Raw genomic sequence first — 72,089 nt, forward strand, 5'->3', positions numbered from 1 at the left:
TTGTTGTTGGGGTTATTAGTCACTCTTAGGTGGAACAGCTGGCCTTAAAGCGGAGTCATTTCTACTTGATGGCGTATTTTAGCGTTCTAAAATCAAACAATAGTCTACTAGGCTAATTATCGACAAAAAAAGAGCGTTTCCTTTTTAGGAACCGATTTAATGTTGCTGGAGATGATCTGTTGGTCATCTAAGGGCTTATAGTCTAAGCTTTGAGCTGCTACATTTCGTTTTACTTTACTGAGACGCTAGTGGATAAATTGAGTGGGCCACCAGCAGAAGCGGTTAATAAAGTGCGAGAACTTAAGTATGCATGGGGTAGACATAAAGCTATCTTGAATCTAAGGTGAGACCTAGGACTGATTAACCCCTCCAATGTACTGAAAATCTTCATACTTCCCTGTTCTAGAGCAGCACCATTTGGGGTCTTGTCACTAAAGCATGAGTTGGCAGGGGAGATGTGACCTGCGTTCACTGAATTCACCAAGCGTTATGAAGGACCTTTCCCAGCAAGTTTCCCCTGTAAGGGCTGTCCTAACTCTTCATAATACATAGTTCAATGGGCATCCCAAGCGTATTCAACAAGGTTAAGGTCAGGGGTCATTGCATGTGCCGGGCAAGTTCTTCCACGCCAAACCCGCCAACCCATGTCTTTATGGACCTTGCTTTATGTACTTGGACACAGCCACACCGGAATAGATAAGGGTCTTCCCCAAACTGGTACCACCAAGTTGGAAGCATAGCATTGTCCACAATGTCTTGGTATGCTGAAGCATTAACCCTTTACTGGAAAGGAGGAGCCTAAACCCTGAAAACAGCCCCAGATCACTATGCCTCCTCCACCAAACTTTCCAGTAGGCACTATGCATTACGGAAGGTAGTGTTCTCCAGGCATCTACCAAACCCAGACTCACCCATCAGACTTCCAGATAGTGAAGCATGATTTGTCACTCCAAAGAACACGGTTCCAATGAGTAAAAAAGGAAAAATTGGTGCCCAAACAACTTCTGTCCCTCCTACTCGATCCAAAGCTCAAGATTAAGAAAAAACAGTGTGGCATGTTAGCGTTTTATCCCAATATAAAATTTAAAAAAAACTATGCGTGCGGGGTATTATTCGTCATAGGCTGTTGAACATAAATCAGGGTTGGCATCTAATTTGTGGAAGAAATCCTAAGAAAAATTGTATATATATACACTCACTGGCCACTTTATATATACATGTTAAATTGCTTATTAACACAAATAGCTAATCAGCCAATCACATGGCAGCAACTCAATGCATTTAGGCATGTAGATGTGGTCAAGACGACTTGCTGAAGTTTAAACCCAAGCATCAGAATAGGGTAAAAAGGTGATTTAAGTGACCATGGTTGTTGGTGTTGGTCTGAGTATTTAAAAAAACTACTGATCTACTGGGATTTTCACGCACAACCATCTCGATGGTTTACAGAGAATGGTCCAAAAAAGAGAAAATACCCAGTGAGCGGCGGTTGTGTGGACAAAAATGCCTTGTTCATGTCAGAGGTGAATTGGCAGACTGATAGTAACTCAAATAACCGCTCGTTGCAACCAAGGTATGCAGGATACCATCTCTGAAATCACAACACGTCAAACTAGGGCTGAAACAACTAATCGATAAAATCGATAATAATCGATAATGAAAATCGTTGTCAACGAATTTCATCATCGATTAATCGGATCGATTTTTATTGATTATAAAAAGAGGTTTTTTTCAGAGCAAATGCTCTGAAAAACTCCTCTCCTTATATAATCCGACCTCAAACAGAGATCGGATTATAACACCGGAATCCAGATCCCCCGCAACGCTGCAGGGGACCTGGATTCCCCTCACTGTCGGGCGGTCTCTCACTTCTGTCTCTCTCCCCCCTCCCATCTGCCTCCTCCCCCCTCCCATACATCACTCTGCCTCTCTACCCGGCACCGTTACTGACAGGCACTTTCCCTGCAGCTTCATAGAAGCCTCAGTGTAAGTGAAGGTGAGTAACGGAGGCTGTCTGTGTGATGCAGACCCCCACCGGCTGACAGAGGATCATCCTCTCTGACACCCGGTGAGGGTCTGCATCGCACAGACAGACTCCATTACTGCCCTTCACTTACACTGTGGCTTCTATGAAGCTGCAGTGAAAGTGCCTTCAGTAACGGAGCCGGGTAGAGAGGCAGAGCGGTGTATGGGAGGGGGGAGGAGTCAGAGGGGTGTATGGGAGCCCCACCCGCCAATACACCACTCTGGCTCCTCCCCCTCTCATACGCCACTCTGCCTCTCTACCCGGCTCCCTGGTGTCTTGTCAGAAACGGAGGTTCACAGGAGGCAGAGTGGAGTATGGGAGGGGGAGGAGGCAAAGTGATGTATGGGAGGAGGCAGAGTGGAGTATGGGAGGAGCCAGAATGGAGTATGGGAGGGGGAGGAGCCGGAGTGGTGTATGGGAGGAGGCAGAGTGGAGTATGGGAGGGGGAGGAGCCAAAGTGATGTATGGGAGGGGGAGGAGGCAAAGTGATGTATGGGAGGGGAGGAGCCAAAGTGATGTATGGGCGGGGGAGGAGGCAGAGTGGTGTATGGGAGGGGGGAGGAGGCAGAGTGGAGTATGAGAGGGGGAGGAGCCAGAGTGGTGTATGGGAGGGGAGGAGCCAGAGTGGTGTATGGGAGGGGAGGAGCCAGAGTGGTGTATGGGAGGGGAGGAGCCAGAGTGGTGTATGGGTGAGTTATAGTGGTGTATGGGGGGGTATTATGAATTTTTAGGGCATATAGGGGGTATTAGGCATATCAGGGGGCATAAACATATCTGGGGGTAAAAGGTATATCAGGGGGCTCAGTGGCATATAGGGGGTATAAGACATCGATATTAGGCATATCAGGGGGGCATAAAACAAATCTGGGGGTAAAAGGTATATCAGGGGGCTCAGTTGCATATCACTGGCATATAAGGAGTATAAGGCATATCAGGGGCACAGTGGCATATCAGGGGGCATAGTGGAATCTGGCACATAAGAGGTATAAGGCATATATGGGGGCAGAGTGGCAAGCTGGGGGTCAGATGTGCATAACTGGGGGCAGTTTGGTAAATAAAAAATTTAAACAAGGCTTTTTTCTCAGTTTTTATGAAATATGAAAAATAGTTAACATATGAATTAATATTTACTAATAACTTTGTATCAAAACCTAGTTTGAGAAACACTGTGTTTGGGTTCTTGTAGCTTTTATTATTATGTCAGTAAAATAAGAAGGTGAATAGAGAGAGGCCATTGCAATAAAGAGATGAAAGTGTAAATTGTACGTTTTTTATTGCAATTTTTCTTCAATTTAAAATAATGCATTTTTTTATCCGATTAATCGATTAATCGACAAAATAATCGGCCAACTAATCGATTATTAAAATAATCCTTAGTTGCAGCCCTACGTCAAACCTTGAAGCAGATGGGCTACAGCAGCAGAAGACCACAACGGGTACCACTCCTGACAGATAAGAACAGGAAACTGAGGCTACAATTCGCACAGTCTCACCAAAATTTGACAATGGAAGACTGGAAGAACGTTGCCTGGTCTGATGAGTCAATTCCAGCTGCGACATTCAGATGTGGGTCAGACTTTGGCGTAAACAACGTGAAAGCATGGATCCATCCTGCCTTGTATCAACGGTTCAGGCTGGTGGTGGGGGTGTAATGGTGTGGGGGACATTTTCTTGGTACGCTTTTGGCCCCTTAGTACCAATTGAGCATCATTTCAATGCAACAGCCTACCTGAGTATTGTTGCTGACATGTCTATACCTTTATACTCAGAGTATACCCATCTTTTGATGGCTACTTCCAACAGGATAATTCATCATGTCACAAAGTTCACGTCATCTGAGGATTGTTTCCAGCGCCTTGTAGAAAGTATGCCACGAAGGCAAAAGGGGGTCCAACCTGGTACTAGCAAGGTGTACCTAATAAAGTGGCCAGTGAGTGTATATATCTTTTACTGTTTTTGTAAAATGTATACTACATGACATACTATAGAAAAAAAGTGCTAGAAAGAAAAAGCCCTGTAATTGAAAACAAATATATAATTGCGTGGGTGCTAAACATGGGACCTTTCCTGGATAACAAATATATGCTAAAACGGCAAAAAGCTCCAATCACATAGTGAAGTAAAATGTGCTTGAATTTATATACGCATTAGCAACGGGTGTGACTGAAACACCTAAACTCAATCTTTTGAAGAGATATCCACAGAGCTTTGGTCATACAGTGTATGTACATTGCTGAATATATATATATATATATATATATATCTAAAATCGCCCCGATCAGTTTTTTGCCTTTAAAACAGCCCAGACCCATCGAGGCAATTACTCCACTAGAACTCTGAAGGTGTCCTGTGGTATCTGGCATTAAGATGGATGCATCCTGGTGCCATGTGTTCTCCAGGTAAGCGAAGCACACAGACCCGGCCACCTTCTTCCATTGCTCCGTGCTCCAGTTCTTATGCTCGTGTGCCCGTTGTAGGAACCTTCAGCAGTGGACATGAGTTAGCATGGATACCCTGACTGGTCTGTGGCCACGCAGTCCCATAGACAACAAACTGCAAATGCACTGTGCGTTCTGACACCTTTCTATCAGAACCGGTATTAACTTTTTCAGCAATATGAGCTACAGTAGCTGATCTACTGGATATCACCACACATGCCAGCCTTTCCCCCCACATGCATCAATGAGTCTTTGCCACCCATGACCCTGTCACCAGTTCAGCGCTTTACCTTCCTTGGACCACTTTCGTTAGGGCTGATCGATGAAGCATTAGTAAACCTCCAACATGTATATTTATGAAAATTCTCTGATAATCACCGACATTTACTCAGGCCTCACATTACCTGGTTTGTATGTATGGAGTGGGTTACATCCAGATATCCCCAAATTCAGACTCTTTGGACATAAAAGTAGAGTCATGCCACAGGATTGTTGAGCTGCTTGGCAAATAGACTTGTTTTCTAGTTTGGGTAAAGTTATGCTGAATAAAACATCCAAAGCGGTGGTCAATAAATATCATGATGCTTTAACATGTATTCTTACTGCTTTATACCAGGTAATCCGTCACAAAACTTGATGGCCTATGCCTTTTATCTCTGGTAATATTTGATTGTAGGTCCGGCTGGTTGGAAAATACCTTGAGAAGCCATAAATGTCCTTCTGTTGCTAGTACTTGGCAAGTGTACTACAAATGTTTATATGTAGTATGTTGCGATATACATACCAAGCGCACATGGTTCACAATAATAGGGGTTGATGCTTCAAGTTTAAAAGAAGATAAAAAAAAGTGTTATATACTAAGGTTTGCTGACATTTATGATATATTGAAGGCTAATTGTATTAAATAAGTTTCTCTGTGGACTACACTCCCTCTAAACAAGTGGTCCTCAGGGACCTTATTACATCAACAAATGGAAAAGATCAGTAGTCACCATCTAATGCCATATTTAGCATAAACAAGACACTTGATGGGGTGTGTGGCAGCTGGAGCACAGTGGAGCTGGGTCCCTGAAGACTTGCGCGGTGGGGGGGGTTGCCTTTTGGCTACCACCCCTCCTTGAATACTTCAGGGTGCCCACGTTGGAGGTGAAGGGGGGTTGCAGAATCTGTCCCTCAGGCTGAATATGTGCAACCCCACAAAAGGTAGAATGGGGATCTGGTCTCCACTGTGCCCCCACATCTTTTGGAGCACTTTTTCTCTCCATGAGGAGGGGACCCATGAGGTAGCTTGGATTCTTACAAATATATTTTAAAAAAATCCACCACCACGTTTTACTATTCAAAGTCATTTCCCATTGTAGCATTGCCTATAACTTTATAGCACCAACCTTAAACACTGCTGTGTAAATATCTATATATTTTTTATTTTTCTTTCCGATTATATTATGCAAGAGAAACGGCCTTATGGCAAAACCAACCTTTTGGGGTTTTTCCGTGAACACAATAGAACGCAGCATGTTATTCACTACACACTAGTCATAAGAAACAGTCGTTCTATAAATAAATTTTTATTTCTTTTCAAATGATCACACAGTCATTAGCATATTAATAACAGATATGTTTATTACATATCCATCAGTGCGGATTCAATACCACTTGGAACATGCAAATTGCCTTCAGACAAACCAGTTTCCAGTGCTTTTTTGTGTTTTTTTTTTTGTTTGTTTTTTTATAATTTTTTTGTGTAATACACAAAACTGCAAAGCAATTTATAAATTACTTAGGAGGTATTTGGTAAAAAAAATTATATATATAATTTATAAAAACCAACCATTATTGCCCATATCTTTAATCATCTCTGCTATTCAGCAATAGCCTTTTATTTTAGATTTCCTATACCATCTGTTCATAAAACAGAAAACTCTTGAATTATTGTTGTAACGGTTTGAACTATTTTTACGCTCCGCAGATTTATTAAAACAAACCATATCAGGTAGTTTTGATCAGTGATTGCATATAAAAAAAATAGATATGTCTGAACAATTTGTAAAAACAAAAATAAAAGGTTTTTGGGGAATTTACATTTGATTGCTGACATTAAAGGTGGTTCAGATGAAAGTGGCAGTCCTACTTTAGAAGTAGTAACTGATACTTTAAGGTTACTATTAGACAACTCAAGTTCAGCTGTTCTAGCTCTCATGATCCTCCGCTGGTTATCATGGAAGAGGCTTGGTTCATTACAAAAAAAGGTTAAGCTGCTGATTGCTTCTCCTCACTCTATACAGTCTTTTGTAAAACATTTCTCCCTCTAGTTATAGTAGTTTAACAAAAATTTAAACTAGGGAGTGAATGGTATAACCTTACAAAGAAAAAAAACAAAAACAAACAGGTCTTGTGTCCCTACAGACATGGCAGTAAAATAACTCAAAGGCACTAAGAACAAAAGCAATACCCAAATAAAAAGTGTTCTAACAATAATTTACAATTTCACACAGTGCATACAAATTTTTTTATATGTCCTTTAAGTTAATGTTCTGTATCATTAAAAACCATAAGGCAACACATGACAGAGTAAACGAAATGATGTACCCAAAACACATTTTTTGTTTTGTACTGTTAAGATTTCTAATGCCTCTATTAAAACACAATATGGCTTGGCAAAAATAAAAACAAAAACATAAAAAATTTAAAATGCATAGTTTTGACCTTTCACCTTGATGAACAACGTTATAAAATCTTGCCCCCCTGTCTGCGTTTATAAGGCCGACAGAAAGTGTAAAGTGAAGGCACTAGAGTTCAATTTGCCGCTGATCTTCTTGCACATTGAACCTGCAGTCTTTGCGAAACTGGCACAGATTGCGTAGGAATAGCTGCAGTTCTCATTTTGAGACATATTCATTTGCTCCCCCTTTTGTGCTTGGCCTTCGATATAAATGGCAATCCATTTATAGATGTAGTAGCGCCGATCTGTATGTATGTAAGGAAGGCTGCATTCCATCTCAACCGACAGGCTTTGATAGATATCCACAGACAGTTTTTGAATAATATAAATATATATGAATATATACGTAGCTAAGCCTTGTTTTACTTGCATTACATAGTAATAATTCATCTAATCTACATTGAGGCAAACCCGCAATAAAGGAAAAAGTCACAGCATGCTTCTCGTGCTAAGCAAGGGGAAATGGAACTGCAGTCTTAACCCTGAAACCTGTGATACAGATGGCAGAAGGAATGGCTGTCTGTCTGAGCTGCTTCGAGATGTGATGGAAGACCCGATCCACAGAACCGTGGTAAAGGTGTGCTTAGCTGTACAAGAGAGAGATGGAAAATTAGTCAATCCTAGAAAATGGGTTTTACAAATTTTAAAAGATATTTTAAGGTTGAGAAATAAATAAAATGCACGGTGAATATATCACTGATTTTGTCCATCTCTGTTATTAAACATTTGCACAAAAAGTAGGTGTGCGTTATGCTGTATTAACAGTATCAGATTTAAAGAGCATTGCTGAGATAAATGGAAATTAGACATGGCTGCCCTTAAAAAAAAAAAAAAAAAAAAAGAAAAGAAATCATTACAAAAGCGAACTTACAACCGTTTTTCACTTTCATATCCTGAGTCTGAAGAATACAAACATACATAGCAGTTTATGAAGAGAATTCATCGTTCTCCCACGCTATCGATCTGTAACCTTTACCTGGCTTTTCCGGATGCTGTTTTTGACGGCTTTCGGAAGGACTGGTTTGCTGATCTCGTAGACATCGTTCTCGGAGACACGCGGACAAAGTTCGTAGGTGGTGTTTTGGGGATTTTCTTCACCAAATGTGACACCCATTTCTTCTGTTCATCCTGAGTGCTTGCCAGCAAAAGCATATCCCGTGCAGAGGTCACATCATAACTCACTAGATACAAAAACAAACAAGAAACATACATTTCTAATCTGTGGAAAATACATTCTATTTTTTTTTTAAAAATTACTAACGGAAGTCATTAATATTTTAGAGCTTCTTGATCCAAGGAGAAATCCGATTGCCACTTGGAGCCAAGAAGGATTTTTTCCCCCTGATGGCAGAATTTCGAAGTAGCTTAATTGGGGGGGGGGGGTTGCCTTCTTTTGGATCAAGAATAGGAAGGTTAGGTAGAAGGGTTGAACTTGATGGACTTAGTTCATAAGGTTGAAAAAAGACCTATGTAAGTATGTAAGGCTCGCTTTTTAGGCAAGAGACAAAAATAAGTTTTATTGCAGATAGTCTACTAAAAACTATGAAATGTCCCATGAGGCACAACACAGGCATTTCCTAAATGTTCCCCAATTATCTTACTGACCTTTGCAAGGAGCAATCAACTCTTCCTTTTTATCCAAGTGATCTCTGTGGCACTTTACATGGCACTTTCGGCATTCCAATGCCGGAGGCGGTTTGAAAACATGCCACAAAGGTTTAGCACAAGCTTCACAATTTGCTGGAAAGTGGTAAAGTGTAGGAATGAACTCGTGGCCCTTATGATTGAGAAAGTTTGTCTTCTCCATTTGCTGCACAGGTTCTAACTCTTGGTCCTTCCTACATTCACCCTCATTGGCATAGAGTATCTGCAAGGAGAACAACACATGAATAATTACATATCTGTTCCCAGGTGTATTGTCAATTGTTTTTTCTAAATCTTAAATGTTACTTTTTTGTGTCCCCCTAGCCCCATTTGGCTTCTGCATTCAATTATGTGATTACAGTTAAAGAAGTAACATAACGCGTTTAAGACTGGATCACACTGTTTTGATCTAACTTGCAGATATAAACCTGACTGCTTTTGATTTTGAGGGAATTACAGCACCATGTCGCATTAAAAGGCAGCAGAGAATTCAATCTCAGTACACGTGTTATTAATAGCGCTCCATTACATAATGAAAGCCCAACCTCTGCTGCAGGAAGAGTTTGGCTGGCCCTGTATAATGTATAGTTAACGAGTGAGAAGTCTCATTACACATTCAATAATACAATGCATCCCCACATTCAGGCGGAAACTAAAAACTTGTCCCTTTCAAAAGGCGTTCTCACCCATCAGCTCCTAATCTTATTCACCTTTCTCTTAAATTCCACCACCCACTCTTTCCCTTTAGCACATAGTTTGTGCTCTATATTAGCTCATAGATCGATAGATAGATAGATAGATAGATAGATAGATGGATGGATAGAGAGGGCCAGATCAGCCCTCTTGCTGCATAAATCTTGCTACAGTTGGCCCATCATAATGAATAATGAAGAGTTAAAACCACCACTACCCCTTTAGTGAATAAGCTCCTTTAGTATTAATCTTACCTAAGGTAAATAAACAAAATATAAGATAACAGAAAATTATATCATTACCTGAAATATTCTAGGGATCTCTTCAGTGTTTGCTCGATACACATCTCCTTGTGTCACAGGGCGGACATGGAAGAGCTTACTGAAAAAACACAAGACGCGCATGATTAATCTTGTTGATTCTTTACATATTTATGGATACGCATAACAAAAGCTGGTAGAAGTAGCAATGCATTGGCTTGTTTCTCTCAAGAAAAAAAGCCACAACCCTATTTCTGGCGGGAACACGGTATGAGAGATAATCGTATTCTGCATAAATGGTACACTTGTATGTTTGAATACACTTAAAGTGTTAGTGAAATGCATACTTCATTAACGGCGACGATTAGAAATATATTATTTTACCAATCAGAAGATTACTGTACTTACTCGATATCTAGTACCATGAATGGGTTGGACTGTTCCTTGTTCTGTTCGTCGTTGTAAAAAAGAATCTTTTTACTACTAACCACCACATACTGTAGAGAGAAGGGAAATTGTTATACATTTGGCAGCCAAACTAAACTGCCTTAAGTACAGCGTATAGTGTAAATGATCCTCGTGATATTCATGCATTTGAATTAAACAAAGATCGATACCTGTTTCTTCCACCCATATCTTTTGATGTTCCCTCTGTTTGGTATGGAGAGCCAGCCTTCAATTCTTGACTCTAGATGAAAAAAGAAAGTCGATTGAAACAAAGTTATTTCTGTCACTTGCCTGGCAACCGGAGCGCAGCGCGATAAATAGCAACATGCAGAATGAAAACAGCATAGCAGAGAATGCAGACGCTGGATTCTCGCCACTTCATGCTCGGAAACAAAAACTCGCTAAGAACGACGCAAGTCGAACATGAAGAGAATTCAAAAACAAAGACAAAAGGTGATGCTAAATACAAATGGAGACTTGAAACATAAATGAAGGCATGAAGTGCAACAAGCAATCGATGTTCAACACATAGCAGGCAGGAAATGTTGAGTTCCATTTACTCACAGAGATTACAAGAATAGGAAAGAAATAAGGAATGCAGGAAGACTCGACTAGACGGAGAATAAAAGACAAACATTTTGTTTAGTGTGAAGAACAGGTTGGATCATTAGAAATTCACCATTCGCATGGTTTGTGTACTGGATATGCTTAGCACTGCTATACTAACTCCCATAGACAGTTATTCTAAACCCAGGACTACTAACAAAGGCACTGCAATGACACACACACCTACGAAACGATGATCCACCAACACCACTGTGTGCTAGCAAAATGAAACAAAATATGTCTGCTAATGTCATACACAAACGTTTGCAGAAATATGCCCTTCGCCTCCCCTCATCCATTCCAACGCATAAGACTATTGCAGTTGTTTTTGAGCTTCCCTAAACACAATATAGGGTTCAGAAGAGTATTGTATACAAGACTAGCCAGAGAGCGATCGTAAGTAACCGTTATGGTCTGACCACAGAATGTGTTGTACACGGCTACATTCTTGGAAGAGAAATGAATGAATGAATGAATAGTAGACTTTACCAATCTGCATAATACAAGGCTCATTTCCAGACTACAAAAGAGGAAGCGAGCATTGGAAGAACGGAATTATAATTCTTCCAGTGGATTGATCCGTTATTTCAAATCATTTCTATTAAAATGATTACAAATAATAGTATTGCATTGCTCATTTTAAATTGTTTTGCCATTAGCTGTAAGATATTTGCTTTGGCCCAGAACTCTATGAAGATATCAGAACGCTTCATGGAAAAACAAGGTAGTAAACCAGATCTATGTTTAAAGAATGAAACATTATCTGCTCTAGGAAATGAATGAAGGCCCCATACTGAATAAACATCCCCCATTAACAGTACAAAATTGCAACTTACCCCCTATAATTCCATCTGCGTCATCTGGCTGTAGGCTGGCAACGCTGGTAGAATCCATACGCAACTGAAGGTCTGCAAGCCTAGCACGCAACTGCTCAATATCACTTTCTTTACTGTCTAGCTGCATCTGCAGGTCGTTCCTGTTACTGCTTTCTTCAGTCAGTTGCTGGAATATATACAGTTAACATGAAGTATTATGAAGTATTAAAAAATACCAAAAAAACCCTAAAATGACACATTCATAAAGCAAAGCCTGCCATGTGCAGCATTAAACTGTCGTACCATTAACATGTCATCTAGTTCCTTCTGGTACTTGGCTACCATCTGGTTATATTTCTCCTTCTCCTGGTTCAGGTCCAGTTGTAGCTTTCTGTTTTCCTTCTCTTTCTTTCTCAAATCTTGCGTATTTGCTTTCTTTCGGTCCAACTTGAAATCTTTTCTGTTCATTATTTCAGCTAGTTTGTTCACAGCCTAAAGACAAACAATCATCACATCACATGGTTAAATGCCATCATTACTAGATGCTGTATTTTCACAACATTTTACAGTCTGCTGTTCACGGGGCGCAGCCAAAGTGCTGAGCAACAAAGTGATGTGACACCACACACCCTCGCCCCATTTTATATCTCATCTCCTATAATCATGGAGGGGAAGGTTGTTGGTTCTCCAGTGCTCCTCAGACATTTCTTGTGTCTACGCTCCTTCACTCTTCCTGGCCCATCTCAAAATCTGGACTGAATGGATATAAAGTTCTGGAAAAATCACCTATTGAGCTCCACTATTCAGTCTTGGGCACCACAGATAAGGAAAATGAAAGCTGCTTGAGTGAGCCAGGAAAAGATGGAATCGTGATGCCATTTATTGGGTCAATATCGAAAAAGAAAAATGTAGGTCACACAAGCTTTAGCGATTTTAAATGTCTTTTCTCCAAGGAGTAATCCCAAAACCTTACATGACTCCACATCTTTTTCCATGTTCACCCCCCAAAAAAGAAAGAAAAACTCCAACGAATGACTACCCTGACGCACAGGTGCTTTGCTGTCCTGTTGGGGAGGTGAGGACAAGTAACTGTCCCTAACCATCTAGGAATAGAAGCATTCAGGCCCATAAATAAAGCATTTTAACAAACAGATTAAACACAATAAAAATATAGCTGCACATTATAAAGGCTAATATGCAAATGAATAACGGGGCAAGTACCAAGATAAGAAAAGTAACAATAATCAAAGTTTCCTAACTTGGCTCAGCTCACCTGAGCCAGACCTACTGGTTCCTGTAACTACACAGTTGTTGGGAAATTGAAAATGTTACAACTCTCCAAAGAAAGCTCAGATTAAAGACGTCAGAGTATATTCAAACATATCAAAAATGATTGCACGGTTACCTGGGTTTTGAGGGTTCTCTCTGTGTTAATACTTTTCTCGTATGTAATTTTCAAGGTGCTAATTTCGTCTTGTTTCTGTCTAAGTTCTAGAGAAAAGTAAACCAAATATACATCACACACATTTCAACTTAACAACAAGAGTAAAGGACTTGCGGCTGCAGAGATAAAACACCCAAAGGCATTTCATACACAAGCATGATGAGACTTGCTAGCAAAAACAGACATCATAGTGAATAAAGAGTACATGTCTGCGAACACATGGAATACAAAACTCTCCAAAGAATAAGGAAAAGGAAAAAAACCTCATATGTACAAATTTATGGATACGAGGTCAACCTAGTCTGCTTTCACACTTGGATGAAGTCAAGCTGCTATCTATGTCAAACTACTTGCTGAAACACCAACATAACTTCTTGAGATGCAGAAATCTGTATTTCCACTATATTACACATACGCGGATCAGCCAGCAGCGTAGATAACCCACTGGCTGGCCATATCCAAACATATTTCACATAGACCACTGTGGAGGAACGCACGCACCTTCTTCGAGCTTCCTTGCCTTTTCACTTATCTCCGTGTTTTCTTTAGTAAAACCCTGAACGTCTTTGGTTAAAGTGCTATTTGTTTCTTCCAGCTGCAGAGATAAAGATAAAAATACAACATACGTAAATGATTTGGCATGCATTATACTCACTGAAAATAATAATAGAAACCAAAGGGGGAAAAAAGATAACTTAAATCACTAAAGCAGAGTAAGCAAAAAAAAAAAAAAAAGCTAACGCGTGTAACATAGCTAAGTTTCTCAAAACTAAATGACGCTTTTATCTTTTAATACCATTTAAAACATCAAATAAAGTAGTCATACAATGTTATATACAAGTTAATCTTAAATATGCCTTCTGTAAGAGCTGCCAAAATGAACAAAATAGTGGAATAATAAACCTTGTGATTTTAAAATTCATTGCAATCCATAGAGGGAGTGCAATTAGTGGCCTGGAGTTCTGTGTTACAATACAACAGTTGCAGATATGTTTAAACACTATAGCAGCTCGTGCTGTGTGCTACAAGCATACCAGTAGGCACCATTATTATACTGGATTATAGGTTTCTAAATAGGAACCTCTGAGGCTTGGGTGGCGCAGCCTGGAACACATTACGGTTATAAACAATAGCAAGTCGTGCTTCACAATGGCAGGAAACATGAACTCTGCGAGCGGAGGTTACAACAATGAAGCATTTAGAACGATCCTAAGGGGTTATTCAAATGTATTTTCTATTCTCGTCGACAGTACCTGCTACTACTTAATCCTTTGTAGAGAACTAAATCAGTGTTAACGTGAATGGTTCCCAACTTCTGCGGTTCAGGACCCATTTCCTTTAATTATTCTTAATTACCCAACACAAGAAAGCAGTGTCTAAAGAGTTCACACCTTGCGTATCGTTTGGTCCTTCTCCACGAAATCATGCCTGCTTCTTGAAGACAGTTTTTTATTCTCTTGAGACAGCTCAAAACACTGCTCTTCCAGGAGCGCCCGGGCAAGCTGTTCCGATTCCGCTTTAGTAACAGCCAGATCCAACTGGGCAGCCAGAGCCTCTCTGCAAGACAGATGGCATTCACTGTACTTCGCAACATCGCAATCTCATTCATTTACATTTTAAAGCACCGTTTATTTATATCCCATATGATGGAGTCAAACAATCATGCATATGATTATATGATGTGCATATTACGTACAAAACAAGAAATTGCCTACATACTCTATGAAGGTGTCCGTCTAAAAGATCGAAATACACCAATAAGAAATGTTGTGCGTGGTACAATGCGCTCATCATTTCAATATTCTTAAAGATAAAAGCCAATATTTCATTATTGGAAATATAAATCGATTATTCTTTTAATTAGTCTCTCTTAGTGAGGAAAAACATCTGTCCCACGGCCTAAAGACCTTCAAAGAAGATCTAGAAACATACTTGTCACCGAGAACTTCATGCAGTTTTTTGTCAAGTTCTTGGTTTTGCTTGGTTTTCTCTTCCACTTCCTCTTTCAGTTCTTTAACCTGAGTTTTGTAAAGGGTCTGTACAACAAGAATGAAAATGTGTTTTATTATTAAACTGTGTATTTTTAAAGCCATGGGGCTTACAAAAAGTAATTCATTTGATGTACAAAATGTGTTCTTATCTGTTGGAAACCCGACTAGGCCAAACAACATTTTGCCATATTCTGCCAGGATCTATTATGATTCGTGGTGGTATTTCTACCTTGGCAGCAACACTAACAGGGCTTCATGTGAAATGGGTAAAAATGGGTCCACATATGCCTTCATTGGGTTGCCTGGTAAGCATGCTGGAGTATAAAGAGTTTTGTGGTGCCAGATATGGATGCCATGTATCAAGATTAAAGGAGTACTTGGAAAATGTATATGTATGTTATTTGCCAATGGTTTAGTTTGGTTACAAAACTATTTTAGTTTGCGAAAATAGATATACTTACAGAGAAATACTGTTCAGCTTCAAGTTGATCTTGGAGTTCCCTCATCTGACCTTCATTACCTCTGTATTGCCTGGTAAAAGGACAAAGATGGTCAGACTGCCACAGAGGCACTTGTCTCTAAATTATGAAATCGTACAAGAATCTCTATAATAAGACAGACTTGGGTGACTAGGTAACACAGGTGGTCGTCGTATTATTTTCAAACGGAAGAGCGCAGTAACGGCTTATTAAAGCTACATTAACAGCAAAACACCCACTTACCTTCAAATTAAAATACACTGATAATCAGTGTCATGCCTTAGAGGAAAATTTTCAGGCATTACATCTTTTGAGCCATTTTTACTGGCATTGTTTTGCGATTTGCGGTTTGGTTGTAAGGACATACCGTGCATTATGTCATCAATACCGCTGGATTTACTATTTATTAGAATATATACATTTTTTTGTAACAGAAAGTTACAAGCACACAGGGAACGGTTGTAATAGTCATTTTTCTGATTGCAATGATAATAGGATATCCTAAGAATGTGTTAATGACCGCTTCATGCAGTGCCTAATCCAGGCAGCAAGTACTATAAACTAATTAGAAGAGCCAAACTTTTATCCTGTTTTGCAAAGCTTTAAAGTTCCCACAGCGTCCTCCAAACAAAAGCGAGACAAGAGAAGCCACATGGAAAGTTTTTGGTCAGACCTTCTACAAAGCTCAAGGATGCATTGATTTAATAGTATGTTCACCTAAATCCATATTTAAAGTTCTGAATGGGAAGCACTGCATTATGACAGAATTACTAGTAGTGGGTCTAATATTGACCTTGTAATGAACTAATTCATATAAAAAAAAGCGCAACATATTCAGCAAAACCTGGTGCAATACAATAATTGACAACGTAGGAGAAAGAAGTGTTTTGGTGTGGCCCAACCTAGCACAGCAATATCATTTTACTCCTTTACTGGCTAAGAACATATTAAAGAACAAGCCAAGAATGCCACTCATTAAGTAAATTACCCCGCTCTCTCCCAGACTTTATGTCACCAGCTGTCAAAATAGAGTACCAAGGAAAAACATGTAATTGGCAGCTGAAATTGCCAAGTTCATATCAGACGGACAGCATGGAGAAAAGGGGAAAGTTACATTCCTCATGGCTTAGGTTTCACAACACTAGTAACAATGTTTGGTACCCGAGAGTCTATCATCCGCAGTGCTCGGACATTAATGAATGCTTACTTGGTTAGTTGAACCAGTTCAAACTCTAGCAATCTCTTCGCTTCCAACAACGTATTTATCTCTTGCTTTAAATGCTTCTCTGATCCTTTCAGGTTGTCTGCTTCAAACGCTTGCACCTTCAGTTCATTCTGCGTCATGTGCCTCCTCTTCGTCTCTTGCTCCAACTGCAGTGTTAGCTGTTTAACCTAGAAAGCATAGTATATACACAAAGAATTAGGTATGTTCTGCTCACCATGTGTGAAGGGATAGGGGACGATACATTGATAAATGATAATACTATTCTTATGTATCGTTTCAGATAGCGAGGTACAAAAGGTAGACAGGACATGATTGCTATATAACAAAATGGCATTCAGAAACAGATGAGAAGGGCCCTGCTCCAATGAGCTTACAATCTAGAGAGTAATACGTTTAAAAAATGAAAGCGTGTCTAAAGGAATAGCCCATATATTTAAATACAATTATATAAAAATGCTGTATAATATTCCTAATATCCCAATCCAATAAAGTAATTTGGTGCAAAACATCGAAGGCTTTGGGAGAATTTTGGGATTGCCCATAACGATGATACTTCTATATAAATTTACTACTACTACTACTACTTCCTCAGCACGAGAAAAGCCTCAGAAAAAAGTCTAAGGGCTTAAGGGTAAAGTTTGCCAAAAGCAATTCTAAAAATCCAAGAATTGTGCTTGTAATGCCTCAATTTGAAAGTCAGTCAACCCATATCAGAATTCTAAATACTATAATTTATACCCACTATGGCAATAAGCACGATGAAACATACCTTAACAGAATTATGTCAACATACTACTTAGCGGTTTGTGAGGATGGATCAACTTCTTAACCAGAGGCTGTGCTATGAATTTATGTCACTCTTATGTTTTACTGTATTATGGTATATAATTAGGATTAGTCTTAGTGCCATAACATTTCTATTCAGAACAAAACACTTGGCTACACAATATGTTATAGACAAACATGGTCACTGCTGCAGAACATTTAATGGACTGGTTATTCAGGGCCAGACTGGCCTTCCGCGAGATTTCCCGGCAGGCCACCTCCCCTGGGCCGGTCACCTAATTATATATGTGGCCGCCACGACGCTGCAGGAGCAAAGTCGATCACTCCCATCCTGCGTATGCCAGTCAGTGCTGTACCGGATGTGATGTCAACACTAACTGGCAGATGCACGAAGCAAGAACAGACTGGCAGACCGTGGTTGAGGTAAGGGGGTGCGAGAGAAAGTATGTAAGTATGCATGTGTGTGCATGTGAGCATAAATGTGTATGTGTACTTGTGTAGGTGTTTGTGTGTGTTAGAATGAACGTATAAGTGTTTGGACAGGCAAAGGTGGCATAGGGAGGCTGTTTGGGGTGGCAAAGCTGGCACCGTGGGACATGTCGCTTGTGAAGTTAGGGACCTGGGGCAATTTTCACACTGGGGCACTGTGGTTTCTAGTTTGCCCACGTTAAATTGTATGAATGAAAAAAAATGTTTTATGTGTTTTTATATGCATCATATTTAGGACTATGGCCCTATTTTAAACAAAAATATTGGGTCCAGAACCTGACGTGTGCAGTGTGTCCTAAAAATGGCGCCATGTATAAACCTGGTATTCTATTATCTCTGGTTTTAATTCCCAGTCCAGGCCTGTGGTGAACCTCACAAATTTGCCAAAGAAAACAAACAAAAGCCCATTGCTAGAAGATCTATTACCTATACCTATAGCTTTCTAAACAGCCCCTGACCCCTGCTAATGCCATCATGCTAATGCCGTTTTCACATCAGCAAAGGGCAAAGCCAGCCACAAGTAGGGATTTTATCCAAGAAAACGCATCTAGATGCTTAGAAATGTTTCTCTAATACAGATCTAAGAATGGAGGTTAATTCTTACCTCCTCTTCCAGCCTCTCCTTCTGCTGATTAAGGTGCTCTATTTTCTGACGAGACTGTTTGAGGTCAAAATCTAGCATTGAGCACTGCTTCTCTATCTCCACTCTCCGGTTCTCTGCTTTCTCCTTCGCTGCTCTTTCTGCCTTCACTTTCATTTCCATCTCTAAAATGACAGATATCCGAACAATGGAAAAATGTTAATTTGTTAAAATTCTAAAGTATATCACAGTATCAAATATATAAAAAAAAACATAAAACAGAGGTTGTTTATTTGTGAATTAGAAAAGGGCAGAATTGGGGAGAGATAAATGCTAGAGCAGAGCACTAGTTCATAATAAACAGAAGGAGACATTTGCTTTATCAAGACAGCTAGAAGTTTGCTTTGGAGCGAGATGCCCCCCCAATAGAATTTCTAACATATTAGTATTTGTAAATGTTAGGTAGCCCAAACCTTTCTTGCAAATGTGGATGTAGGTAACATACCAAAATCTTGGTGCTTATATTACTGGGTCATATGGCTGAACGTTAAGTTGCCAGCCCTCCCTGGGTGTCGACACGCCATAACCCCATATGTAGTGCACGATATTAAGGATCGTTCTTTCAAGCAAAGTAGAAACACTGCAGTTTATTGGCTTGAGCGTGTTAAGAAAAAGAAACAAAAAAGACGTACCACACATAGCAACTGACTTTTCCTCTTCAAATGTCTGGTGTTTGTCACTAAGCCGAGCCTTTGTCACCTTATGCTCATTGATCTCCTGCTCCAGTCGCTGCTGCAATGTCTTCAGTTTGTAGTTTAAGTCTATTTCTAAATTATTTTTTTCCTGTTCAAAAAAGTAAAACATTTAATTGGCATCTTCCAATCTGTAGTACTAGACTCATCAGGACACTGAAGCCTACATGGTCGAAACATGCCACATAACTGCTGCATAAAAAGCACACAGCAGGATCCGCCACTTTAATGTGATTTTTTTTCAACATTTCTGTAAAGTTACAAGTTCTATGTATGCAGCAGTGTTCTGCTTTAAGGTACAGTATAGCTCCACTACATTATAAAAAAAAACACCTGAATACACGGTCTAGAACCCCTATATAAATGTGTTATATCTACGCGAGTATAACAAATTACCAATGGATACCAACTTGTTCAATATATTGAGACATGGAAGGGGTGGAAAATAGAAAAGTTAAGTAGACTTTAAAAAAAAATCCTGTTCCCTTTTCAATCTTGGAACCTCCCCACCTTATTCTAGAACTATTTCAAGAAGTGTCCTTACTCTAGTATATATGTTGGGTTTGGAAAGGAAAGCAGTTTATGCAATTTCACCCGTTCCTTCCACGTAAAGAAGTGTCATGACATTGATTTGCCGCTGTTTCAGGAATATGGAGAGCAAAATACAGTCTGATAAACGCCATGTTCTACATTCAGTATGCCTTCCGTGGTGTAGCAAGCAACCACTGTAATGAAATGCTCTGCCCGCAGAACACATGCATACAGCATCTTGCAAAATTATTCATACCGATTCTCTCATATTAAATGAGTTACAATAACCACACCATACCTTTTCAGAGTGGTTGAGGTGATCTTGGGCTTGTTTCCTTTCTGCTTCCACCCTTTCAAGATTGTTTTTGAGATGTTTCAACTCCTCTTGTAAAGATGTCATTCGAGCTGTTTGATAGTAAAAAGAAAAACCCAGTGTAAGGTAAACTCTCAGATGCATAAGAGGCAAAATTACAAAGTTTAATTTTTTTTGCTTATCAAGCGACTAGATGCCATCATCTGTTAAACGTTCACCTGTGTCTATGGGCACAGGTATTGGAAGTATGCTTTCATATGCTGCATTCAGGACTTAACCAGGCACTGCTGCCAAGCCACCAGCATGGTAGACAAGTAGGCTATGGTCTAGTAGAGTTTTACACGCACATGGGGGGGGCAATGGACTTTTTTCCCCCCAAAGTGAGAAACTGACATGGCTGTTTTTTCACAATTAAACTTATTATGCTACTGCTCGCTACAATGGTATATTAGATTCATGTTTCAGTTGAGGCTGAAACGAGCTGTACCTTGTAGATCGCCAATCATTTCAGACCCTTGACTCCTGTCCCTTCTCTCTGAATCCAAGGCTGCCTGGAGCTGGAACAACTCCTTCTCCACCTGTAACTTGCTGCTTTCCAACAGTCTGCATCTCTCCTGCAGCTCGCGGTTCAGCGCTTCTAGCTGGCTCACCGTCTTGCTCAATTCACTTTGACTTTTTCTTAAGCGTGCAGCTGTGTCAGACTCTGTCCTCAGCAAATCGTTTGCCTCTTCCAACTTCAAGACAAAACATATAATTTAGCCAAATGTAAATAAGCAGTTATTGCATTGCTTTACAGCACAATACATGACCGGCATTATTTGTGCGCTAAACACAGGCTCTGCCAACGTATCTATTTTAGCTAAGCAATAAATATCCTCATCGCTGAAAAACTTACTTGCTTCTGTAGTTGTGTTATTTTTTCATTTGTGACGTGTGAATTCTGGCTTATTTTCTTTAAGTCTTCTAACTGGTCCTTTAACGTAGATACTGTGAAAGACGACAAGGTAGAAAAGAGGAATGGATATTACAAGTGCGCGTACAGACTGGATCACACTTGGCAAATCCAAAGAGGCCGTTTTTAGATCTGGCCCCTGACGTTTTGGGTTCTTTTGTCTGGCGGGCCCCCCAACATCTACTTCAAACGGTTACTCGTAGCAAGAGACCGTGAAAGAGACGGTCTAATACAGACACAGAGAGTCACACTTATGAGAAGCAGACCTGTTGCCAAAAGTAATTATCAATCAATAGAGCAAAACAGTGTCTGTATGACATGGGCATTTTACTAATTTTTCACCAATTATTACGTGGCCATATTACTTAAGTGGCGCTGTTAATCCTCCAACTGCCAGAGGAGTACATCGATCAACTTCCTTGTGGCATTCGTAGGGTTAAATGTAGCATAACCTAAAATCCAATCTTTATTGCACAAAGATTAACAGGATTGCTTGAACTCTGATCCTTTTACCTATAATCAAGGCCACATGTGCTTACACAAAAGGCATATCACCTTCACTCCTGTCAGAAGCCCGGAAACACATTCCACAATACGAAGAATTAGGTTCGATACTAAAGACATTCCTTCGAACATTTTAACCCTGATTAATTGGTGGCTTGCCTTCATTTTCCACATTCCTGCGCTTTTCGCTCTCCTGCTCTGCCTTTCTTTGGTATTCATTCATTCTGTGCTGCAGCATCATTTTTTCCTTTTCAATTTGAGACACAAGCGATTCCAAGTTTTTTCTTTGATTTCCCTAAAAATCACAAACCGTGAAGTGATTATGCCTTATGCAACAAATTATTTTTAGCTACAATTAGCATTTTTTTCAGGTGCTGGAGTGGAAAAAAAAAATATATAACCCGCTGCCATTTTTTCAGGCAAAAAAAAAAAAAAAAGACGCAGGGTAAAAAAAAAAAAAAAGGTTCTTTTCCAGCCCACATATAGCAGCGCGAGCAAGAAAGAAGTACATTCTAGCAGAAAAAGGGAATGCAGAATACTTCTAATGGCACTTAGTGACTATACTGCACAACAGACAAGGAAAACGCCTCTGATGATTGCAGGGTTAAAGAAAAGGAATGCAATCAAGTACATGTAAATATTGTTCTAATAAAAACCATTACTCGCGTGAAACTAAACCGTCAAAAAATACACCGATATGTGACTATAACAAACAAATGGGGGAAACAAGCATGTCAAGACTAGAAGAGACCAATATTATTGTTGTACATCCCAAGTATTAAGCACACCCACACGATGCCCCACAAAGAAACTCTGCAAGGGAAGAAAAACAAACAGGCAAACTAGCTATCAATTAACGATCGCGAGCCCGAGCATTATGAAGACATTGGAAATAAAATAAATAAATCAGATGTAAACACAGGAGGGGCTGGCAACAGTAGGTGGACTATTTCTCTCATCCCAATGAATCATTTAAGGACGTATTCCCCCCAATGCAGTGGATCCCGAACACTACATGTATACATATCTATCCAATATCTATTAAAAATATATGCATACAAGAAATGCATACCTCTTCATCCAGCTCCTTCATTATTTTGTCTAGCTTGATGTTGGACATTCTTTAAAAAGATAAAGAAACAGAAACATTGATTTGTTAGAACAATCAACCCTTACAAAACCATAGCTTGTAAAAGCAATCTCAACAACCAAGACCTAGACGAGACCCCATCCGGCCCGCCGTTTCACAGAAACATAGTATTAGAGCCATGGGCTCGGCACAAAGGAGACGTTTCGCCAACGGCAGAGAAAACCCAGCAATGCAGCTTTCTTCCTTACATCATTCACCAATTATCCCGTGTTAATAAAAAAGGGTGTATGTTGCCAGGAACATTTCTAAAATGGCAAGTACTATAAAATATGCTTCATACGTATAAATTAAGCACATGGCAATTTTATAGCCGAATCGGGCCAGCAGCAGAAGGTTACCATTACATGTGCCGACACGTTCGATAAATTAAGGGCGAGCCGTAAGCGCAACACGTAGCGTACAGCAGTCTACCTGAACTTTTGCTCCATCTCATCTTTTAATTGCATTTCATTATGCAGTTGCTCTTCAAGTTGATAGATATTCTTCTGAAGATTTTCCACCTGGAAAAACACCATTTTTTTAACCAATATTTTTGGGGCGTAAAAAATACAATTCTAGATTTAAAAACATACATATGCTGCTTTGATCAGCTTTTACAGGTCACTTACGCAAGATGCATAAGTAGTCTAGTGTATCTCCAGAGTAAGGCAATGCAATGGTCATAAGGCAGGGTTTATTCACAAAAGATATGCTGCGAGTAAGTTGGGACAACGAATACGCTCAGGAATTAAGCCTACATTTTCTACATATCACATTAAGGTTTATTACACAAGACTGAAAAAGCAACAATTTATTACACATCCAAGTGATGCATGGAAGGTTAATAAAGCACAGGGCAAACATGTCACATACCAGGTTTTTATCCACATTGGAGCTGCTCCTGTTGTCATCCGTACTTGCAGCGGAGTCAGATAAATACCTGCGACATAATCAGATCAAAAAAGGTTTTATATCTGTCGTCAGCTTCAACATACCCGGTTTGCAACAGACTTGATACATGGCTCGGAGCCTACTTACTGCCTGTTACTGTAATAAGTGAATCCTACAAAAGGTAGTTGGTTGCCAACAAACGCTTTGGGAATCGGAAAAGTTTCCTCATCTGCTTTATCTTCCTCCAGGTCATCAAAATTGCTTGTGTCAATGTCACTGGTTAGATCAGGGACAACAGGAGCTACAGCTAAACACAATTTAAATAAAATTAAAGAGTTGAGTTTCACAAGGTTACTAATGGAAATGAAAGTAGATCCTTTAAATACAGATCTACAATGACATCAAAACATAGAATCTGATGACAGACAAGACTCATTTTTCTTGATAATGCCTCACAGACAAATCAATGTCATAGAAAACAATCCAACAAAGTAAAAGTAATATTCTGACACACTTATTGTTAGACTAGCGAATCCATTAGATCTCAGGCCAGGCCGCTCCCTATGAATACAGATGTCTGCCGGCACGCACAAAGCACTTACTATCTCGCAGAGTCTCCCACGCCCACTGATCATTTTTGAAGAAGAGATGTCGTTTAATTTCCTCCACCCCGTTTCGGCCAAGTCGAACTTCCCTAGATAGAAAAATGCATTTCAATCATCGGATTCACCATGGGAATTAGTTTGCTCGCCAGCTGTTTAAACTCTTTCTAGATACAGTAAATAGAAAGCTTAAATCCACTAGCCAGGCTCTGCAGAGACGGCCAAGCCTCATTAACTTTTGGACACTTTACCCTGTCTGCCCCTATACACATTAAATGCATGGATGCCAACACTGTGATCTTTCTTCTAGTGCCGTTTTAACCTATCAGATTGGGCTAAACCAGGGATACCCTTGGTATCCGCTCTTTCTTGTTTGCTGTCTAATGATAGCTCAAAGCCAGCAAAGTTGCTCCACATGTTGCATGACACCATTTTTAATCTGGGAGAGTTACACAAAAATTACACAAATTCGGATTGTTGTGTAAATTAAGGCCAAACAGATCAGGAGTACAGAAGTGTATATATTGGGGTAAAAGTATCATACTTTCTTTGCTGTGTGTAAAACCCGCTCCACGATCAAAACTGTGGAGTTTCCAAAATAACGCCAAGCAAAAAAATCCTAATTGAGTAAGAATTTGTTTTTCCAGCTTTTGTTAATACGGTCGGACTTCATTTTAAATTTATAGGCAATATAATTATAGAAAGTATGTGCATTTAAATATGTAATGTTAGAATTTAATCAAGATATATGTATAAATATTGTGATAGGGTGATGGAGAATATATATTTGTAGGCTAGAACATTTAATTTTAGTGAGAGGAAAGCTATTCTAGATCAATCTCCTTACTTTCACAGCACACACACAAAAGCTTAGACAGTTGAGGAGCTGCAAGAGCAAACATATCAGGTCCAGACTGTCAACGATCGCTAGCACATGGCTAGGAGTCTTTGCTTTTTGCTGCTTTAGCATTCTCAGATGTAAGATATTTCTTACCTGTCGGTGAGGAATGCGCAGATCAAGTTCTTCGCTTCTTTGGAGATATCACTGTCTTCAGGAAACGTGAGCGAGTTCTTATGGTTCATGATTTTGCTGTATGTTCCAACCAAGGAATCCGCATAAAAGGGTGTATCTCCTAGAAGATTGAAGGAGAACAAATGGGACTCGGCGGGACAATCACTCATTGCCATATGATCACACATCACGAAAAGGACATTAAAAGTTTCCAGATGCAGGAGGAAGAAAAATGCAAGAAAAAATAAAAATCCTAAGAGTTTATGGAGAGGTACATTTATCGTGTATGAAACAAACCAGATTAAATAATACTGAGTGCATAAACTAAACGCAGACGTTATGTGCATTTGACAAACTATAGCTGCTCTCAATAAGTCTTGTGTGTCTCAAATACATTTAAAAGGCTAGAAAAGTGACATATTTCTTGTGGAAGCATAAGCAAGAAACTGAGAAAACTAATGAGTGATCCTATGGCCAATACCAATAACGCAAGACCTTAAAAGGGAATTTTAACTTATACGCGAATAATCACGATATATGCTATATATTTATATATAATCATATTCACATTTTACAGAAAAGTAGAAAACGTAATTTCCCTTATGATCTGTATTAAAATAACTTTTTGTCCAGAGTTGCTAAAACTTGGACGTACATATTCTATCGAGCTGGCGAGAAACACACAATGTCCGGCACACCGCATGCCACACCGGGAAAAGAATAACATTAGTGCCTATCTATTCAGCAGATAAAGGAGCTGTATGCAATGCTATTTTTATGTGAATAGTATTCCACATAGGTAAAATTTCTCCTACAGAAGTCTATAGCAGTCAACTTACATACTTTATAGCGGAGCAGCAGCCAACGGTGCCAGCCTGGTTAACACATGCGAGATTGGCTTCTGCTTAACAAGTACGCAGCAGCCACAGCTATTAACTTTAATGAGAATGCTGCCGCGTGTGTACATTACTCGTATGAAATTACAAGTACTGACAAAAATAAATTCTTTTTGTATTATTCTTATTCAGCCATTTGTGGATCCACACGAACAAACATCTCCTCACCTTATACAGGTTGGCTTGATAGGATCAGAAATATGAGCGTGAGATGATAATGTGGTGAATACAGCCATATCAGAACCTACCCTTTCACCATACCGCAGACAGCGGGTTTCAGTAGAGGGGTTATTTACTCACCAACCAGCATCTCATATAAAAAGACTCCGACGGACCACCAGTCACATTCTCTCCCATAATAGCCATCACCTCCTTGCGACTTTAACACCTCGGGAGATATGTAGTCTGGGGTCCCAACAGCCGTGTCACATCGTACCATCCCTTCCTGCAGGATGAAAACAGCCATATTATATTGGATGGCACTATTTTAATCACGGTCATGTATTTCACCAAGAGCAACCAAAGAAAACATATCCTACGCTACACGTTTCCGATCAGAACGTGCGTGACAAACACCGCATCACCAATATTTTGGATGTAAGAAGTCACTTTACACAAAGGGGTTCATTTACTAAACTGAGAGTTTGTAAAAGAAGAGTGGCTCCAACTCCTTAATATATACATCATGAATAGTCAAACCACAGAAAGCGCTTGGCTCTCCCTATATAATGTATAGTTAAATTGGAGATTCTCTAAAACGCTTCACACTCGCTGTGTTACGCATTACACAGGGCCGGCTGAGCACTTATAACTGGACATACTTGCGAGTGTCGGCCCTTCGTAATCAATAGAGTTAAGTGAGGGCATTGAAACTTGCAGCACAACTCTGCATTTAGTGAACAGACCCAATAAAATGTGGTTTAAAAAGTTCATTATCTAAGGTTGACACCAATTTGGTTAAGAACTACCCAACCAGAGAGCTCTTGAGCACTTTAAACAGATAGTATTTCATTACCAACAGAAGAGTAGCATCCACAAATAAGTATAAATACGTTACACAGAACACTAGTCTGGACACAATCAGACCTTCTAATTTTGCAATGGCATCATTATTTTGGCTATTTGACACAGTTACACATACAATTTAACATACCTTATTCATCTTCATACATGTACCGAAATCAGCAAGTTTTAAATGACCGGATTTATCAAGCAGCATGTTATCGGGCTTCACATCTCTACGGAGGAAAAAAATAAATAAATCAACATTAAGTTATTCCATGAGACATTTCAACTGGTATATTACATTCAAAAAAGCGCACGGCACACATTAAGTGGCTACCAATGCTCAGTCATTTTTTACATTTGTATACACCATTACATACATTGACTGATCTGCTTTAATCCTTCTTGATACATGAAATAATGCTCAGATTTCACACAAAGCCTTAAATAATCATCATATACCTTTCACACACTGCCCTCAACATATACACAGGTAGCCATGCCGTCAGAACTGTCCATGGCGTAACACTGACTGCTCCTCGAAATCTTCAAACAGGTATGTGTCGCCTACTCACCTGTGAATGAAGCCCATTGAGTGAATGGCATCCAGCGCTAAAACCACTTCTGCTGTATAAAAACGGGCCCATTTTTCTGGAACATCGTAGTTGCTCATTAAATTGACAAGATCTCCTCCAGGCATATACTCCATAACCATGTAAAGGTAGCGGTCGTCTTGGAAAGCATAAAATAACTGGATAAAACAAAATGCACAGCGTTAGACTAAATCAGAGGTTCATGAGCAATGTACATAAAGGGGTATACAATGTTCACAGATGGTTAACAAATATCAGCTATTTAAAAGCTTATAATATAATAGTTTCATCCCACCCTGTAGTTGATAAGCATATTTTTATCACGCTACTCAATACCTATACATACACAAAGGACGTCTATTATTTGCATAATATATAACTAGACTTCAGGAATTTTAAGATCACAGCCTTTTAGCATAAATACAATTAGTTAAATCCATCCACAGCGTGTGCTTTTTATTGACCAGGAAGCTTTGGCGCTATTTGAATCATGAGTTAACGTGATGGAGGCTGAACTCAGCGGAAGGACCAGTATTATCTAATCAATTTCCCGTCCTGAAGTTCTCACCCTTCTCCTCATCCTCCCTTACAAAGTATGGCTGACACAATCACTGAGAAATAATCAAAAGGGAGGAATAAGCCTGGGAAAAGGGAGACACCTCTCCCAGTAAGGACCGCAGACACACGCGGCATTGAGAGGGGAAAAAAAACAAACATACTGGTTTTACGTAGAGGTTCCCCTCATCAGACCTTCTAAAAAAAATCCCAGGATCAACAATCCAGCTTTCTATTCAATGCCTTCTCAATACGATAGAATACTCAGATCTGACGCCACGCCTAAACACATTTCAAAATGAAATCAAACTATAAGGCATATAGGGCAATAGTAATCTTACCTGTACTACCCAAGGGCTATTAGCAAATGCCATTATGTCCCTTTCTTCCCAGAAGAACGCAGAGTCAGATCGCTTTATCATTTCCAGCTTACTCAAAAGCTTCATTGCATAGACCTTCCTTGTAGATTTATGCCTTACCTTAAATGTGAAAAAGAAAACATTCAGCAAAAGAGGCAAAAAAAATACACATTTCCCCATACTGAATGGTTGCGTCGGTTTTGTTTAGTTCTTTTAAACAAGCACTTAATTTAGGATAAACACGGATTATCGGAAAGAAAGAATCCCAGCCCCTATTATGATACAAGGCGATGGTTTAAACATAGCAGCAGGGACTGTGAGGACATTACAGATGTACCGATAAGCGTAACAAGTCACTCCACTATATATATTGTAGTGCACAGGCCGGGATTAACGCACACATACAATACACAGCATGCAATACACAGCATGCAATACACAGCATGCAATACACGGCACAGAACTTATTCTCCGAATTTATTAGGATATTGTTAATTCGGACTAGGGATGTATCTAGAAGGACGCAGCAGGATCTATGCGGCGGTAGCTAATAGCTCGTTAAGCAGAAGAATAAAGACAGAATGCGTGTATATTTCAATCAAGCCTTCCATCCACCCATCAACCTATAAATGTAAACCAGTTCTATGTTCAAAGTGTGCAGCAAAGCTTGCTGGGACGGGCCGCATCCTTGCTGGCATACTGGGAATCAAGTCGAATGTATGAATAAAATGGAATGATGATGAGCTGGGTAAAGTTATAGCATTTAACATTTTTGTCAGAAATTTTAAACTATTCATATACACGCAGTGTAATTAGAAATGATGGGCAAAAAAGGGTTAATACAAATTTTATTGTTTTAAATGAAGAAACCTATTCTGACTCTTACAAGACAGGAGAGCACAGAGCCACCTACCAGCTGAACTTCACCAAACGCTCCCCTACCAATAACCTTTACTACTTCATAATCTTCAGCTTTCATGCGCAGATCTCGGATTTTACTTATCGTGTCTTTATCTGCAAAAGAAAAACGGTTGTTAGGTTATGGCTTTTTGTGTTTTGCAAAAAGAATAAAAAAACAAAAAACAAATGACGACAACTACAATGACGAAGCGAGCCGAACATTATACGGAAAAGCTGGCACCTTACCCGGTACTTTATATTTCAAAAGTAGATTATAATTTAAAACACGCAGTGGGAATAAGTGGAATTATTTATATAAACCTGTCACTCTATAAACTAGAATAATTTACAAATTCCCAGTGGGCAGATATTTCAGCTCCAAATTTGGTCATAGATGAAAAAAAAGCTATTTTAATCCACAAGGGTCAGCACTGGCATGAGATTCCATGGAAAGCGTTCAAAACGCTAGCGTTCTCCAAACAGAGAACAACTATTAAACCGAAACGCAAGTTCCTAATAAAACGTCAGGACTCGGATTTTATTCCTTCACGAAACTTGGCGCTTAGCAGATTTGTAAATGCTTAAGAGCCCGAGTCCATCCGTAACGAAGGCTTCTTTGAGTCAATTAGTTGATCATCGGGAATCGAGAATAGAAGGGCTCGCCGTGATTTCAAAGCACGGATCATAAACCCTTTTGTTTCCAAAATTGTTGTATGTTCAAGAGCAATTCTAGAGCAAAGTGGTAGCGGTAGAATCAGCAGGAACCTTTTGTATAAACGGCTGTTTGTGTTTTTTTGGCAATGATTCCACCTTAAAGAGAAATGATGAGGTCTGGGTTGGCCTCTTGGGAGTAAACCGGTGCAGGAGTTGAGAGGAATAGAAGTATCTGTGCTACTGGGCATCATGAATTGCGTATAGAAGGTGACGAAAAGATTTGAAAGGTTAGTATGCACGATACGAAAAGGTTAAAGTGGGTCAAATTACCTTGCCCACCAAAACACGTTGCTTTTAGAGAGGCAAGTCCAGACAATATGGCACTTATCTACTAAGCAATGAATTGCAGCTGGGTGGAGAAGTTTAAATCACCATGTTAGCTATTTATGAATGAACAACTAAGGATAGCCATTTACAAAGAATAACAATGTATGGTTAAAACGTATCTCCTGTGAATCAGAGGAAAGGCATCTCAAAATACAGCCATGCGGATGCCGGTAAGGATTATGATCTAAACCTATGAGATTGTTCACAAGTATAAATACAAACACAGTGAAAACCAATGAGCCATAAAGCATGCGAAGAAAAATGATTTTGGTTTATAGAAAATAGCAAATCAGACTTAGTAGGGTATTGGGCCCAGTGGCACACTGTCTTGTTACACATGTTAGGGTGCAATCTTCAAAGAAGCCCCGATATATTATAATTATATATATATATATATATATATATATATATATATATATATATATATACATATATACACACACACACACACAAACACACATACACACACTGGTGGTTAAGGTGTAATAAAGATGTAATAGCTTATCAGTCCTGAAAATAATCTTTACTGTATTTGACGGTCAGGATGTTCCACACCTTTAGCAATCAGTACCATGCACTTTGCTGCATTACAAACGCCTTTCATTTCACTTCTGTAAGCTATACATACTGCAGGGTGAGCCCTCTGGGTAGTGGTCAGAAACATGCAAAATAAAATGTGTACGAAAAAAAAAAAAAAGTCCTATACAAATAGGTGAAACACTGGATTCCCAACATTTCTCTGTGTCTATATAAGCCAATCGCATCTATTTACATGTTTCTAGATGTGCAAGAATGAAAATACTTACAGCGGTTTAAAAAGTTGTCTATGTTCTTGTTTTTCCTCATTGCTGGAAAATCTAAATCATACACCATGGCATCCAAGCCATCCTGAAATAAAGAGGATAAGATTGTTAAACGTGGAAGCACCGAGCAGGTTTATCATTAACAGATCTAGCAAAACCACCAGAGATACACAAGAGAGTATCATCACCGCAAAGCACTAGACTCTTCCTACTGTGATAACTAGACTGTCGCTGCAGAACGAGCCTTCAGCTTGTCTCGGCTATCATGCCCTACCATGAATTAGTCCTGCTATTTCACCATTTTATACCCCAAAATGAAGTACACCCTCAATACTTCATAATTTACTTTGGGACAAGTTGCTGCCTGCCTCACATGTTCTAATATGCCTGTTTCGGCCTGTCTTAGCATTCAGACTTCTCTGTAAGACTACGTCTAGCAAACGCTGGCTACATTGATGTATTTGGCTACATTATACCCTATACAATATAATAGCATATTTCCAGAAACAGTCACTTCAAGAGTAACCGCCAGTCCTTTTCTATGCATGCGAGAGAAGCTTGGAAGATGGATCTAGATACTCTGCTCTAGATGGACAATTCATAGCTTGGCTCAATCTTTTCCATATCAAACCACATTAAAGGAACTTAAAAGTTAATATCCAGAAAATGATAACTGGGGACTTTGTTCAAACACTTACTCCTTCTGATGGGAACAGGATACCTCTTACTCTCATGACTCTGTGTAAAATTTTAAGCAATAGCTTAAGAACGCAAAATAAGATTCGCATTGAATTCTCCCTTCAGGTTTTATCTGTTGACAATGGCCCTCTATTGTCTTTGTTTGAAGAACCATATACTCGAGAATCATATATTTCTGTAAATTTATAGCAGCGGCACATTACCAGAAGACATGAAACTCCTTCACTTCCCTAAAATGGCAAAATCATTAAAAGCACCTTGAAACTTCACTTCCTTAACCCTATTTTAAATAGAGAAAAGCTACTTGAAGAAGAAAGCAATGAAGCTTTCTAGGAATATATATATATAATTTTCCCTTCTCAGCCCTATGGATGTTATGTCTCTTCCTCAACCTCACGTCCTCTACCAGAGGTTGAGGGTTCTGCGCAGCGGTTCCTAGCACTGCACTCTTCTGGACAGAGTGTTCTGATGTTGTTCCTGGAATCTGTTGGAGCCACTCTCCCAGCTTAGTCACAGCCCTGAGTGCTCCTAAGACCATTGGGACCACTTTGGCCTTCATTCTCCACATCTTCTCTAGTTCTTTTTTCATGCCCTGATACGTCTCCAGCTTCTCACACTCTTCCCGATGTTGCTGTCACTAGGGATGGCTACATCTATCACCACCGCTGTCCTCTGGTCCTTGTCTACCACTACAATGTCAGGTTGATTGGTCAGTACTTGCTTGTCTGTCTGGATCTGGAACTCCCACAGGATCTTAACCCCGCTATTCTCTACAACCTTTATATATTTTATATACACACACACACTATAAAGTACCGTATTTGCTCGATTATAAGACGACCCTGATTATAAGACGACCCCCCAAAATCTGAATATTAACTTAGGAAAAAAAGAAAAAGCCTGAATATAAGACGACCCTAAAGGAAAAAAGTTTTACCAGTAAATGTTAATTCATGTAAACTATTTTTTTTAATAAAAGCTATGATTGAGAAAAATATTTTTTTTTTGTTTTTATTTCTTGTATTTTCCAACCTGTCCCCCAGTTACGCACATCTGCCCCCAGGCTTGCCACACCAATATGGCACTGTGGCCCATGATATGCCTTTTAACCCTCTATATGCCACTGTGCCCCATGGTATGCCTTTTGACCCCCTATGTGCCACTCTGCCTCCAGAAATGCCTTATACCCCTATATCCCATTCTGGCATTTAGGGGGTTAAAATGCATATTATGGGGCAGAGTGGCATATAGGGAGGTATAAGGCATTCCAGGAGGCAGAGTGGCATTAAGGGAGTTAAAAGGCATTATATAGAGCACTCTTCCTCCAGAAATGCCTTATACCCCTATATCCCATTCTGGCATTTAGGGGGTTAAAATGCATATTATGGGGCAGAGTGGCATATAGGGAGGTATAAGGCATTCCAGGAGGCAGAGTGGCATTAAGGGAGTTAAAAGGCATTATATAGAGCACTCTTCCTCCAGAAATGCCTTATACCCCTATATGCCACTCTGGCATTTAGGGGGTTAAAAGGCATATTATGGGGCAGAGTGGCATATAGGGAGGTATAAGGCATTTCAGGAGGCAGAGTGCACTATTAAATGCCCCCTTAACGCCACTCTGCCTCCTGAAATGCCTTATACCTCCCTATATGCCACTCTGCCCCATAATATGCCTTTTAACCCCCTAAGTGGCAGAGTGGCATATAGGGGTGTAAGGCATTCCAGAAATGCCCTACACACACACACACACACACACACACACACACACACACACACACTTACTTACTTACCGGTGCTTCCAATTTCCTGCTGTATTGCCGGGGCAGCGGGTTGACGTCTCATTCCGCGGCAGCCGGAAGGAGGTGGAGTTGGCAGCGGGGGTTTGTATGCGTCCGTCGCAAATACCTTCCCCGGCTGTCAGAGATCAGGAACTCTTAAACTCTGATCTCTGACAGTCGGGGAAGGTATTTGCGACGGACGCATACAAACCCCCGCTGCCAACTTCACCTCCGGAAGCACCGGTAAGTGTGTATGTGTGGGGGGGGGGCGACGACAGGAGGATCCAGGTCCCCTGCAGCGGTGCGGGGGATCTGGATCTTAGTCTCCTAATCAGACCTCTATTTGAGGTCTGATTAGAAGACGACCCCGATTATAAGACGAGGGGTATTTTTCAGAGCATTTGCTCTGAAAAAAACCTTGTCTTATAATCGAGCAAATACGGTACATTTGCATTCATTCAGCATGCATAGCCGTGGGGCAGAATGACCATAATTTCTGTTTATTTTTACATGTTGTTAGAAAGAAATAGAGAACTTAAAACAATGTGTTCCATTTTCAGTTTCTAATGAGAAACACTGTAAACAGATAGATTTCCAAGGACGCACATTAAAGGGATGCCATGATATGCATGTTACATTTTCATGTATTCCTCCTTGCAATTGCAAGGAGGGATTTATCGTGGACCCGCCTCATGTGTTTCCCCTCTTCCATGGACAGCCCCCCGCTCCTGGGATCAGGCATTATACTTTCCAGGTGGTCTAACATGACCCAAAGAAAGAGCTCCCATTGCATTCTATGATAGAGCTTGGAAGGCCTTGGAAACAGGACCATAGAGAGGATGGTGCACCGAATCTCTGGAGCTGAAACTTCTCTTTAAGGTAAGTGCATCATTAGAATGCATTCTTTATCGGTGGGCTGCATAGTTCACAACACCGTACATTTAATTGCCAGGCAAGCAGCACAAGATGGCAGTTTGTAGTTTCTCTGGCCCCCCTTTGGTTCTCTGGAAAGCCCCCACGACCTTGCGCATTATCATTCAACAAACAGACAGCACACTTAAAACTCACAAACTTTGCCGTCCCTTGCCTGTGTGAAATAAATAGATTGTTAAGACAAACTGCTATGTCTGTTACACTTTACAGGCAAACAGCAGTTCTCAACAAATGGCTCCTGCATGTCATGGAGGATCTCTCAATGCTCCTACATACCGACATTACGATAATAATTCGAAGGGGAACTCACTACTTTGTATATGGCATACTTATATTGTCAGTAGGGTACATAACATTAGGTGTAAAGTAGGTTTTGGTTACTTGAAGAAGATCAGGAAAACTTACATGAAGTTTTGCATGCCTCAAGTTCATCCCTTAAATTCTTGTTTTCTCAGTGGAATTAACCCACAGCAAATTAATTATTTCCTACAGCTGCAGGTCACATTTCCTTACTGGACTTTACAGAGGGAGAGGTAGATATGTGGAACAGCCTCCCAGCAAAAGTTGTAGAGGCTAATACAGTCTTTACAGCATAAAAAAACAGGCATATTAGATGAGCTGAATGGTCCTTACACATCATCTAATTCTACGTTTCTAAGACTAGGAGCACCGACGGGTAGTACTAGCATGAACCGACATCGGAAACACTGTACATGAAGCCTGAGTACAGTACATGACTTGCATAAGGACACCATTTGTGGCCCCAATATTTATGTATACACGCAGCTATATTTTTGTTATGCAATTGATGTCCTGTTCCAATCTCCAGAAGGCTGCCACACTGCACGCGTGAAACAGAAGTGATATAGTTACTGTTTATGCAAATATCCCATATACAATCCTTACAACCATAGGATAATAACAAAATGATACTAAAGTATGGTTGGAGTTCTCCTTTAAGGGGGCTTTCTTTAGCTTATATTATAAAGAACTTCCATTTGAAGTTGATAATCGCAAGATTTCAACTGGGCTCTCGCAGTTCTCCCCCTGCTGGCTGATCACAGATATTGCAATAAGCAACGCAGGGCTACAGAGCAAAGGGGAGGAGAAATAGACATAACAGTTTCTAAAATTAAAAAAGGATTGACATGACATCACTGGGATCAAAAATGTATGAGAGTTCCCAAAAGGGGAAATTTCTAATTTTAGTGTAGTTTTGTTTTAAAATCTGTTATCACTAATTATGTTTTATGTATAAGTAAGATTTTAAAAGAAGGTCCAACTTCTAAAATAAATGGTGTATAATTTGTGTGGGTTCAAATATTAAAGGGGGAATTTTGGTTTACATGGGCCACTCTGCACATCAAATTTAGTAGGTAGGTCACAAAAAAGCAAACATTAGGACAAAAATAAAGTTTCAGAACCTGTGATATTTTTACACTGCAGACTAGACACAGGAAACAAAACAATGCGGACTGATGATTCTGCATGAGAAAACGCTGCAAACAAGTCAAAAAGAAACAAATGGCCCAGTAATTCAAATGACCTTTCCACAGGCGTGTCATAACTCTTCAACAAAACTTTACAGTATAGGGCAAAGAAAAGATAGAAAAGACATTCCTTTTGAGTAACTGTCATGCAAAATGCTTATGTTAAGGGTTAACAAGGCATCTTGCATGAATACCAGAAAATGAAACTTTTCTTAGGCCAGATCCTGCTATAAATGGTATCTGGAAACCTGGCCAGACCCCATCATAAAATCAGTGAAACATGAAGAGCACAGAGGCAGCATCTTTAGAGGATGCCAGATGTCCTGTCCTTGGGAGCCACGAATTCCTACGAGGGACCTGGCACTGGGGTCACAGCAGCACATTGTATATTCAGATTTATGATTTGCGAAATATGGTTGGGTTTTCATCATAACACGAAGATGTTCTGCGTGCTCACAGTGTGCCCTCCAGAATGATATGAAACAAATAAGAAAGATAAGAAAGGGTGACCTAGCTGGCCAGAGTTACTAACGCACACTAGGAGTGTCAAAGTGCCCGGGTTACACACTCCCCGTGCCAGTGACAGAAAGACTATCCTCATAAGAACGGGCAGCAGAGCGTAAAACCTTTATATTTTGGACAAGGGGACGTAGCCTCTGGAGATTCCCACGGATTAATGTACTTTGCGCTTGTGTATGTTTTTCTGCGTTTGAGCCGTTCAGGGGGTTACCGAAGGCTCACTTGGTATTTTTTTTTAAATAGTGAGCGTGTGGGTTGGTTCTTCAGTTAACCCTTTCAAGTCCACACTCCCTCTTAACATCATGGTGAGAGCCGGAGGGCAGGTGGGGGTGGTTCCTGTTGCTGGGGTGTCTGTGACAGGTATACAATACAGCAATGTTTTTTTACTTAAATCATAGCATACCTTCCGGTAAAATATAGATTATAGGTCCCAAGATTCCATTTCTTACAACCACATTTTGTACAATGTTGTCTTCTTTATGAATTCTACCTGGGTTTGGGTCACTCTGCTACTATGAATACCATCTGCATGGATGGATGGATGGATGCACCTTTATCATCTAAGTAAAAGTTCTGCAGAAACAAATCAGTTCACTTCAGTTTGTAGTTTGACTAATCCATTTATTTAAATTACCTACAACTTCCGTGTGTTTGTCAGCCAGCGAAACTATCTGGAGATCTTTATTTTAACGTAAAGTGGCATTTTACCCTAGGAAAGCTAGAATAGGTGATGGCAATTTACAGTCTTTCGTAACTTCGCTAAATATGTATTTAGTTGCGATATTTCCATAGGCAGATGTCATTTAGGTCACAGATTCATTGTTTTTTAATTATTTTATTTAAAAAACGCATAAATTAAAGGATCACAAAAACGTACATCTGTTTCCATTCATTGTTATTGTACCGCAGACTGCAAAGTGATCTTCATTGTAAATATTATATATTTTTTTTAATGAACAGGCATGTCCCCCGTTACAAATACGCACTGCAAAAACAGTAACCAGGATATACTCAGTAAGGTGGCTGAAGTACAACTTTTGGGGGAGCTAAATCTATTACATTTTGAAAGCGCCAGCAGATTCCAATGTGCTGAAATTATTAAATGATGAAATAATTGTGTGCATTAAACGGACGGCTTATGGTCTCCGCATATTACAGTGCATCTTGTGCACCGCAAATAGCGGCATGGGGGTGCAGGCAAAGCAGCAAATGTATATCGGGAATCTATATATAGCCATGTATCTGTGGGGGGGTTAAAGGGATCTCTCGCCTATTGTGTGCATTGAAGTGCATGTGATGGCTGGAGAATCTCTTTGCTACAACGAGCTATTAGCAGGATCACGCTTTGCTTTTATGGAGTAATTAGTCAACCTAGTAAGCTAAGCCCAGGCTGAAGAAGTCACAGTACGAGTCCATCTTGTTTCCAGCTCCGGATTAGGCCGTGACAGAAGGCGTTGGCCAGCAGTGAATGACAGTTCTCATGCCTCCCCCACAAAATGTAGTCACCCTAGGCTGTAGGCTTTTGGCCTTTGCCTTAACGTGGCCTGGTTACATGCCTACAGACGAGCATGAACGCTGAAGTGGGTCTGCTGTGCTTCCTGTCACAGACCTGGCCCTCAGTTTATGAAATTCCATAGCAGGCATCCACATGTCAAAAGATATTTGAGCTATGCAGCTACGCTAGAAAAAGACAATGTTTAACTGTAGCCGCAGCCACCATTCATTATGTAACCCTGAGAACGAATGCTTGAAAGGGCCATGCTTTAACCGAGTATCTTTTAAATACAAGCTTTGTGTCCTCCACACTGACGGGTTTTCTGTATTCACTGGTCAACGTGACCCCAAGACGAAGGCAGTTCTTCTCTGTTCACGCACAACATGTTTACCCTGCTGTCTTTCCACATACAGTTTTCATTTTAAAGCTAAGAATAAATTACGGTTTTTCGACTTCAGCAGCATTCCACTTAAACAATCTCCTATGACTGTTTGATTCATTAATAACCCGGAATGACTGGGAAGCCTTCCAAAGAAATCTATGCAATTCCTGACATTCCTAGAAGAGAAAAATAGTGTGTGACACTCCGGTCTAGAAAGGAATATTTTTTTTTTCTGAAAGGGCCTCTTGGCCTCCTCTCTTACTGCAGAAAGGAAGAGAAATCACGGCAATCACGGAGCCATGAATAACAAAAACTATTTCTTGCGTTCCGTCCAACCTCATTACCAAAGGCAAAGACTTAAGGCAGATGCAATTAGGGTCACGCAAGCCGAACAACACAGGGTACAGAGACGATGGCGGCTTCTGCAAAAGGAGACCCGAGAGATATTAGGACTGACTGTAGTATATGCTCGGCACCGATGTATCATTCTGTTACGCACAAAAATATTCTTTAGGCATCTCAAAATAAAGTCTCTTGGTTTATTGTTAAAAAGAGATCCTAAGATGAATCCGTATCACGCCCCTATTCGCTACTGCTGTTTTACAAAAGTCTGGCACTATGATAGCACTACACACAACAATAAATAAGAACTTCAGAAAATATTAACTTTGAACCTTGGTTTTAATTTCCTAACAAGTGATTCCAATCAATCACGCTCACCTTAAAAAGGAGAAAGAAAACAATAGAGGGAGAGAGAAGTAAATGGAGCCGCTCTTTCTGAACATGGCCCAGGTTTCAGATGTTGAACGGACGGGGATAGTACCGGCACCAAGTGATTGGAGGTGAAAGCCAGACAAGCACACGTGAGCAACATGTTACATGCAGAGCTGTTGGGCAATCAGTCTGGTAGCTGGATTTCAGTGATGTAATAGTCAAACTATTTGTGTACAGAAGGGTTCCACTGATAGCTCCATTAAGACAATGCAATTATTGTTTGACTGTTTACTTTCTAGAGTGATACTTTAGCTAGTATTTCGTAGAATACACAAGTGGCTTTGTACCAACATTATAGGTATGCGGGATGTCAACTGACATGGACTAAATCAAAAATAGCATTGGAATATAAATGCGTTAAAACAATTTTATAGGAGATTTAGGTTTACAAACACAAACAAATGCAATAAATGCCAGCTAGAATCCATATCAATAACAGCCAGTGGGGTTGATTAGACAGACGTAAGATGCACCGATATTGTGCTGACTTTGTATATAGACACATAGCACGATTTTACACAACTCCTCAAAAGATCATCACTCACAACAACATTTGTAGTAATGGCAGCTGCTTGTTGATTATGGCACTCTATGGACCCACTTGGCTGCCTCCTACACTGTATAACATAAACAATGCTGTTCCAGCTGGCGCTTGATGGCAGACATTTTGGATTGTGCCCATTAGTACTACTATCAAATGTAATACCTATATTTATTATTATCGTTTTATATAGCGCCATCATATTCCACAGCGCTGTACAATGGTTAACCCATTTGACTTACAGAAACAATACGTAAGGAGGGTCTGTACTCACTTGGCCATTTATAATATAGAAATGCATTTTTACACCATATAAAAAAAAAAACAAAAACGAAAAGGCATTTTTAACAAGTAACAAGGACCATGGTGGAAGATAGTAATACTAGTGAAAATACAAGCAATATATGGTTTAATAATATATAGTCTCTTTGTGTAAATCCAGCAGCTATCATCAGTCAGGTAAAGGGAATCACAAGGATGCTCTTCGAACACTCAGCCAGCACACCAATTAATAACGCATATTAAAGTGTAGTGATAATGTAACAACTTCCCATCTCCATGCTATCAAGAGGTCTTCTCTAAAAGTAGGTTAGAAGAATTCCCCGGTCTGAAGCAATACTGTATATAATGTTGCTTGTTTCCATAGCTTTAAGAAGTTTCAGATCCTCTTTTAAGGGCAGCCCATGACATCGTCCTTATTAGTTGGACTTACTTTGTTTTCTAGTTATAAGTATGTACTAAAAAGCAGTTTGTTCAGAAAATGTTCAGTTTTACTAAATTCCCTTATTGAAGACTTTTTACTTTGAGCCTCGGATATGGCTGCTGCACTGGAGTATTTTTCCACACCCTGAAACCAAAGTGACCAGCCGTGCTTAAACGTTAGCTGTGATATTATGCAAAATTTACATAAAATAAGAAAAATAAAAAGTTACACGTTAATATCACAACGTGTATATGCTTTATTGGTGTGGAATATATCTATGCGCCGCTACCAACCGCCTTGCTTGCAGAGTGGCCATGCATCCCTAACAACCATGTTTGTAATGTGTTCACAAAATGACCGAGGCCCTTGGGCATTCTTCTTGGAGCGCCCTAGGATGCACATCACTTAATACAACAGATCTAAATCCGGCGAGTTCTACTAGCTGGCTGGCATACGCAATGAATACTGTACAGTACTGGATAAAGAAGTAGAACCAAAAGAAGTAGTACCTGACCTTCCACTCAGGCCTGTCCTTTACTACCCTGTATAAGTTTTATAAAAGTTTTATAAGTATAATTTAAGAGGAAGCCCCAGAAGACAGGGTGGTAATTATCCAAAACTATAAGCACATATTGTGTTATTGCTACACAAACCAGTTACGGCGATGAAACATAACACACAACCAACCATGTAGAATACTTCCCTTCAGGGAAGTCCAAAAAGTTAAGGTTTGATGATGCATAAATTAAAAAAAAAACGACAAAAAGGAAACTGAAAACAGTAGCGTTCCGAAATGCAAGTACATCAACGCCTTAAAATGTGTATCATTCTGCAGACAATACAGTTATAGAGGGATCGACAGTAGCAGCAGTAGACAATCTCTTCCCCCAACGAGCCCATTCTTCCATTGGGAAACAGAGGCCTGCAGAATAACACCGGATTTCTACAACCACTACCTTGTATGTACCTCCAGAACCAGGATCAAAATCCAGAAATGATTAGTTATACAACATGCGATTTGTGTTCCAAATGGCTTCATCACTAAATGTGATTCCTCCGAAGGTTCAACAATTCTCGCTACCGATTGGCTGCCTGAAAACAACGGGGCACTTTCTTCACATGAGGTCTCGTTAAACCCCCTCAACATTTGCGAAGACAGCACCGTAGCCGACTGGCAGAAGTATATCATGCGTTTACCGATTGGAAAGCTGCAGCCGGAGGGGGGTTGGGGAGGCAAATGCTAACGGAGGGGGCAACAGACAAACGTAAAGGGAAATCTCAGTTATACTTTCCACTGAAGTGCACACGATGGCTGGTGTGTGCCTTAAAGAAAGTCTATGTTCACCACTTCTTGTAGGAACTTCCAAGTTTTTGGCGCACCTATAGTCCATTATGAACCCCTGAAGGCCTAAGGATGTTGCTAGTAAAGATAGGCATTTTTTCCACACCCTTTGCCATTCCCACCTATTCTCACAGATCGCCATGCCTACCAACCACATAGAGATTAGTGAAAGACCAACTTTCCTGATCACAGTAAGCGTAAGGGACATGGGAGGGAATCCGTGACCTTCAACATGTTATGCTATGTCCAAATGGAAACTGTAGGCAGGGAATATTTGAACTATTGCTCAGGCATTTAAATCCCTTATAATGTAATGAATGCTCAGTTTAAATGCAGGTACACTAATTTTTCAGGGAGAAGCTATCGATGCTGGCTGTTGCTGATTGCAATTAGACAGCCTGCCCTCCCCTATATCAATAGAGAGATGTCCCTTGTCATATCATAAAAAATGGAAACTGTATCATACTGCAACTTTTATTAGCACATTACGGAGATATACACAAGTTACCATCCGAAACACAATAAACTAACAAATATTAACAGGCTACAGCCATAAAAGCACAATGTATCATGTTTTGCTTCCCTTTGGCGAATGTGACATATTTAGAAACGAAATATCTCCTTTTCGCATGTACTGCCCGTACCACAAAGCAGCAATAAAATGTCTTTCCCCGGCAAATAAGAGTATGGGGTACAACATTATTTTAAAAGTGATTATTTTGCAATTTACTGTATCTTCACTAGAGGAAATTCCTGCCCATGGAGTTGGAATTACCAGCAGTACCTGGTCTCCTGTTCCACCGTGACTTTGGATTTTAATGTAAAAGTTAACCAAACAGTGGAAGAGAGACCGATGACAATGGCTTAACCCAGGGCTCGACAAATCCCAGGCGCCAGGTCGCCATGGCGACTCAGAATTTTGTCCTGGCGCCTAGGAGTTTGTCAGCCTCTTACATTCACAAAAAATGCCCCCGTGTCACCACGCGGGGGCGCTGCTGTTGTTGTCTGCCCCGGAGTCTGGGCAGACAGCACAGCCACTCCGAGCCCGCCCCCGAGCCTGAGATCACTCCCACGGAGTGATCCTGTAGGCTGAAACCGCGATTGCAGAGAAACCTGCAATAGCGTTTTCAGCTGCCACAGGCAGCTTCAGGAAAGGGGGTTCAGTGTTGATTGGCACAACATCCCCCTGCTGCCTGATCGCTCCATGAGAGCGACAGGGCAGCGTTAACCCCTTCAATGCCGCGATCGCGGCATTTAGGGGTTAATTCCCGTTTTTCAAGGGGCTCTGCTGCTGGTGGTCTGCTTGGAAGTCCAGGCAGACCAGCAACAGCAAAAACGAGCCCCCACAAGCCCTTTGATGACTCCTGTAGGCATGGAAGCCTACAGCAGTCATCAGAGACTCCCCCCTGCAATGGCTGGTCTATAGACCAGCAATTGAGTCCCAGCTGCCAGAGGCAGCTTCAGGGACAGGGGAGAGGGTTCTTTGGTCTCCACATGAGTGTGGAGAGCAGCCCCAACACCCCCCTGCTGCCTGATCGCTCCATGAGAGCGACAGTGCAGCGTTAACCCCTTCAATTCCACAATTGTTTATAACACATTCGTGGCATTGCAGGGGTTAACATTTGTCCCCACAAGCTTGTGGGGACTAAATATCAATCAATGCTGTGCTCCAATGGAACATCAGCATTGAAAGTGTTAAAAAATATATATATATCAAAAAAAATATTTAAAAAAAAAAAAACCAAAAAAACAGCACTGACCTGAAAGTCCAGGGTGCTTCCAGGTCAAATGCTGTGAGTTTAGTAAGTGGGCTGATGATCAGATCACTCCTAACCAACTGTTAGTTTAAAAAAAAATCCTGGCTCCTAACTTTTTTAGCTGGCGCCTAGATTCACAACAAATTTGTCAAGCCCTGGCTTAACCGCTTCTAAGGCAGAAGGAAGGACAGTAGTGACATTATAAAGCTGTTGAAGTCCCGGCTTCTATGCTTTCAGAATACATTCTTTTTATATTTAACTTGGCATTCAAAGGGGAAACATATCTGCTACCAACTACTAAATAATGGAACAAAAATAATTATTGGACTTAACAGTGCTTAATGTAACACATTACCAAACAAACCTAAGATGATGCAGGGCAGAGCATGGTGCAGCTCTGATCAACTCTTATGATCACATCCACTTCAAAGGCATTTTTGGGAGTAGACGAACTTGGGCCAGCAAATCATTACAAGGATGCGTAATCTGGCGTCTTAATACCTAAATCATACATTATTTGCCTATTCTCAAATTATCTCATCTGTGAGCAAACCTGTATTACTGCAAAGTACACTCAATGACTCTGCATTATTTCACACACACTTCAGATTCGCTGCTGCAAACCTCCAAGACATTCTCAGAAGACAGCTTTACTCAATGGACTATGCGACTGCCGCCTTTCTGCGCAAACTATGTGCTTTTATCAAAACAGAATACCAAGTCAGAGCTGCGTTTTTCATCACTCACATGGGTGCTTAACGAAAACCTGAAGACTAAAGTAAAGGGACAGTTTAATATCTCCGATACCTCCACCTTCTCTTCTAAAACTAAATAAAAACTCACCACTTACGTGACCCAGAAGTTGCAGCTCTGCTGCGGCAGCTACCCTGCTCCTCTACTGTCTGACCATTCTTGTCACCGATTTGCTGCTTGAAGCATCCAATCAGTGATAGGAACACATGCTTACGTGCTAGAGCTGACTGGGAGAGAGTATATCACATGCCCTGCATCCAGCTGGGGAATATAGTAAAGGGGGCAAATGCATATAATATTATTAATAATAAACAATGGGGGGGTCTGCAGGATGGCTCTATGCACTTGAAAGCAGACCACCACCATTTAAGGAGGATATAGCTATCAAATACATTTCAGTGCATATGATACAGATTGCTTATACATTTACAAAGCTAATAAATACACAGGAGCATGGTGTTTTAGAAAGCATTAATATTAGGAGACTCATCAATGGTTTTAAAGCACTGAAGTTGGAGAGTTGTGATTGGGATGACATCGCATTCTCCTGAAGCTTCCTCAGAACTTTCTAAAGTTATGTTTGAAACTGAAATTCTTACCAGTCCGGTTCTCTAATGGGAAGCTTATGGAAGAATAAAGTGGCGCACATGTTCATACAAGTGAACACACGTGGGAGCTCACCTTGTAGTTTTCAACCATCTTCAAGGAGCCGGTAAATGCCAATAATTATATACGAGTGTATGAAGAGAGCCAAAACTTCTAATTGTTATCTTGCCATGATGGCGGTACCATGAAAACAAGAAAGGGCTCTGAACAAAAGCACTCTCCGGACATCTTAACAAACGAGGAGTAAATATATGGAACAATTTATGAAGAAAGTGACCTCTCTCCGAATTGAAACCATGCTTTCCGTAAGTGTATCGAAGTGAATGGAAGGCAAATGAACCGAACCTCTAAGGAACAGAAACAGTCGCCCTCCTCATTGCTTTGGCTCCCTGATGAGAGGGAAGTTGTTGGGAAAACTTCATATGTTAAGAGTTATACCTTATTACTTGGCAACCTTTACACCGATTTGGACATCACTAAGAAGTGGCATAAATCTGGGGTTAACAGTCTTATTAGTCAAAGATCTAGCGAGCTTATTTTTCTTAGAGTCTATAAGCCAGTAAGTAGGGCCTTCAGATGTATATTTGCCATCTAAATAACAACATACAAATCAAAAGCTTTAGAGTAAATTAAAAAGCTTTGCCAAAAATCCAATCATGCTAAAGCACGAGTGTTTATCACCAGTCGCATGTTCTTAACGCTGAAACCATGATGTCCTTGGTCCTGTCTTAGATTCAGGATAGCTTTATTCTTATCCAATACATGTTTATTTTCTCTCTGTTGTAGCCTCTACCACTTCTGATGGGAGGCTGTTCAGTTTATCCAGCAACCTCTTGGTCAAGTAAAACATATCTAAACCTCTGACCCTCCGGTTTTAGATTATGACCTCTTGTTCCAACATTTCTCCTCCTTTGAAAAAGCTTCCCTCCTGTTCTTGGTTAAATCCCTTTACGCATTTAAAAGGTTAAACCCCTTTTTGGTAAATGTAGCAAGTTTTTTTAGCAGCATCTTAGCCAATTGATTATTTCAACTTAATAAGCACTACATTATGAGCTGGTCTGTGGAACACAGGGGGTGCCATCTTCCATTCAAAAATGGTATACTAAAAGTACAGTGTAATTACTTTAATAAGTATTCTTTAACTAAAAGTAGTAAAGAATAAAATGTAGGTTTGGGATAAGCTCCTCCATGTTTTGATCCTTTACCCCACTGGAATCAATGGGAGCCCGGGGGGTATAGACAGGAGCCCTGGAACTGTTGCATGAGCTAGCGCTGGGCTGGATGAGGATGAGCGTCTTGTGTGTGCGCTAGTAAGCAGGAGATTTGGCCAAGTGTTAAAAGGGGTCAGTCAGCTATCACATATATTAAAGTGCCCGCACTGTCTGGAGCGCCCCTTTAATACAAGCAATCGATAAGGGGATGTCACATGGAGGTGCGTGGACAGCAAAACAAGGTGCGGGGACTATGGAGCTGACCTTGGGACTGTGTCCTTGGAATTTCTCATGACGAAGATCCTGCCAAAAGCTTATGGAAAGCTAAACTGAATAATATAATAAAATAATAAATACAGTGCATGCTGCTGAACCATAAACAATATTAAATGCTGGTAAATTGAAACAAAGCTGGGGGTTCTTTTGAGCAGAAAAGTAACATATTGGCTGCGAAGTCGCACTTTGACGACAAATTGTTTTCCGGGAGTATATGTGCGGCTAACAGCAGCATCCTATGGCACGGAGCTGTGCACGGCCTAGTCGGTGCTTTGAGTTTATGTCTCTTAGCGTGTACACGTGTTCAGGTGCGGAAATCCCTGCGGTCATTGTGATTTTCATGCTTTGTGTTCCTGAGTCAGTGGAGTAGAAACATGTTAATTAACTCAGAGGGCTTCTCCCTATGTATGCTTTGAGAGAGAGCTCAGTAAGAGTTTCTACTGTATTTCTCGATTCCAGATGTCCATGTAACTACCCCCCCTCTCAACAAAATAAAAATTGCAGCTCCCAGCACCACCGAAATGACTCCTGTAAATAAAGCCAATTCTATTTTCTTTGCTGGAAGTAGAAGTGGCGAGTTCAACAAACTAGCCCTTTGCAAGTCTAGCCCCTAGTGCTTTTTGTCACTTGACAATTCAATGTTCCCAGCAAAACAGGCAAACAGTTACAATACCAATGTTTCCAATAGTCAATCTAGTCACAAAAGTCCTTCATTCTGTAGAGTCTCCTTTGAAGAGGAAGCGTGGCTGCCACGGCTCTTGGGATAACTACATCTTCATTCATTGAAACTACAAACAGCTTGCGCCATTTGTCCATATTGAGTATAAATGTTAACCCCGTGAAAGGTTCTGTGGTCCCACGTGGCAGAGCCAGCATTATCAAATCAATTTACTGTTCTGAACTTCTCGCCCTTCTCCTTAACAGACTGTTAAAAAGGCTACCAATCAGCTACTTAATAGAGATAAATGAATGAGGATATAACATATATAATATATAAGCGCACAGAACTGTAGAACGTAGAATTTGGGAAAGCTCACTTTAAGGTGGTATGGCCCTTGTGGAGTTTGCCAAGAACCTCTGAGCAAATTCATTGAAGCATACTTGCAGGGACTTAAGTGACTTTTTTTTTATAAATGAATATGCATTTAATTCTTAACATTACAAAGATGCACAAATTACGTTTGCGCCAATAACCACGACCTGGTAAGAATGTCCTGGCTAAGCGAGGAGAAGCATTAAGTGCTCACCTCGCTGTGGCAGAGCTTATACCCACATCCTGTGACGTCTGCTCTCGTTCAGATCGCAGGTTTCTACATATCCCTCCCATACGTCAACAAGGATGTTTAACAAAACCTTCCCTAATCGGACAGATATGAGAGAGAAAAAAAAAAAGTACAGCTTATTAGAATGCGAGGCTGAGCAAAGAACTGCCTTCAGGCTGCTTTCACGTTCAGATGTCTTCTAAAGTACGGCTTGCCCAACGATTCATGAAGGAGCACCGGAAGCAAGACATTTATCAACAGCTCCACACCTTTGGTAAATGTTTTTTCTGCTCGTTACACATCACAAACAAGGAAGCCGACTACAACGGCATGCATTCAGAGGGCTGGACGCAGGAGTACATGTCTCAGAAAGGGTTACAAACACTGTGTAAACCTTGTTGTTGTGTACGTGTTCTCCACAGCTTTACGTTGACTTCTGGGGCCCATAATAAGGTGGTGTTGTGCATTAAACGAGTTGGGTGCCTTATTCATTTTAATTAGTATTAAAGCGCTAATTTCTTCTGTAGACGTGATGGTTCTTTAACTGTACCAGATTAGAGACTATAAAATGAAATGATCTTTGACTTCACCGCTGATGGTGAACAATCCTACGCAGATAGCTTTCAAGACTACCCCCCTGCTTGTGAGAATTCTTCTTGCTTGATGCATATAAACACTAAAACGTTGGGATTTAGGAGGAATATGTTTTTAGATCAGCATATTAACTAACGGGTCCATAAAGGATTATGGTTTCTTGGCCAGACTCCCGATAGAAGTAAACCCAAGCATCCCGGCTGAATGCATGATAAAAACAGCCACACAATGGAAAACAGACTTGTACTCATGATTATCAAATTGTTAAATATGGGATCCTCGCCATATAGCGAGCAAATGGAATGAGAAGGAGGCTATTTTGAGCGAGGCATGCAAAGACACTTCATGTTGTCATGGTTATCAGCAGCATGGAAATTGCCTGCACTAATTAACCCTACGCAGGGCGCCTTATTAGCCGAGTAAAAGATCTGCTCTGTTTTAGCCCAGTAAAGCACTCCCATTGGGCACGAACATTTTAAACGCCCTGTATAAGATTCTGTAATTCTGTAAAAAATATGATTTAACTGAGCTCATTTCAGATTAGAGAAAAAACGGAGATTAAGAATAACAATCATAGTTCCAGGTATTCAGTTGTATAACAGTTGTACCCCAACCCACCCCAATAACCATCCCCCATACCCCTGTGAGTCTCCCTGGTGCCTACGTGACCACATACTCAGAGACCTGGAGCGGCTACTCACGTGAAGCTGCCAGGGATCCCTCCGCTGACATACAACATGTATTAAAACCCCACAAGCGGGTGAACAAGCGGCCATAGGAATCTGTCTACTATCGGATTGATCAATTCAAAAGTGTAAACACACTAACCCCTAATTTCTGTTTTTACACGTTTTTGCAGTAGCTCTCACAAGACTCCATTAACCAGAAGGTCCCATCAGAAGGAGTTGTTACAGAAACCCATCAGTTGAAGTGATTCGCACACAAAGCTATGCCATTTCTAGGGGTGTATGGGTTATTGTAGAGCTCATAGGAATGTAATCTATGGGCGACAGATGTATGGAGAATGCGGACCGGTTATTTGATATTCTGCCTGTCTCTGGAGGTCTTCAATCCAACTCTAAGAACCTCATACTCAGGCATTTGCCAATGTCAAAACTATACTACTTATTGAATTGGATTCATATAGCGCCGTAATAACGGCAGCATCGTACAATGGCTAAACCGGACATAACAAGCAACACATCATATAAGAGTTTGGACTTGGGGGGTCCCGCTCAATCTAGAATGTTATTTTGATCCAAAACCTTAATTTGATGTTTTGATACAAAGCACAACAACATTTTTTTCTATTGCTAACATGAATCGGGTCTATGTATGAATTGTCATTTTAAATAGTCACCCGACTAGAATTTTGCAAGGAAGGTTGAAAAAGAAAACATACTAAAAAAATCTTGCCCAGAGCAGCCAGTATTTCTGGAGCAAAGTCAATCTTGTATCCGACGTTAGTAAAAAATCAGCGATACAAGGAAAATATTTTTTAGTTACTTAGCAATATCTTAACACACCCCATCCACTGAATCTTAACACTCATCATTTGTTTCTAAAATAATGACCATGGGAATGTGACTCTCCCACCAAGGCTTCAGCGTGTCAAGTGACGTGCCAAGCAAACATAACAATGAGGTTTGCAGAACTAGGAAACGCTATGGAATATGACGGCGCTATATAAAACAATAACAGTCGATCCAGTATATTGGGGCATTCCAAGTGATATCGCATTTTCTAGTGAGTTTGGTGTTGCCCCATTATAAAGCACCCCCTACTATCCCTGTGATGACCCCCACCATTTCTTCCGGTATATGGCGTGAATTTGCCAAGTGGGTGACTTGGAGCAGAAGAGCAGGAAGAGTTATCCACGCGTCCGGAGCGCTGCCTTTCCTAGCCGGACTCCGGACAGTACTAGCCCAACGTCAGAAATGCTATATTGTTGAATTTCACTATTTTTGTGACGCCATTCACAACATATTTATATAATTACACTGCACCCTATGCCACAGCGTAATACAATCACTGTTGTTCTGTGATCTTCTGAGATCCCCATTACAGAGAAACTCACTATATTTCTTTAAGCAGTTTGTAACAGCTGTAGAGTGCTTTTTACACGTTACGCCTTGGCTCAGTCTACTAGACAACATAAATGATCCTGCAGCCTTGAAACAAACAATGCACCGGAGTTAATTAAGGTGTGTGGGGAAAAGGGACTTCATTAGCATAAGCAGGACTTCATTTGTATGGCCAGAAAGAATCAGAATGGAAATATTACAGGGTAAAGCAGGCCAACAGAAAGTCTACTGAAACAATATCAGAAATCAGACATTTTTTATTTCACGATAGATCCCCTTTAAAGTCTGGAAGGGTTAGGGATTAGTTACACGTTTACTCTTTAATAGGCACCTTTGAGCGCAAGTGTTAATCACTGGATTAGTCACCCTGACCTCCTTTCAAGTAACATGATACATATTTAAACAAGTACAAGTTAGAGATGCCCTAAAACGTAGTTCCAATGAAGCCCACTACTACCAAGCCAAGGATCCATCCGCTGGAGACATTTTGGGACACAATCCATCTACCCCCTTCCTCTAGTGACAGAAAGAAGCTCAGCATGTTGTGTGTGTGTGTGTGTGTGTGTGTGTGTGCGTACACACGTATGAAAGCATTGCGTAATCCCACAAATATTCACGGAAGAACCCGGGCCGCGTATATTGACTCATTCTGATGCAAACTAGTAAGAGCGGCGCACTCAACATGCTCCAGCCGATGCCGCCACCTTTAGCACGTTGCACCAGAATGGCTCTTTATACGTTCGGCCCATTGTGTTAGAAGTCTGTGGGAGGAAAAACAAAGAATTATCCATTTTAAACAAATGCTACACGCTAAGCATTGCAGGAAGAACAGCTTGGAGTATTTCAGTACTACACACCTTCCTATATCAAACATGCCCCAACCTTCAACAACATTATTGCCAGCAACTGAAGGAAGGCAGCATGATACAATATCAGCATACTGCTCTTTAGTAGTAGATACATAAACTTGGCACCTGGGGGAAGCGTTTCCCATATGTTCCCATATTGGGCCCTCCTCACTTATCACCAGTCCCTAAGCATAGCACCTGCCCAACAAAAGCGAAGACCCACAGAAAACCAGTACGGCCGAAGAAAAAGAAAAATATGTAACTATTCCACCAAGTATATCAGGGCTGAGACATGTTCACACACTGTACAAATACTCACAGCCACCTTTATGTTTGAACAGAGCGAAACTCTTGTTCTTGTGCAAATCCGAATGCACCAATACTCGTTAAAGTGAGTCATGTTGTTTTAAGTGATTCTCACTGCTTCTTGTTGTAGCAGCAGCGCTACGGAATCTGCTGGCGCTATACAAATAAACGTCACGGAGCGGAAAGTCTGCAGATGTCCAAGAGCTAGACACATGTACCTACTATGCATTCTATTACACTATCAAAAGCACAGCCACTTCCGACAAGTAAAGCCGGAATTAAGACAAGTGCTACCACCGATCTTACAAACGAACGATCCTCGCGACTCCAAAGTAGACTTCGGAATAGCGTGTAGAGTAGAGAATATCAAGAAACCACTGGGACACTGAGCTAAATTTCTAATCCACTGGGAAACCCCAGCCTCGAAGAGCCTCCTATAGAAAGGCCGAGCTCACCCCGGATACTTTAGGGGCAAATAAACGCCAATTGGTTTAGTTTATTTTATTTTTTTACTTTGTTGTATATATCTTACTCTTTAACCACTGCACATGGAAGAACAGGTCCAACAGCCCCCGTCGAGGTCTTTCTCCCGGGACAGGACCCGTCCAGGCACCCGCCATAACCCTGACGAGCTGTGAAATGTTTCGGACGTCCCTATCTGTACAGCTCAATGCGCGGAATCTCCAAGCGAGCCAAAAGGACTCGGCGCACAGCTTGGCTGGGACCCTAATTCAGAGTCCAGCAGCAGCCCAGGTTATTAGCCACCAGTTCAAAAAGCCAATCCCAGACACCGAGAATACGAGTGACCAGTATAAATCTGCCAGGACAGAATCAAGTGACTGGTTACATTACCGCTCACCCATCACCATGTACCTGTCACCCCGACACGTCTCGTTACTAGCCGTACGGCTCTCTACCCTTGGGCTATACACATTACTTTACTTACTGAAGGGAGTGACAGGAGAGCTGACTTCTCAATACATTATGAAGGGCCAACCCCAGTGCAGGATGAGCTTGGCAGACCCTATATAATGTATAGCTAAATCATGCATTATTAGCTCAGCCACTCTTGCTAGTGATTAGTGAAGTTTAAGACACAGCTCTCCTGCAAACTCTCCCTTCGATGGCAGAGGGAGCCTACGGGCCGTACACGTATACACTGTGGGGCAGGCACCGCCGTTAGTGTACATAGTGGACACTCACCAGCAGGCAGTCTGTGTTCACCTCCGACTTGGGGTTCCGCAGCATGACGTCGATTTTCTCGAACCGGGACTCGAAGCTCTCCCCGGTAGACATGATGACGTTTAAAATGACCGGCCCTGTGCAGTGGATACAGTGCTCTGCTTGCAGGCAGGGGGGAAAGCAGCGCTGTCGCTGGGCCGGTGTGTGCACGTATCCGGCTCTATGCACAGAAATACGTGCGAGTCTCTGGTGGGGGGAGCTGCCCCCTCTCCTCTGACGCGGAGATCCCTGCGCCCCTCACCCCCGCTTCAGGGCCGGACTTTGCGGTGTGACGGGCCCCGGCATCCTCCCCACGGGCCTCCGGACACATAAACACAGGCCTGGGCCTCCCTTGCTTGGTGCTACAGGTCGGAAAACGGCCGGTGACAACCAAGCAGAGCTCGCGTGATCCGGTGCCGGACTCTGTGACAGCTCCGGCGAGGCGACCCGGTATTCTGCACCCTCCGGTATGCGATCCTCGCCTCAGTGCCCGGCCCGGTGATACATCCCTGAAGCCCGGTATAATTGAAGCCGCACCGTCCTTGTTTGACTCCCCCGCCCGAGGCCGCACAGTGACGACTTCCCCACTAAATGCCCACAGGATGATAGCAGCTCCGCCTGATTCAATAGCCCTCCACAAACATGTCCGCCTTCCTGTTCAAACACATACGGGCGGTTGGGAGGAGGGGAGGCTGCGCAGGCGCCGAGCCCACAGTGAGTACCCGCGGACCGCCTCAAACCACACGGTGGGGAGAACAGACCTGCGCTTCAAAATGAGCGCCGTCTCTCCAGCGCCGCCAGTCTGCTCGGGTTGCCATACGTTAACTAGTGAAGCGGACGCTAGAGGGAACCAGTACCCGGTAACAGTGAGAGAGGGCTGGTAATGGTGAGAGAGAGAGAGCTGAAGGGCTAGTAATAGTAGTGAGAGAGGGGGCTGGTAATTGTGAGTGAGAGAGAGCTGAAGGGCTGGTAATGATAGTGAGAGAGAGAGAGAGCTGAAGGGCTGGTAATGATAGTGAGAGAGAGAGAGAGAGAGCTGAAGGGCTGGTAATGATAGTGAGAGAGAGAGAGAGAGCTGAAGGGCTGGTAATGATAGTGAGTGAGAGAGAGCTGAAGGGCTGGTAATGATAGTGAGTGAGAGAGAGCTGAAGGGCTGGTAATAGTGAGAGAGAGAGCTGAAGGGCTGGTAATTGTGAGTGAGAGAGAGCTGAAGGGCTGGTAATGATAGTGAGTGAGAGAGAGCTGAAGGGCTGGTAATTGTGAGTGAGAGAGAGCTGAAGGGCTGGTAATTGTGAGTGAGAGAGAGCTGAAGGGCTGGTAATGATAGTGAGTGAGAGAGAGAGAGCTGAAGGGCTGGTGGTAATAGATGGCTGGTTATAATAGTGAGAGAGCTGAAGGGCTGGTGGTAATAGTAATAGATAGCTGGTAATAATAGTGAAAGACCTGATGCTTCACAGCTTCATGCCTTCACGCTGTCCCGCTGAGCTCTACCTCTTTCCCACCTTTCAGGGCAGAGGAAGCTCTCGGTGGGGTTCGGTCCAAATGTCATTCTCCAGCACGTGGGACACTGTTAAATTAATTAAGTTTTCTTAGAGCAGGGGTGTCCAACCTGCGGCCCTCCAGCTGCTGCAGGACTACATCTCCCATAATGCTCTTTCAGCTAAAGGGCTAGCTGAGGAGGATGGGAGATGTAGTCCTGCAGCAGCTGGAGGGCCGCAGGTTGGACGCCCCTGTCTTAGAGGTTTCTTCAGACTGTGTGTTAGCATGAATTTGTATGTACAAGTGTGTGTGAGAGAGGGAATGTGTGTGTTACCATGAATGTGTATGTGTGAGAGCGAGTGTGTTTTATTTTGCGTGTGTTAGGGTGAGTATGTAAGGGTGCTGGTTTATGTAAATACGTGTGCCAGTATGTTAGTATGTTGGCCCCCTGGGCCAGAAGGTGACAGCCCTCCCTTGGGTACTACCCCCAGAGCAATATATATCTTTATTTATTTTTATTTACGGTAATAACTTTTTCATAGAGGTTTAGCCCCCCCGCCACCTTCTTACCCCTTTCCACCATGAACTAACATACATACTAGCATTTACCCATACACACCCCCTTTAACACACTTACACTAAAACATACTCACTTCATCATATCCCACTCCATACATCACACATCATACATAACACCTTTATCTTGTCCCAAAGCTGCAGGTCAAACCACAAGAGTTCCAGTTATGACAGAAATATGATTTTGGTGTGTCCTCGGCTGTCATAGTTCATAGTTAAAAGAAAAAATGTCGGTGCGCTAAGCTAGTCACAGGCTCAAATAATACAAATGTGTAATACGAGGCCTACCAAACAGGTGTAAGCATGCTGCAAGAAACAGTGTATTGGCTGCACAATGTATACAAGAAACAAAAACTGTCTGCGCTTCTTACCCTAATAAAGTTGGCAACGAATATATAAACATAATATAAATGAGAGGTTTTGGTCATAAGGTTTTGGTAGCAGTATAAACTGCTTTGTGTGCCCACTATGTAGGAGGTGAGAGTAGGTTCTCACCCTATTGAGAGTGTGCCTTGACGTGGCGGGTGAGCTTAATTATGCTTTGGCCAATTCATATTGGCAACGAATATATAAACATAATATAAATGAGAGGTTTTGGTTATATGAATTGGCCAAAGCATAATTAAGCTCACCCGCCACGTCAAGGCACACTCTCAATAGGGTGAGAACCTACTCTCACCTCCTACATAGTGGGCACACAAAGCAGTTTATACTGCTACCAAAACCTTATGACCAAAACCTCTCATTTATATTATGTTTATATATTCGTTGCCAACTTTATTAGGGTAAGAAGCGCAGACAGTTTTTGTTTCTTGTATACATTGTTCATAGTTACTCAGATTAAAGAAGGCAAGTCCAGCCTTTTTCAGTGTCTATACAGTATCTGCAATCCAGAAGAAGGCAACATAAGTTACACTTTTGCACAATATTGCCCCAAAGGGTTCAATCGAAGGCAATAAAATTTTTGTTTGGATAAATACTACCTATGGGTTTCCTGTGCATTGAACGGAAGAAAGAAAAGGCTAAAGGAAATATTAAGAAGAACCAGATTAGCCGGTATCTCAAAAATAATGTGTGTTCATTAATATTCATTTACAACTGATAAGAATATAAGATTCTCTGCGCGTGTACACGGTTATGGCATTAGCCCTTTCAGTCCCCTTAGTACATACTGGTACGTCCTTAAAACCTGTGGTAAGAAGCCCGTTAGGACGTAAAAGTACTGTTACCGCCTTCATAGTCTCGTCTCTTCTGCGGGCAGGGGAGCTGAGACGCAGCCCTGCAAGTTCCTTTGGCGGGAGCTGCCTCGGGTCCGTCCTGCTGCTAGACACACGTCCCCGCAGAGATCAACTCGTGAATAAAGTGACATTTAGCTTTTTTCCTCCTCCCCCTAATTAGGTGGGTAGGAGAATCCAGTTGTGTGGAGGGATGTTTAAACCCCCAGTTGGCACTACACCTTTGCCTTATTGCCTACACTAGCGTTTTGACTTGCTTTTATCTATTGGTTCTCTGATTACGGCTTGTTCCTGACCTATGTTGTTTGCCGCCTGCCCTGACCTCTGCTTGTGACCCCGACTACTCTATTGCCTGACCCCTGGAATTTATTTATTTTTGTTCCTGTATTATCTGAACCCTTCTTCGTTGCGGAATATGCTGTTCGCTGCTATCATCTCCACTGCGCTGGTTGCTGAGCTCTCCATCTCCGCTAGTGGGTGGCTTTTCCAATTTCTGCAGTGCGGATCCACTGCCGGTACCGTCGGAGTGACAGGTACTTCTTGACTTTGTTGCAGCGACAGGGACATCTCCCTTGTGCTACATGGAAGCTCAGGCTATTGACAGCCTGGACTCTTCCCCTCGGCTGAAGCTTCCTTCATTCTAGGAATACCCAGCGAGGGGACAGGACAATTTTTTTATTTACCGTGTTTGCTCGATTATAAGACGAGGTTCATAATCGAGGTCTTCTTCTAATCAGACCTCAAATAGAGGTCTGACTACAAGACTAAGATCTAGGGATGCACCGATATATCGGTGGCTGAAATACCGTATTTATCGGCGTATAACACGCACTGGCGTATAACACGCACCCCCATTTTAACAAGGAAATTTGAGTAAGAAAAAATAATTTTAACTTGGAAGCTATGAACTTAATGTTGGAATAATATTTATTACATTATAACATTTATTATAACATTTATACCACTTATAAGGCAAATATGAAAGAAAAAGCACCTCTTTGAACAAAAAAACTGAACAAAAAAAACTTCATCAGAATCACTGCTATCTGGGAAACCACACACACACACACACACACACAGTAAGACACACACAGTAAGACACACACACACTCAGACACACACAGTAAGACACACTCAGACACACTCACACTCAGACACACGCTAAGACACACACAGTAAGACACACACAAACTCAGACACACACACAGTAAGACACACTCACTAAGACACACACACAGTAAGACACACACAGTAAGACACACACACACTCAGACACACACACTCAGACACTAAGACACACACTCAGACACACACACTAAGACACACACTTAGACACAGACACAAACAGACTCAGAGACACACACAAACACACTCAGACACACACTCCCTAACCCCTCTTCTCAGGATCTCCCCTCTCCCTCCCTAACCTCCCTTCTCAGGATCTCCTCTCATTCCCTAACCCCCCTTCTCAGGATCTCCCCTCTCCCCGGTCACTTACCTTCAACTCCTGTGTTGGAAGCGTGAGGCGTTTGTCTCGGGTGCCGGCGCTTCACTGCTGAGCGCCGCCGTCTGACGTCATATGCCGGCGCCCAGCGTGAAGCGCCGGCACCCGAGACAAACGCCTCACGCTTCCGACACAGGAGTTGAAGCGCTGAGGCAGGCAGGCGGCGGCGCTGAGGCAGGCAGGCGGCGGCGGCGCTGAGGCAGGCAGGCGGCGGCGGCGCTGAGGCAGGCAGGCGGCGGCGGCGCTGAGGCAGGCAGGAGGCAGGCAGGCAGGCGGCGGCGGCCGCCACCACCAGCAACAGAGGAGTCCTGGATTTCTGTCAGTCAGGGGGGCCCGAGAGTTGCCGAGCGGTCGTCTTCAGCAACCGCTTGGCACCCCTTGGGCCCCCCTGACTGGCAGAACTCCAGGGCCCGGTCGCAGTTGCGACCCCGGTAGTTCCGCCACTGGCTCTAGGATTTATCAGCGTATAACACGCAGGTAGGATTTCAGCTTCAAATTTTAGTTAAAAAAGTGCGTGTTATACGCCGATAAATACGGTATATCGGCCAAAAAGGGCATTAACGGCAAAATGCTCAAATAAAAAAAAAACGGCCGAAAAAAATTGTTTGTTTTGCTGGGGCCAGGCTGCTTATCGGTGCTTTGGTCGCACAGTGTGCGAGCAGTGTCTCTGGTACTAGCCAGGAGAAAAGGAACCCAGCATAGTTACGTGAATGCACGTCGCATGACTGCTCCCCTCCGTCTTCCTCTGGGGGGCGGGACAAGAGCAGTTGCAGAGGGAAGAAGCCAGCCCCCTGCAGAAGTCTGCGAGTGAGAGATCTGCAGTTCAGGTAAGGGGTGGGGGAGGGTTTATGAACAAGTATGTGTGATTAAGGGAATGAATGAGTATTTAAATGTTTGTGAATGAGTGTGTGTGATAGCATGGATGTGTAGGGGGGGAGCGGTAGCATGGCATAGGGAGGCTGTAATCACACTCCTATTATGCCCAGGATCCAGCATGTACCGGCTGCCTGGGCATGATAGGACTGCGATTGCTGTTAGCAATTATATATATATATATATATATATATATATATATATATACACCTTCAGAAATGCCTTTTAACCCCCTTTATGCCACTCTGCCCCATGATATGCCTTTTGTACCCCCTATATGGCATATAGAGGTATAAGGCATTTCTGGAGCAGAGTGGCATATAGAGGGTTAAAAAGCATATCATGGGGCAGAGTGGAATATAGGGGTATAAGGCATTTCTGGGGGCAGAGTGGCAAGCCTGGGGGCAGATGTGCATAACTGGGGGGGGCAGGTTGGCAAATAAAAGGAAATGGAAACAAAAAAATATTTTTCTCAATCATAGCTTTTATTAAATATGGAAAAATAGTTTACATAAATTAATATTTACTAGTAAAACTTTTTTCCTATAGGGTCATCTTATATTCAGGCTTTTTCTTTTTTCCCTAAATTAATATTCAGATTTTGGAGGGTCATCTTATAATCAAGCAAATACGTTATAAACAGGGCTCTACATCTTTCCCTAAGGTAACTACATTTTTTAACTGAACAACGCATATAAAAGTGCTTGCAAAGTACTCATGTGCATTGTTTGTTTACACTGGGACACTGGAGTGTCTCTTCAGGAGATCCCAGCCACTAAGTAGATTTGTGTAATTTAAGTTCTCAAAATAATACAATTGTAAATATTTACCCTTCAAAACAAACAACGAAATGACCTGGAAAAGTAATTTTTGCATTAAACTAGAATGTGACATGTAAATAGATTTCCCTAAGGGTGACTTCTCTATGGCAGCAAATATTACTCACAATATTTCCAAACATTGTGAACTCAATCGCAGGAAACGTTACTTCTGCTATTGTAACCACATGCATGAAGTTATAACTTTTGTATAGACTTAGAATCCTGCTACATGTTACAAAAAAAATAGGCACCTGGACTGGTGAAATTAAAATAGCTGACCCATTAATACAAAATTGCACATTATACCCGATATTCTGCAGTATACATGAAAATGTAATAAGAAACTTAGAACGTGACAGCAGATAACCATTCGTCTGCCGTGTTCCAGTCTGACGATTCTTCCTGATGTAAAGACTCAGACCTTAATCAGTGTTTGGTCTCATCCAGGCTGAGGACTTTTATCATCCTGACTTATGTGTCAACATTTTCCATTGATGAGTGTTGTCCAGCAGTCAGCCTGTACTATATTAATCCAATGTGGTGATTTGGCCATATATATATTCATCTTTGGTGTTTTCTGAATGAATTGGGAAGCATCACGTTACCTTATGTGGATTTTTGGTTTGTGTCAGTGAGATCACGTGTGTTCCTGCTCCTCGCTTCATTTTGTAAAAATGTTTGAGAAATCATTGCATTCTAGGGTTTCCAGCAAAAAATCCTGGTGGCATACTTTTGTGTGTAATAATAGCCAACATTGAAACATCTGGTGTATGTTCTTTCATAATGTGTCATGTTGGGGGTATTCTTTCCTATTTATGGAAACCAAATAAAATACTGAACTGGAACACAAAGTTCTAAAAAAAAAAAAAATAAAATAAAATAAAAAAAAGGCTGAGGTTGAAAAACAGAGAATCTGTAGCTCCATTTTCAGGGCTCCATCCCCTGAACCCATCCTAAATTCTGTTTGAATAATAATCTGATACTTTGCTTGAACTGTTTACATTTTATACATCTACCACGTTCATCATTTAAAAAAAAAACCTCTGCCCAACATTTTAGTTCTCACCTTTAATATATGTTTTATAAAACTTGAGAAAAAATACTCATTTAAGTAATAGTTGTCAATTGTTCTAAGTAGGTAAAGTGGGAACAGTATGACATTATGTCAAATGTGCTTGTTTATGTATTGTCTGGACATAATTATATATAAACTGCATGTGAAAATGACCCCAAATTTTGCCTAACAAATCTTGTATGGCCCAATTGGGGCAATACACCTGGGCACAGCTAGGATCTCCATATATTTAGTATTACAGAAAGGCTTCCTCTTGCCTAAGATTTCTTTTAAGATTCAATTTATTCTGGCCGCTTTAAAAACTATGACATCCAAAAATCTACAAGAATGTGGTTATAAAAAACTCTAAGATAGATGAAATATGTGACTGCAATAACCCCACGCATCACTGATTGCTAATTAACCTGTTTATTGTCCTATAAATTGGCTTTTAAATATAAGGTGCTTTTTTTCTCCAAATCACTCAGCTTTTGTATTTTTTGCTAAGTGTAATTGGTGCAAAATAAAAAATAGAGAAAGTACACTAAGCACAAAGGGGACCCTTAGAGCTTAAAGCCTGCAATTAAACATTTCATTTGTTATCTGAAAGGCTGAATTTTTCGTCTTGTATTCACAATATTCCCCCTTTTTAATGTTCCCTGACTCTGGGTGATTTTTTTGTCTTCTCTTGGGTGTATGGCTATGCATATTTCCATTTGTCAGCAGAAACTGAGATGTAACTTCCACGTTCTAAACGTTCTGAAATTGTAAAGACTGCTTGTCCAATTATTGGCCTTGAAATGACAGGCAAATAGCTCACCGCTGTGATGCCTTAACAGTAGAGATGGGAAAAATACAGGTTTATTGGCTCCATTAAACAATATTGAAAAAATACATATTTACCATCTAACTGTAGCAAATGTGTTTTGTGTGTGTGTGGGGTGATCATCCTTTCAGATGTAGGAAGCTAAACAGTCTAGACAGTGACTTGGAGTAATCCATTGAACACATACACTTAGACATGACCCCAAAATAGTAATTGTAAGTAATGGTATTAGAAACCTTCACTTCCTGTTGTGTAGCGCTTACACAATTTATATTACTCATCTCTACTTAATCACACCACAGCGTTACATCTTCAGAGCTCAAGCTGCACAGGACACATTGCACAAGCACTGGTGAGTCTGTCTAGGTTTTGGTTACTCCATTTTCAGAATTCTGGGTAACCTCATTCTATGCAGCGCTGTACAATCTAAATATTGAGAAGCTAACACGTATATAACAAATATAGGCGAATATTGATGCACCTCTTGTGAAATACACCCTTCTAGATTGTGAGATCATTTGATCCAGGCCGTCCTTACCTTTTGTTTCTGTAAATGAAAACGATGTTATACACTACTAATAATGTCCTGTTTACCCGTTGTACAGCGCTACAGAATATGATGGCGCTATATAAATCAATAAATGAAAATAATAGCCACATCCCTTTACCAGCCTTGAAGCAAATTAGGGAAAAGCACTGCAGACCAACGAAGACTCGTCATGACATGAATGCTGATGACTATTTGAAGCAGCCTAGTCAGATAGAGTTTTATAATAGTGGTAATGTATTTCTGCTCTTATTAGGATTATTCACTGAGCTCATTGCAAAATATCTTCTTCCTCCCCACTATATGCCTGCATGAGTGTATATACATACTGGACGGTCTTAAACAAACCACACAAAGCTGCAAACACAGTGAGGGTGCATAAAAATATATAGATTATAGTATAATACAGGCAGCCTTGTGACAAAGAGTGGCAACAGGTGGGAAATGCTGGTACGCTAGATTCTTCAAGCCACAACAGTGCCGTTGTGATCTCTCATTTCTCCACCAGTGGCACATCTAGGCAGCATACTTGAGTGTGGTTTAGTCTTAATTCAGCACAATCATTGTCCTATTCATGCTTGTTTCCATTCATGAAATATTTTTCTGTACCAAATGTCATTTGTTATATTTTATGTTATTTTATCCTTTTTTGTTTTTAATCAAGTTGATTGCAGTTCTGCACACATATACCATTTCATTTTCATGCAATTGTTCTGACAATCAACTTCAGTACATTAAATTAGTTTCAAGCAGTTATGGTCATGAACCTTGAAAGCAGTTTGATTAGTTGCCGGGTTCCCTAGATCCCAAAATTGTAACCAAAACAGAACAACCGAACAAACAAACAAAACACAGCTATGAGTATGCTGTATTTCTGATAAAGAACACAAAGGAGGCACCACATGTGATTGTTACTTTATTTGTTCATGATTTATTTGTTTGAATGAAGGGCTTGGTACTTGATGTATATTACTATTTGCCCAGCGTCCCCGTCAGTCTTTTTCCTTTCTGATATGTGGGTATATATATATATATATATATATATATATATAGATATAGATATAGATATATATGTATATATCTATATATATATCTATATATATATATTTTTAAAATAAATGAATATATATAAGTTGATATAAATTGAAGTGAATTGCTCATTGGTCAGTCTTACTTGGAAACAGGAATATCCAGTCTTGTAGGTCCAGACATACAGTCCGTTAACAGTAAAGGATGCAGGAGGTTAAACTACAGCAGTGCCCCGTCTCTTGGTAGCTTAGCCCAAGGTTGGAGCGTGTTCTGTGACATATACCCCTCTTTCGATGTCCCTATGAGCAGACATGTTGAGGTATGATGTCATTGCAGCTTTTTTGAGTCACTGAGAGCGTGGTGCTGTAAGGGGCAGAAAGCTCTAGGCCTTAAAGGGACACTTAAGACATCATATGCAGTTTGATACAAATGATAGTTGACTGCTCCCTCTACATTACCACGTTTTTCTATTTGCAAATGCATGGAGGGATTCAGGGACTTTCCCCCAAAATAACTTGCCCCTTTAACAACCCCATCTTACTTACATGCTTACATAACATATCTGGCTGAACCAAAGGGTCACTGGGTTGGGGCTCACTAAAGCCACAAATGACAATTTAAAGCTTAAGGTGTCTGGGCTGAAGTCTTGAGAAGTAAAAGGTAAGTGGTGATATTAGGACCAGTCTACAAACTATAGAGTGCAAAAGATGTTGGGTACATCCACATGCCAGAAACAAATGGTCCAAAACCTGTTTTTTTTTTTAAATAAAAAATATGTATTCACCTGTAGGAAATATCTGAAATGTTTTATTGATAGCAATAGCGAAAAAGTCTTGGGTCAGCTACAAATTTTAGGTTCATCACAGGGTTGATGGTTCCCTTACATATTCACGTCCTTTGAGGTCGGGCTTAACGTCCACTGGCTTTCCATTCAGCAACACAATCCAAGAGTCTGTCTCGTTTCATGCTGTACATTTAAGCCTACTTAAATATTTGTGAATGATCAGGTTTCTGTTAGCACTAGGTGGCCCCATAACATAAGCCTTCATTTTGACCGGCTAATTGCAGCACTGCTAATGCAGTCAGGAAACACCTTTAGCATAAATGAAATATGACTTGTTCAATTCCAACAAAATACAGTTAGTTGCCCCCAGAGAGTTAATAAGTGTAGACGTTTGTCATTAAGATAACTAATAATTTGAAATTACAGTTTATCTGTAATTCCAGGAGACAGCTGGCAAGGGGCAGCAATTGCACTTTGGGATGGCCCGATTTAAAGAGTTTGGGCGACTACTTGAAGCTTTTCTGGGTGGCTTCTAGCAGTTCTACATATAGCTTCCATGATAAGAGTAAGAGGGACTTTTTCCATGACAGCTGTATCCTTCGCTGGATTTCTATGTATGCCCCTTCTGTAAACATGTTTTGGACTGCGCGTTGAGTGTATTGTCTGCCATAGAAACATAGAATTTGACAGCAAATAAAAACCATTCGCTCCATCTAGGCTACACCAATGTGTTTTAGGTTGCTGGGCCACTTGGCTGGACCTTCCCCTTGGGAAGCCCTGCCCTGTTTCCAACTTGATTGATACAGTTGTGGCAGCAGGACTTACTGTATGTCCTATGTGGGGGCCGTCCCGATCACCTGGAATGCTGGTACACATGACCAGTGCCTAAGTGGGATAACGTACATGCGCTGAGCTTGGTACCACGTCATCTGATCTTCAGTGGGTTTCCATCCAATTAGTAAGTATAATGGAACTGACTTTGTACTTCTACAATCATAAGGACACAGTTCCACACACGTGTGGAGGGGGTGTTTTCATTTTATCCTAAAAGGCAAATATACTTTTTGTTTTGAATATATGAATCAGCCAGAGCTAGTAGTATTTTTCTTTCCCAATGAAGCGACAACGTATGCACTGTCCCTCTGTAGTAGGGGTAGTATTCAAAGCCTTCTGCCCCTACTTCCTCCCCTGGTGTCCCTCATTTCTAGGAGTTTGGAATATTTGCTACCTATGAGTGTTCTACTGCAATACTACAATAATCTGTGTATAAATGTGTTTAGAAATAAAATGGAAATAGCCTCCTCTAATCTCAACCCCTAACAGCCTCTTTGGTCATGTGAAATACTAGGTAACAATGCCTCCAATCTTACACCTAACACAAGAATTTACCCCACGCAATGCATCCTTCAGATGAAGATGATGGCAGCCACAGAGGTAATTTAGGGGAAGCAGCTGATGTGCTGCCCTGAGTCAGGCCTAGAGCAGCACCCAGCAACAATATACCACTGGGTGGCGCCATGACACCACATTATTCTCTATCTCTGTAATATACAAGTGTGATACTCTGGCCATTGGCTTGGACAGGCAGGAAGCAAACATTTTGCCTACTATACTTATATTGTTATTATTTATTGTTTTATATAGCTCCATCATATTCCACGGCACTGTACAATGGCATATGTTGTATTTTCAAACTTATCATTAATTATGTGTTTTTCATTAGTTCTGTTGTTTTCAATACATAAATTAGCTCTGGGGGTTTGATAATGTGACTGAGGTAACTTTAATTACAAATCAGATCCTATAGATCTAATGAAAAAAAAAACAAGAAAAAAAAAATTACAAGAAACTGCCATTACAGGGAAATTGTTGAATGCGGGGCATGTTATGGTATGCTATATAAGGGGTGTTTTGTTTAAGACTCTAGTCTGCTTGTTATGTTTATTGGGTATTGTTTTAAATGTGTACTTTTACTTTGTAAACATACGGTATATACTATCTGGGGTCTTTAAGGTAGTATGTGTTCATGGATGAGGATGGTATATTTCATATGCCTTAGGTATGGTATATCACATTAGTGCAGTTTGATCAAAAATAAAGTTACCTTTTGCATATGCAACAGCAGAGGGCTGGCACCTTTTGACCCTGGGGCAACCTAAGTTAAGTGGCCCCATTGCCCCCCTGCTCCCTTCCTTGGTAGCATACACACTGGCACACATTTTACCTACTCACACTAAGACACACATACAAACGCATACTACAAACATATGTACACTATCACACACTCACATTCGCACATACACACTCATGCTAATACACGCATCTACACATACTCATACTGACACACACAGATTCATGCTAATACACACACACTGCACATCCACACGTACACTAACACATACACATTTCCACACTCTTATTATTCCACACATACATACGCGCGCTAACACACACACATACACATTCATGCTAACACATGCACATTCACTGTGACATACATTCATGTATACTCACTCTCTCTCTAACTCCCTTATGATCTCTCTCACTCTGTCCCTGTCTGCCCCCTTTCTCTCACGGCATCATCATCTCAATCTCTCCCTAACTCCCCTTACCTCCCCGGAGGGTTCTTTCTAATAGGAATAGCCGCACTTTTACCACAGGGTCATGTGACCCACTTCTGAGAATACAAGAGAGTTTTGGAGCCTCTCTGGCTAACCCGCCCGTGACATGCATCCTCTTTTTCTTTTTGGAAATAAAAACATAAAAAGTATAGAAAAAAAACTAACATTAACATACTTTAATACAGACTGGTAGAGGAAGTGAAGAGGGCCCTGATCTTGAAAGCTTACAGTCTATTAGGAGTTTGTGGGGGAATGAGACAGAGGGTGAGTGCTGTAGGCGGGGATGATCTGGTTGTCTCTCTCTTTTGATAAAGTAGTTAGAATAATTATTTCCTTATCTTCTGTCTCTATCATCTCACTCGTGTAATAGAATGTAAGCTTATAATAGTATGGCTCTGTGCACCAGAGTAAGACAATATTCTTCTAGCCAGGGCTGTTCCTAATGGGGTGTGGGGCCCAGGATAACTACCTTTTGCAGGGCTCTCATTGGCAACAAGATCATTTAACCACAGCTCCTTTCTGCAGTTCATATCCCTTTACATATACATGTAATATTACATATTATTTAATATGGTATCTGTCACCTCCTAATCTCTCTAACCTTTCCCTGACAGCCCTCCTACTCTCTTTCTCTTTTTTTGGCCCCTTTAAGCACATAGAAGTAATGGTTTACCCTGTTTATGTGCCATATAGGACCACAGATAGATAGATAGATGCCTTTACCCAGCTGCTTTTCAACCTACTTGCGTGTTTCTGGCTTCCCTCCTCATATCATGGCGGGACACTTGTACCATGGGCAGCCAGGTGACCCGTCTCTACTATGTCCTGTGCTGCTTGGGGGAAGCAAAGAAATATGCCCCCCCCCACACACACAGAATGTCCTTAGTTATTTTAAAAGCCCACCCATTCTGACACCATAGACTGATGTACACACACTCTAACAAACATACTGTAACGTCATACAGTAACATCCACACAGTCTGACACCATACACTTACACGTACAAACACTCAATTTCCTTCTCTACCTCTCACAGTTCTCCCTCTCTTGCAGTCATTCCTTTTCCTCTCTCTTGCTTACACAGATTTACCTGCTCTCCCACTCTCATGGTCCTCATTTTCCCTTTGTCTCTCCCACTCTAGCTGTTTTCATGCCTCCTCCGCCCTCTTACCTCATGAAGAGTACTTTCTATCTGCAAGAGAAAGGGAGCAATAAGGAAGGCCCGGGATTTGGGGAGATATTCCCAGCTGCTAAAAGTAGAAGAAGAGAGGGTGAGAGAAGGTGGGAATCGGGAGAGTGCCTGTAAAAATAAAAAGTGCCTGGGATAAGAGAAAGTGGTGCTGGTGGCTTGAGAGAGAGAAAGGTTCCATTGATAATAAAAGAAATGGAGAATAACAACTAGAGGATTGTGGACATGGTACTTGGAGAATGATGGTGATGGGAGTGAAACGGTAGTGGAGAGTAAAGGGAGTAGAAGGAACACAATAAAATTGTATGGCAGCAGTTGATGAATTGATTGAAGGGGTGCTTCTGAGTCCTTCCTTGTCAAACTCTTTGATGCACTCCTTGTTGAACTCTAATTTAGTGGCAGTTAGGAAAATGGCACTGAGATACAAAGTGGCATGGAAAGCGACCTGTGTTTCCAGGGTGCATGTACCTCCAAAGTCAGTTCAGGGAAATGTAAAGAAAACAGAAAGCTAGCACATGCATTAATGTGCTTATGGTGGCTAGAATGTCCCTTTAATAGCCCTGAAATCAGACTACACAAGTAGGGGGGCCGACAAGACCAAACTAATGACTGTATGAGACCAAGCTGGTGGTCACTCACTGTTGTATACTTTATATGTATTTCAATAGTCATTCTTCATTTATGCTGTATGGGGAACTAGACTGCCCCTTTTAACCCATCTATAGATCGGGTAAAACATTGGAATTACCGTTCATGCTTTAAGTGTTTAAATACTGAGTAAAGAAAAATCACCACTCTGCTTCATGTAGGCACGATGTTCCAGTGCAAATAATTCAGGATATACCCCCTTTATCATTGCCCTGTTATCATGCTTCAAGTAGGTGTTAACAATGATTAAAACATATTAATATCCCCATTGCAAAATATTTCCCAGAATGATTACTATAATTTATGTAATTTATGACTAGGATAGGTACCGCCATTTATTGACTTTATAAATAATATTTGCTTTTAAGCTATGGTTGTAATAACTTCAGAGTTTTTTTTATTTAAAGCAAAAATATACTTTCCATTTTCCAAATCTCTTTTGTTGTGCTGATGTTTTTGGTACAAGTTGATATGTCTCTCTAAGAAAATATTTTCCATTTAGATGATACTATGCAGATCACAAAAGCAGACCCTGTTTCATTCCAAGAATCAATTGGCTCCGAAACGAAAAAAAAAAAAAAAATTCTCTGATTTAAAACAAGGACACTGCTATTTGAAGCCAGGGTGCCTGGTTCAAATCCCAGGGTTTGCTTTGTGTGACCTTGGGTAAATCATTTTATCTTCCTATATCTCCGGCATCTAATCAGGACATGGGCTGCGTCTGTACACTGTGTATTCTGAGATTCGCTTACAGCTCTGAATGGAAACATCTATACATTAGGTAAAATATAACAGACATTTTGCCAATTTTATTAAGGGCTTTTTTTAATTAAAACATCTACAAAAATGTCTGCGATATAATGCTATGTAGTCAATGAATGGAATGTGGGGATGAAAAAGTAACAAAAGGGACCTCTATAGAAATCAAAGGGTTTTTGTTATGTTTTATTGTATCTATAAAATGCGATAGCTTTCTTTGTTTGTCGACTGGGCTATGGTGGTAATTACCCTTGACCTGACTTTATACCCCCTTAATTTTCACCAGAAGCCCAGGGTCAGCAAACAATTAGTTGTCATAAACACATTTTTTTTTTCTAGATCCATTTAATATGTCCTTTCCAAAACAAAAACTGTATTTTACCGTGTTATGCAGATAACCTAAGCTTTGGAGGATGAAATATATAGTGACTTTAAGGTGAAGTCCCTTCGGAGAAAAACATGTTTATACTTATAATAAATCCCTTTCCCCCATAGACTTTTATTGGTCAGAGTAACCTGCTGGGTGATGTAGACTGAGCCATTCCATTGTTTGTCGCAGGCAATATGATAAGGAGGGTGTTTGTATAATAGATAGGGAGCAAGAGGACATACAAATCTTACCATTAATGGAAATGGCCAATATGCAGCTCTCTGAAAATATTATATTGAGCAAAAGCTAACCGTTTAAAAATGATATTTTGATCACTTATTTTAATAAGTGGTGTATTCCCCTTTAGCTATGTGATAAAAGAAATGTTTTAATAGCTTTTGCATCTTGGGTTACCCAAGGCTCTCACATTCAAGCCACCCACTGTTCCTGAGGAAGGGTTTTAGCCGAAACGTTAAGGGTTTGTCCTGTTTTTTATTTGCCCCCGTCTGTAGTCTGTAAATTACTTTTTTTCTATTTTTTTGTTTATATGTGTTTTGTATTTATATTAAATTGATTTATCTCTTGAGACCTGTATGCAATTATTTGTTTTTTTTTGGAATAATAAAGTATAATAAAGTATTTTTGTATATTTTTTATGGTTGTGCAGCTCATCTTTTATTATTTTGGGTTGATTTTGCAGTTATTGGGGAACTGCTAGAGTGCTAGCATCCTTCTCCTTAATCTTTTTGTTAATTTGTATTGGGATTGCGTTACCATTATTGATCATTAAAATTAATTTGGAACATGTCTGTCGTGATTCAATGAATAAATCCATGTTCTAAACCGCTTAATGATGCAGGGTGCTGGGATCTAACATTTTTTGCACTTTTTGCAGTTTGTCGGGACCATAGAGGAAGGCTGGTATGGAGGTCTTCTGTGTACACCGGCAGACAGCCTCAAGCATTTCCTTCTCTGAGATGCAGAATAAAGGAGAGCTTTATATGACAGTTTTGGACAATGAGAGAGATAAACAAAAAAGAAAGCTGGGTAGAAAAAGGTTCACTAGGTTAAAAACGGAAGCGGTCTTGGTAGACTATTGAGGGGAGACTCTATAAATAAGCTAAACTATGGAGATGCCATGGAGACAATGTTGTTAAAAAGTAATATGGGGTGGGGGAGGCTGGCAAGATAATCTGGCCTGAATTTTTCATTCGCTAACATAAATCAATAACCTGCTTAGACTAATTATGATGTGAACAAGCACACTTTCTTAGTAGTCTTCAAGACAAGATTGGAGGAATGATGTCACATTTCAATGAATGCTAGTGGAACAGTCTCCCGGCACAAGTGGTAGATCCTAATACTACGAGGGAAGTTAAACATTCTTGAATAGGTTCGATAAACCCCAGATCGCCACGGTGACCAGAAATCCTCCCCTGGGGTTTTCGGGAGCACTGGCACCAGCACCCCATCACTCAGTCCCCACACGCAGACTGAGTCTAAGTGCAGACATATGACATCATTTCCTGTGTGTGAGGGCCATAAGGGAGCAGCAAATAGAATAGCTGTCCTGAGCCAAGCTAGAGGTAAAAACAAAGTGTGTCTCTTACTGTGCGTGTGTCTGTTACTACATGAGTAAGTATGTTACTGTGTGTGTTAGTATGTTACTATGTTTGTTAGTATGTTGTAATGTGTATGTTAGTATGTTTGTGTGCAAGTTTTTTACCAAGTGTGTGTTAGTATCTCTCGGTGTGATAGTATGTGTATAAGTATGTTACAGTGTTTAAGTATGTTAATGTATGATTGTTAGTATGGTTGGAAAAGAAACTGGCCACAACATTTTTGGGCCGGCTCCTAGAACTGAACCAAATTGTCGAACCCTGCATCATGATTTTAAGACAAGACCCATAACTGATTAAAGTTTGAGTCTTTACAGCAGGAAAAACTGAGTAGATTGTTTCTTTTCTGCTGTCAAATGTTGTGTTTCTAATTTTCTATAACTACCACTATAAAAAGTGTCTTGAATCCAGAAACTTGGAGATTCTTTATTAACACAGACAGTTAAAGGAAATGTTTGCCTTTTCTGCTCATCTCTTAGATATTATTCTGTTTTATCTCCATAGCTATGAGACCTATTAAAACCAAAATGTTGTTAAGCAATGTGCAAGTCGACTGCCAAGTAATCTTAACTCCAGAGATAAACTCTCTTTAGCCTAAAAGCAGGACTCAGGAAAGTGTTGGCATGTCATTGAGATGATTAGTCGGCTACATTGGTGTCCAAATAAAACATTTAGATGGCCATTAATGCCCTTTAAAGAGTCCAGATGGCTTGATTCTTTATTACAACAAAGGAATGAACCAGCACAAATCCAGCAAATACATGCTGAGAATGCCATTTAAAAACATGTCACACGTATAAATATATCACTATATAGATATACAGTATATTGCTTCGTCTACTACACTGTCAGTATCCCAGATTTAGTGTGTCCAATCTTTAGATTGTACAAATCTGACATAATTTAAGGGTAAAATATGGCAGGAATTAACAAACTCGGATGGGGCAATTAAGTTGAGTGTTAATTAACTTGAATCAGTCTCTGTGGCACTCCTTGAAGCAAATTATAGCATGTCTGTGATATATGAACCAGTCAGGCGTGTCTGGGCAATGTCTCCTCATAGTTCCCAGTCAACTGTAAGTGGTGTTATTGGAAGGT

The 72,089-nt window shown here is 40.9% G+C and overlaps 1 protein-coding gene across 1 annotated transcript; it reads right to left on the reverse strand.

Annotated features, from left to right (window-relative positions):
* Positions 1-6,016: 6,016 nt before the first annotated feature.
* Positions 6,017-53,666, reverse strand: ROCK1 (Rho associated coiled-coil containing protein kinase 1). The gene is made up of 33 exons (XM_053467062.1): positions 53,040-53,666; positions 31,487-31,568; positions 29,653-29,753; positions 28,722-28,859; positions 27,808-27,983; positions 27,381-27,465; positions 26,528-26,672; positions 25,314-25,452; positions 24,320-24,411; positions 23,865-24,024; positions 23,700-23,766; positions 23,259-23,347; positions 22,770-22,818; positions 21,857-21,992; positions 21,137-21,228; positions 20,729-20,975; positions 20,227-20,333; positions 19,338-19,488; positions 18,670-18,830; positions 16,773-16,957; positions 15,548-15,617; positions 15,028-15,131; positions 14,487-14,652; positions 13,597-13,690; positions 13,057-13,142; positions 11,955-12,143; positions 11,673-11,838; positions 10,401-10,471; positions 10,192-10,280; positions 9,826-9,904; positions 8,792-9,053; positions 8,163-8,367; positions 6,017-7,773 (listed from the first exon to the last, which is right to left on the reverse strand). The coding sequence occupies exons 1-33, from the start codon at positions 53,130-53,132 to the stop codon at positions 7,770-7,772; spliced, it is 4,080 nt and encodes a 1,359-aa protein (XP_053323037.1). The 5' UTR covers positions 53,133-53,666; the 3' UTR covers positions 6,017-7,769.
* Positions 53,667-72,089: the final 18,423 nt, after the last annotated feature.

Source organism: Spea bombifrons, chromosome 5 (assembly GCF_027358695.1).
Source record: "Spea bombifrons isolate aSpeBom1 chromosome 5, aSpeBom1.2.pri, whole genome shotgun sequence".
Taxonomy (NCBI): domain Eukaryota; kingdom Metazoa; phylum Chordata; class Amphibia; order Anura; family Pelobatidae; genus Spea; species Spea bombifrons.

Bases quoted from the DNA above. Each gene is read 5' to 3' on its own strand.
- ROCK1 (XM_053467062.1), bottom strand. From the start codon at position 53,132: ATGTCTACCGGGGAGAGCTTCGAGTCCCGGTTCGAGAAAATCGACGTC. The intron at 23,767-23,864 runs GTAAGTAGGCTC...ATTATGTCGCAG, and splicing joins ACTTATTACAGTAACAGGCA to GTATTTATCTGACTCCGCTG. The intron at 15,132-15,547 runs GTAAGTATATCT...CTTGTTGTACAG, and splicing joins AAGCTGAACAGTATTTCTCT to ACCCTTTACAAAACTCAGGT.